Source organism: Lonchura striata, chromosome 9 (genome assembly GCF_046129695.1).
Source record: "Lonchura striata isolate bLonStr1 chromosome 9, bLonStr1.mat, whole genome shotgun sequence".
Classification (NCBI taxonomy): domain Eukaryota; kingdom Metazoa; phylum Chordata; class Aves; order Passeriformes; family Estrildidae; genus Lonchura; species Lonchura striata.
The window spans coordinates 8,290,662-8,361,490 of NC_134611.1; the positions used below are offsets into that span (position 1 = coordinate 8,290,662).

Here is a 70,829-nt window from a genome sequence, read left to right on the forward strand (position 1 = left end):
AAAATTTGAAAACAGCCTCTTCACTTTCTTCCTCCCTCCCAGGCTGGCCTCAGTGTGCCCGTGTATGTGTCTGAACAGATTCCAGTGTCTGAACAGATTCCTGAAAACCTGCCCTTGCCCTGGCTGTAGTCTGCAGCTCCAGGAGGAGCAGCAGGGAAGGGTGGCCTTGCTGGGCACTCTCCCTGCCTGGGAAACACCAGGGATGCAGCAGGATATGTGCCAGCACACAGGGGAGAGGCTGAGGGCAAACTCACGCCCCAAAACGAAGAGGAGAAGTGGTTAAGCACCGTCCTGGGCAGCTCCCTGGGGTAGCAGCTCTCTCCCCACCTCCTGCACCCCTGCTCAGAGCACAGCATTGCCCTCCTGCCAGCTCGGGCTCCTGGGAAACCTTTCCTTTACTTCCTTGATGATTTTTAATTAGACCAAACGAGCCATTAACCAACACAACAATCCCTCACCCAACTCTCTCGTTGCGCTCATTTTATGTAGGTGGTGCTGCTGCTGCGGGAGGGCAAAGCTGCCCCGGTTCGGGATGGCACCTGGCAGGGTGGCACAGCCAAAATTCAGCCCAGGTCTGGTCTGTGGGTACCCCACACATCATGTCCCCTCCCCTGCGTCAGCACACGGAACAGAGCTGGAGGGCAGGGAGAAAAAAACATGAGAAAAATGTTTATGAAGTTCTTTGTTGTTAGTTTTCTGCCCCTTGCACCGTTCCCAGCTTTCGGGAGTCCTGCAGCCTTGGATCGGCTGGTTGTTTTCCTTTCCCCCCTGCACTCCTGTACGAACGAACGCTAGAGGCTCCCTCATTCGAGAGAAAACTTAGCTCCTAACTTTTTTTTTTTTTTTTTAACTTCCCTGAGGAAAAAATGTGGAGTTCATTATGTATGTAAAATGTCAGATGCAGGAAAGGGGCTGTGCTTACTTGGATATCCCATCCGAGGCGAAGTGACTGATTTTTTTTTTTTTTTTTCCTCTTCTTCTCTCTCTCTTTTTTTTTTTTTTTTTTTTTTTCCTGAGGGGTGGAAAGCGCCTCGCGAAATAAAAGTGCAGAAGCGAGCCGGTGGCTCCCAGAGCGGCCGGGGCGGGCGCGGCGGGAGCCCCCAGCGCAGCGCAGCGCAGCGCAGCCCAGCGCGGAGCCCACCTGCCCCCGGGGCAGCATCGCCCCGCACCTTCTCCCGGACTGAGACCTCCACACATACACATACACACATATCGATTTATAAAAATACATATACACGTTGCTTTTTTGGGTTTTGTTTTTGTTTTTTTTTTTTTTTTTTAATCCTTCCCCTCGGCTTTTCCTCCAGGACTTTTCCACCGTCTTTGGGACAACCCGCAAACTTCTCACTCGCTGCCCCTCTTCGCTGCTTTCCTGGTGATCGGGGGATTTTTTTGGGGGGCTTGTTTTGGTTTTTGTTTTGCTACTTTGATTTTTTTTTTTTTTCCCCTCCTCTCTCCTCGGGAAGACCCGCCTGCCTCTCTCGCCTCGCCGTGCCCCACCGGAGAGGCCGGGAGCGGCTCCGGCGGCGCGGGCAGCACCTCCCCGGCGCACGGCGTGCGAGCCCGGCGGCGGCGCGGCTCGGCTCGGCTCGGCTCCGAGCGGCTCCTGCGGCCCGGCACGGCCCGGCTCGGCTCGGCACGGCTCGTCCCGGGCGCTCGCCCCCGATAATGCAGAGCTACAAGTACGACAAGGCGATCCCGCCGGAGAGCAAGAATGGGGGCAGCCCGGCGCTCAACAACAACCCGGCCAAGAGCAGCAGCAAGAAAGCCCTGCTCATCTGCCTCGACTGCCTCTGCCTCGTCATGGGTGAGCACCGCGGGCTCCGCGCCCCTCTCCCTCGCTCCCCGGGACTCAACTTGTGGGAAAGTTCCGCGGCGGGCGGGCAGAGCGCGGCCGCGCCGCTTCCCGAACAAAAGCGGAGCGGCGGCGCCGGGAGAGCCGGGCCGGGCGGCGAGCGGGGCGGCCGGGCCGGGCCGGGCCGGGCCGGGCCGGGCAGCGCGGGGGGCGGCCGGGGGTCGCCGGGCTCGGCAGCCGCGCACCCCGGTGCGCTCGTGCCGGTGGCTCGCTGCTCGCCGTGCCGGCCGAGGGGAGCGGCCCGGCGGTGCGCAGGGGGCACTGTGGGCTCGGGGATGCGCCCCGGGGCTGCCCCCGGCACGGGCCCCGCGCCCGGCGGCTCCTCGGCGGCGCCGGGGCCGGCTCCAGGTGGAGGCAGCGCTCTACGCTCGGCCCGGCTCGTGTTTGGGTTCCTAATGGAAAACAGCAGCTCCTGCCGCTCCGCTCGCCGCTCTGCTGGCGGCTTTACCAGCGCTCCTTTCTCGCGTCTCTCTAAACTCATTCCTTTAAAACTTCGGAGCGCTCTGGCAGAGGTTTGGCTTTGCCTGCCCGCTCGGTTTTCTGGAGATGAGATGGCTTTTGGGGACGCTGTGGCATTTAAGGGAACTGTCAACAGCGAGTCTCAAAAAAACTTTTTGCGTTCCAAAACATCAACCCTTCCATTGTGGCTGCGATGCTGAACGTTTAATTGACAGATACAGGCAGGGGAAATCAACTGGCTTCCAACAAAGAGATTAATAACACAACAGCACGTGAGTTTAATACTCCAGACACCACAGTCTTTAAAACAATTGTTTCTGCTTAGAGCCCATTTTTTAAAGACTGTCAGTTTGATTTAATTTTTATGCAGTTTATTGATCATCTGGTGTATATTAGGGGGCACTAATACGTTAGGAGGGGAGGCATGGTTTTCTCTTTATATTCCCACAGGCATAGGGGCCAGTGCAGAAAGCTTCATCTTCTCGGATCTGGAAAAAATAAAAATACTCGTATTTTTATTATGATATCCCATATATGCAACTAATACAAGTAGAAACATAACTGGCTGGGCTTACCTCACTTATTTAAGCAGAAAGTCGAATTCCTAGTAAAACAGCTCCTAGGAGTCAGAACTTTTAAACTTTTATTTACCCAAGTTTTCTTAACTTGAGGCGTTCCTGGCATGAGTAGGTGCTGTTTGAATGGGGAAAGCGTTTTGCTTCCCCTTCTCTGGGCTAAGGGTCCTAAATGAAAAAGCAGTTGGTTGACATGTGTTATTCTACTTGTGCTAGTTTGGGTAAACAGGACTTATCAAGCATCACTGGAAAGTATTGTTGGCAGGGAATAATGTGATACAGAAAAACTCTGATTGTTGCTTTGTTTCAGGTTGCTACAGGTGGAAATCGGGAAGTAAACACCAGAGTTAGCTTGTTTAGGGGTTTTTGTTGTTTTTTAGGGTGAGGAGTATTTAAATGCAAGAGCATGAATGCAACAGAAAGTTCAGATCTGACTGATCACTGGCAGATGAGGAGCATGGGTGGGACATGGTGAGGGAGATGATTATGGGATGGAGAGCCCATGATCTATGTTGTTTGGGGATGGATAGCTCATGATGTGTGTTTGGGGATGGATAGTCATGATGTGTGTTTGGGGATGGATAGTCATGATGTGTGTTTGGGGATGGGCTTTGCAAATACACCAGGACCAGGAGAGATGGACCTGCCAGTGGATGACTGGGCATGAATTGCTGTCGAAGCTGCCCCACTCATGGGAGGCTTGGCTTCCTCTTGCCTCTGCCTTTTCCTAGGGAAAACTATGACCTTATAGTTTGCAAATACTTGATTCCCATTTTCTTGTAAAAAAAACATCCCCAAAAACCACTTGGAAAGTGGAAAAAACATGCCTTAGCTCAATCATTCCTGTAAGAGAAATGTGGACAGGTACAAGTTGATGGATATTAACATATAGAGTGGGGGGAAAGAAGTCTTATATAAGATAACGAGGAGAATTGAGTGAAATTACTTCTTCTGAGGTGGAGGGATCTTCTGCTGGTGCATGTGGGCACATGGCCAGTGAGTGGCCTCCAGTGCAGTCAAACTGAGTTACGCCTCTTGAGCAGCTGCCCAAAGACATTCAGAGAAGCAGGGAAACAGAAGGCTTTTTCTCATTTGAGGACCACTTGAGGAAATATTAAAACTGGCCATTTGATTTGCAGAGGCCTGTGACGCTGCACTGGCTCCTGCTGCAGGTAATGCCATAATTTGGCCTTGAATTGGTTTTCTCTGAGGGGAAAATGAAAAGAGTGAACTATGGCTGGAATGTTTTTCAGAAATGACACACACTCTGTGTGAGGCTGTAGATGTGTGCAAACCCTTTGTTTACACACAAATTTAAACAAATTACCCAGAAGACAATTACCATAAACATCTAAGAAAGTCTGAAGTAGTAAAGCTAAGCTATCAGGAGCTTCCTTCAGCTTTAATTTGGTGAGAGTAGTTAGAAAGATCCACTTTTGTCTTTCATCCTTAAGCAGCACAATGGTTATCTTGATAGCAAGTGCATAAGAGGAAGATTTGTATCTTTTCTTTCTTGGGGAGCAGGGTCACGGAGCCAGTGGCTGGTGGAGTTGGTTGGATGAAGATCCGCTGCACCAAACCCTCCATTTTTCCTGCATTTCCAACTTGAGTTGAGTTGGCAGGGAGCTGGATGTTACTGAACGACCAGCCCACTCCTCTAATGAGTGCACTTGGCACTCATAAATCCCTGGGCTCTTGCATGAACAAGAGGTTTGATCGCCGACACCGTGAACTTCCCAGAAATTCCGTGCCCGTGCTTAACTCAGTAAAAAGAGGCAGAAAAGAACTGAGTGTGCATTTATTAAAGCAGGTCATGCAAGGGGGGAAAATAACTTTCTCCATCTGCTTCCTCCTCTTGGGAGGGCTCTGTTTAGAGGGTTAGAAGATGCTTCCTGAAATTGTTAAGGCCACAGGCGAGCTTGGTGGTGTGGAAGAATCCCTGCTGCCCTGTCCCTGTCTCCTGATCGCTGCAAAACATCTGAAAATATGATGGAGGGGGTCTGGGCAGGTCTGAAGTTCCCCCTGCTGAGCTGGTTGGTGTCTTTACTTTGTAGAGCAGTGGGGGAACTCTCTGAGTAGCAAAACAAGAGGCGTGATGGGTGGACCTCACTCCACCTTCATCTGATCATCCTCAGCCCATCCCTCTGCCAGGAGTTTACTGCACCTCCTACCTGGAGCTTGCAGCTGTTATTTGGGGGGACTGGGGTGACCCTGGCTAGACCAGATCCCCAGGGAATCTTTCCCTGTGCCATGGGGTTTTGTCCTTCAACAGCCACCAAACCTCCTCCTGATGCAGGAGATGTGGCCAGGTGGGAAAAACCTCCTGCCCTGACCCTTGAGGGGGGATGCTTTGGAGCCTGGCCCCACAGATGTAGCATCTAGGGTTAAATTTACTCCTCTCAGACCTGCTGTTTTCCCTTGGCAGGGACTGCTGGTGTTCAGCAAGCCCTGAGCAGCCACCTGTGCTCCGCTGACGGGTGCTAAGTCAAGCGTTTAATCTCGGAAGAGGGGAAGGCTGTGTCAGCAAGGGTGATAGGGCAGATGAGGGTCTTCAGTAGCTTGTATTTGTGCAGCTTGTGCAGGTAAAACAGCTTCCAAAAAGTCCTGCTTGTGCCATAAAATAGAAGGATTTCATCTGGCATACCTGCTTCTGAGGCTTGTGGAAATTGGGTTTATGGGAGCATATGTTTCAGGCTGGTGGGATCTAAACTGCACATAATTTACTGCCCTTCTTCTTTTCTGCCTCTAATTTAATTTTCTCTCTTCTGTCAATCCCAGTTAATCTGTGCAGCACAAGTTTTACTGCCTTGGGAAGGTTTTTTGAAGCAACAGATGGATAGACCTCTTACAACCTTAATATCTCTGCAGCTTTCTCACAAATTTGGCATCTCCTGTAGCGAGCTTGATGCTAAAATGAACTTTGAAAGTAAATATTTATGTTAGTTGGACCTTGACATGTTTATGTAAGTGGGTATATAATCTTATAATTTGGGCTAACAGTTTAGATTACTCTTGACTTCCCTCTTCTGTGTAGAAAATTGTGTAGTCCTCCAGGTCTCAGAAGCAAAAAGGATTTGAGCTCTGCCAGGGGCCCTGTCACTTCATCACAAAAATTGGTGCACACAGGCCTGGGATTGTCATTTAAGTATAAGGAGTGGGAGGAATTGGAGATGAGGGGTGAGGTTAGAGTTATTTGGATGGTGTAAAGCTGGATGGATGTGTTGAGTTAAGCAACTTTACTTTGTTTGGGTTGGGGCTGTTATTTTTATTTTTAGGACTGCCCCCTTGCGCAGCACTCACTTGTTGCATGGCTGACATCTTTCTGTGCACCTGAAGAAGACATTGAGCCAAACCTGGCTGCACCAAACCAGCTGGGCAGTCTCAACCCCTCGGTGTTGCCTTCATGCTGTGTCTCCTCCGTGTCGGGGAGCACGGAGCCCACACCACACGGGAGAAGCTGTGTGGGTGGAGAGTCGTCATCGTGTTTTGAGCATCCCTAGGTGGGGTTTGGTCATTAATGTTTATGTATCTCCCCATAACCTGTAGGATCTCCTGGTGGCAGCGAGCTCCTGGCCAGGGATGGCTGCTCTGGAGGTGCTCTGGCAAAGGCATGTTGGCAGAAGTGGCACCTCGGCATGAGGTTGTTGTGCAGTTGGACTCTGCCATAACTTGAGAGTAAAGGAGGTTTTTTTTTTAAGCCTGGAAAAGCTTCTTATTGAGCCAACAGTCAGCACCTAAAGTGTGATACCCATCTGTTGTGCCTCCCTTGAAAGACCAAAGGAGCCAAAGATGACTGGAAGTAAAGGCGAGAGAAATATTTTGGAGGTGTTTGAAATCCACTTTTTCTTCATTTGCTTCTTGAAAACAAACAAACAAACAAACAAAAAAATACAACCAAAAAGAGATTATTAGTGACAATTATACTTGAGGTGTTAATTGCAGAACAAGGAAATGCTGTACCTATGGCAGACCGAGTCCTCAGGGGTATAAATCTGTTGGCTTTCCTGAGTTGGTGGAACTTGGCCAACCTGAAGATGTGTCTCCAGGAAAAGCAGAATTACATGCAACTGCTTCATGGCCAGGAGTGCTTTGAATCCTGTGTACCTGCTGCTGAGACAGGCAGGAGATGGGAATCACAATTACAGCAGATGACATTTTTTTAATTGTCTGTTTGTAGTGAGCACAGCAAATAATATAAACATCACTCCCAGATCAAACGGATTATTTTTATACCCTTTAAATCTCAATTTAATATGCATGCCTTTCCTAGGCTGCTTTGGTCTGACTCTGTTTGTCTGGATACAGGCTGGTGGTGTCTCTCCAGATGCGTGTGCTCCCTGTACCACCCAAAAATGGTTTGCATACCACAGCTGGGGAACCTCTGGCAAAAACCAGGGCCCCTCTTCAGCATCTGAGATAGGCAGGGTGTTTGTGTGGCCCCATCTCTGCCTGAAATGCCTTCAAAGAGGGGGAGGCAAAGGCCCAGCTCTGCTCTGGCAGAGCAGGCTCCATCCTCCCCGTTCCCTTCATACAATGCTCCCACTTCATCCATAGTAATCCAGAAGGGACCGTTGTGGTCTCTGGGCCTGCCTGTGCCTGGAACAAGGGCCTGCCTGTTGAAGGCAGCGTGGGGAAAGGCAGCAGCCTTCAAACCCTCCTATCCCAGCATTCACACAGCCAGAGCTGGGAACAGCAGCTTCCCTGGCATCCCAAGGGGCTGTGTCCCAGCAGGGAAACCCCCTCTAGGATGTGGGTTTCCCCCCTGCCAGTTGGGGTTTTGTATGAGTGCTGTCATACACAAATATATATATTTATTTTTTTACACATTTCTTCCTTTTTGATCTGTCTTGGGGCCTTGTTCAGCTCTTCTGATAGATCAGGTTTCATATTTCAAACAAACAAAAAGGCTCAGAAATGAGAATGATAAAACCTCAATGAAAGAGGTGAATTAAAGTAATCCAGCGCTTATCCTGTAATTATAAAAGCCTGAAGTCAGTTTTCTGAACGCTCTTCTGTGCTTCCACCCTTGCCAGCATGTCTGGAGGCCCAGCCTGTGGCCAACCTTCCATCTGCCTTTCCAGATACCTCAGCTGGCTGGGTTTTGCCAAAAGCTGAGAGGAGGGTGCCCTGTGTGTCACATCCCTTCATGGATCAGTGGCCCCCTTTCCCAGAAGGGCACTTGCATCCCTTTCAAAGCCACCCCACCTCCGTTTCACTCTCTCCCATGACATCCACTTTGGAGGGACACTACCTGCTCCACAGTTTTAGAGCAGGTGGAAAGTTCCTTCGTGTGGATCAGGTGTCTGTGGCCAGGGAGTGTTGGAGCAGCTGTTGGGAAATTGGAGAATCCCTTCTTGCCTCTTAGCTGCCTGCAAGGGCTCAGTTGCAACAGTGGGATCGTGATCAGCAGAAGCTGCTCCTCCAGTTTGACCTGAGGAAGCAGAATGCCACGAGAAACAGGGAATTTGAAATATCTTTGTTTGTACTTTGATGCAAACAGTTTGAAAGCAAGCCTTAAGCATAAGTTTGTTACCAAGAGAAGGCATGAATGAGTTTGAAAATTAGCTTTGTCGTGGCAGGTCTGGAAGTACCACAATTTCCAATGGAACTCCATCCCTGGGAGTCAGTCACGTAAGTGGGCTTGTTTTTCACATGTGTTGGATGTTTTGGAGACAGAGGGTTGAAAACAGACTCTGCATCAAATCAAGTTACAAGCAGAACATGTAATTTAACTCCAGAGCTTGTGATGCTCTGAAAATGCCTGTGCTCTTCGTGCTGTGTGTTCCTGTTCCTGCTCTGGAACAGGATTGCATCCATGCACGACCTTGTGTTCTCTGAGCACATGGTGCCCTCTTTCAGGGCCAGGCTGGGGCTGCCAGCCAGAGCCCAGATGGTGCTGAAGCTGCTCTGACAGTGGTGCTGACACTGAGTCAATGGAGGCTGCTCATAATCCTCTACTACTTCCCCATAGTTTCGCATCCCTTGCCCGGAAAGATGTGAAGATGTGTTGGCCATGGCACTGAGGAGTTTGGGAGGGTTTTCTGATAAAACATACCAGTGATGCTTGGAAAACACAGCAGATTGAGGCTGGAGCAGTTGGCATTGCTGGGTTCACCCACACCTAGCCCTGAGCATCAAAGGTGGCTGTGGGACCGAGCTGTCCTTCACTGCTTTGGGAGCTTGAAGGTGTCAGACTGCACCTCTTGGAGCCTCACCATCTTTTCTGGCTGCTGGAGCTGAGAACAGCATGGTTCTTCCTTCCATGGGTTTAAAGAGAAGAAGTGAAAGTTACTGGTGAGATGTTTTGAGCAGCCATCCCTCCTGAAAGAAATTATACACCTTCAGAGGGCTTCTGCCTCCCAGCAGTGTCAGTATGGTGCTGCACAAAAGAAGAAATTAGGTACTTTCCTGTAAAATCATAAAAAATCACTGCCATTTTTGGCCAGCCAGCAGTGCCCCTGTGTCTGACTATGCAGGCACTGCACGCAGATAATAATTACATTTCTGTTAATTGAGCATTAATATGAAGCTGAGAGCTCATCACATCCTCCAAGTGCCCAGCCACAGAATTTGAAAGCCAGTGTGCCAAATGGGCTCTGAGCTTCCTGTCCCCTTGACACTCAGCAGGTCATTTATGACTTTTTTTGGGGGGTGGTGTGATGGGCTTCCCTTTAAGCCTGGAGGGAGCAGCCAGCCCAGCCCTGGATATCATTCCCAGCCAGCTGACAGCGAGGTCTTTGCTCTGGTCAGTGTTGCAGCACAGCGGCCGTGGCAACCAGTCCCACATCCCAAACATTTTGAGGGCTTCCAAGGCTTTTCTGCAAGGCCCACCACCCTTTAAAGTGCTGGCTTCCAAAGGGAAAGTCTCAAACAGCGTGGTGAAATGCTGATAAGCAGGTCTGGTCAGTAACCACCGGGTGCATTTGTGTTCTGAGTGATGCTCAGGGAGTAATTTCGGATGGCTGGCGAGCTGATGGCAGGCAGCAAAACTCCTTTGAAGTCGATAGCAGTGAATCAGTTTGGTGTTAGCAGGTTTCTGGAGCTGCTCTTTTGATCACTGATCAGATGGCCCTTGCTTTTTTGGGGAGCTGCTTCTCCCTGAATTCAGGTGCTGGGCCGAGGATCCCTGTGCCAGGCTGTGCTGCCCTTGGTCCTGCCCGGGCACATCACGGGAGGTTTGTGCCTCTGGGGGTTTCTAATCTGGGCAGGCAGCAGAAGGAGCAGCATCGCCTGGGCGCGTGGGCAGGCTGGAGCCCGGCGAGGGCACACTTTGAAGGCAGTGTTGGCAGCACAGAGCACCCAGGTGCCCAGTGAGGTTTTCAGAGCTGCTCAGGCACCTCTGGTTCCTTCCTGAAGTCCCCGTTGGAGCTACAAACTTCAGTGATCCCACCAGTCCTGCCCGGCCTCCCAAAGTGTCTTGAAATCAGGTCCTCGGTGGCTATGGAGGAGTCCATGGCTGCCAGGGCTGGGGCTGAAGTGTGTCCCCAGGACATGTCCTGCAGCTTCCCACCTGAATTCCTGGGAAAACTTACCCAGGTGCCTCTGTTGTGGTGCTTCCATGCTCTGGAGAAAAGAGAAAAAGCCTTGGATTCACCCACTGTAGCAGGAGCTGGTTTGTCCCTTCCCAGAATAAGAGCTGGAGTTTTTCAGGTTAAGGATGTGGAAGAAAAGCTGCACTAAGGCATCTGCCAGTTGATGATACATTACAAAAATGGATGATTCTCAAAGGAAAGGGCTTGGAGGAGCTTTTATCCTACTCATACTTGCCAGGCTGAGGGAAAGTTCCCTTTGCTGCCTGACCACAAGTGGCTGTGCTTTTTGTAGAGGACTCAGGGATTTTTTTTTTTTCCTTTTTTTTTTCTTACTAACTTTCATAAAAATTTCCACCATCAGTTATTATCCCCTCAAATAATCCCATTTTTTTTCCCACATAATCTGGGCCAGATATTTTTTCATTCAGCCCTTCTGGTTTCTTGACCATCCCTGCAGCTTTAGCATGCAGCTGTCATTCTGCTGCAGCTCCCACAAAGCGGCTGAAAACCAAGGTAACAGCAACATTTTGAGTGAAGGGGATGAAATGTGGGATAGGTTCAGCGTATTTCTTTGTCATTGTTGGAGTCCTATTCAGTCTGGAACTGAATAGGAGGCTGATTAGCATGTGGAAGCATTTCTAAAGCATTGGGCTGTGAGGGTTGGGTGGTTTGGGATTTTTTTTTTTTTCCTTAAAGGAGAAGTTTTGTGGCATTTCTTTTTCTGACTGAGCTGGTATGAATTTTTGTCAAATGTAAAACCCGTGGAAAAGCCAGATTGCATTTTGGAGATAGCCTGTTTTGATAAATCACCCTGGGCATAAAGAAGTTTTCCTGTGTTTAAAACTCAGAGCCACTGCAGAATCTAGGCATGCAGCATGTTTGAGATTGCCAGACAAGTGGGATAGTGTTTGGGATACATCAGGATTGTGGATATAACAACAGGTACTTTGCTTTTGCTCTTGCTGAAGTTTTCTGCCACAAGTGGCTATTGGGTCCAGAGCCTGAAAACCCACCTGCTTAAATCTCAGGGTTTCTCTTTTGCAGGGAAAGATGTAACACTGAAGTAAATTAAAGCTGCCTGCAAGTGAAAAACATCTTTTTCCCCCGTGAAATTGCTTTAAGTCCTGGGCCTGAGGCTGGTTTTGGAGAAGAGGATTTTCCCTTTAGTGTCAGGTAGCAGGCTGATATTAACACTCCCTTGCTGCAAGATGTGCTGTGTTTTCTCTGAGGGGTGAAATTACCACCTTGGTGCTGTTTGTGGGTCTCAGAGATCCTGCCCTGGGAGCACCACAGCCCTGCCTTTTGTGGGAATGCAGGATTTTGGGGTGTTTGCAAGTCCCAAGGGACATAGGAGACCCCGGTTGCCTGTCAGGGGCTGTGTGGATGTAGCAGAGTTGTGCCCTGAGCTTGCAGACAGAGTGGGCAGTACAAGAAAATGTGTTTTATTTCTGTGTACAGTGAGACTTGAGGTCTGTTTTGATGGCCTTAGAGACTGATGGCCTTGGGGTTGGATGGAAAGCTCACAGCAGTACTTGGGTCAGACCCTTTTGGTGATGTGTGCATGGACTGGATCTCGTGCCTGGGTTTCTTTGATGCCTTGTCTGGTTTCCTTTCAGTTACACCAGTTTAAGAAAGACAAAATGGTCAGCTCACTGGTCTGCCTTAATGTCACACAATAGAATGGTCTGGGTGGGAAGGGACCTTCAAACTCATCACCTTCCACTATCCCAGCTCGCTCCAAGCCTTTTCCAACCTGGCCTTGAACACTTCCAGGGATGGAGCAGCCACAGATTCCCTGGGCAACCTGTGCCAGGGCCTCACCACCCTCTGAGTAATGCCAGCTATTGAAGGCTGATTAAAGCTATTGTTTAATTAAGGAGAACTCAGCTCCTCTGCTCACAATCCATGATTAAAGGACCTTTTGAAGTAATTCTGCAATACTTTCTTGTTCCCTGCCTTTCTCTGCTTCATGGTGGAGAAGGTTCCTGGTGTGAGGGTTCCTGAACGCTGTGCGGGGCCGCAGACCTGCTGGCAGAGCCGGCTGCTGCCAAAGGCATCCCAACATGAAAAAACCCTGCAGAGGGGTGGAAGGGAGTTCAATCTCAGGATACGCTGATTTGGAAAGGGAATCCAAACAAAGAGGCTTTTCAGCAGGGGCTGAGGCTTGGCTTCTCTCAAGGGCAGTTTGGGCTTGGGGAAGCATCCGGGAGGCGGCGAGCGGAGCAGGAGTGCATGAGCTGGATGCCGCCTGGTGTAAGGTTTCCCAGCACAGCCTGGTTTTGTGTTACAGGCTGGGGAGCTGCCTCTAAGCTCTCCTCCCCTTTCTTTTCTTTTTTTTTTTTTTTTTTTTTTTTTGTTTCACCCCCCTTTCTTTTATTTCTGTTGGAAACAAAGGAGAGGTTTGAGTTTTTTTGTTGTTGTTGTTGTTTCATTTTTTTAATAAAGGTTCCCATCCCCTGCAGGTTTTGCGGTGCCTCTCGCTGTTGATGCTGGAGGGGGACCCTTTGGTGACTGTGACCTGAAGAAACCCTTTGCAGGGTCCCACGCAGGCCTCACAGGGATGTTTTATTTTGCTCAGAAAGCTCAGCCCTCTCAGGGGCTCACTGAGGGCACTCTGGCAGGAGCTGGCGTTCCTGAGGGGACAGGCACCTCGTAAAGAAGTTCTGGCTCAGATAAGAAGTGAAATGAGGTGCATGCTGTGGCAGCAGGAGGGATGCAGAGTAGAGGGGGTGCCATTCCCATGGCTGCCCTGTCCCTTGCTGTGACACTCTGGTGCCACCACGTTCCCATGAGGTGCCAGGAAGAGTTGAGCAGGGAGGAGGTGCTACCAACCATCCCAACCAACCAGTTGGGGTTTTTTATAGGCACCAGATGGTTTTAATAGAGGAAAGCTGAACTTCTTATGACCCTTCCCCACAGACGTTGTTTGTTGTTTTGTAATTGTGGCCAGGACAAAATCCTGCTCCAGAACCTGCAGTGAATCGAGAGCTTGGTGCCTTCTTCTCCATCCCACCATAAACCCCCCACTGTCCCCATGCTCCTCTGCCTGCCCTGACTCCAAATGATCTGGAGGAAGCTGCTGGGCATGGAAAACTTGAGGTTTTCCCCTGATCCCTGGCTAAAGAGATTAGCAAGAGTACAAGCTGGAAGAAACCGAAACATCTAAAAGCAAAGCACAGGGAAGCAATAAAATGTCAGGCCATGTTTTTCCTGCTGGTTGATTAAAAATTCTCCTGATAAGCAGGAAAGCTTTCATGGCTGGACAAGACCTGTATCGTGTCAAACGCAGTGAAAGGTTTATTAGAGAAGGATAAAGCGGTGCAAGCATTGGGTTGTATTGCAGCCCTCCTGGAATTGTTATCCCCCAGGGCTGAGGAGCAGTGTGATTTTTGGAAAAGAGAAAGTCAAGCAGAAGGAGATGAGGCCTGGGTCTCCATGCTCACCATCAGCAGTGGCAAACCAGTGAGCTTGGAGACCTGTGCCCAGCCAGTGCCAAGATGCTGCACTGGGCCCATGGTTTCCCTCTAGCCTGAGAAATCTTGGGATCAAACACAAGACAGGAATGACAAAACAGGAAAACAAAAGGCTCACTTCCATGCTGTTGTGTTTGACTTCCCAAGGTTTTAATTGCCAAGGGCTGCATGGGGAGCCAGCTGGCTGCAAAGGGATGCAGATCTCCAGTAAGAGAGGCAAAGGGATGCAGATTTCAAGTAAGAGAAGAAAGGCTCTTTTTTGTTGTGGGTTTTTTTTTTTTTAATCTTTTGTCAGAGAAACTAACAACTGTTATGTTGTCCTACAGGAGATGCAGTTTTGTGTACATTTCCCCTTCAAAAAGTAAATTATCACTCTTAGTTACCTGCTTCCTCAGCTCTCCCAGCAGCCCTTGAAGCTTCTGCTGTTATTGTTTTGCTACCTGTAGGAGTAAGAGGGTGCAAGCGGCAGGAAAGCCAAGTACAGAGTGCAAAGGGTGCCTCAATTTTACAATTTTCCCCCTTGGAGCAGAAAACCTCTGCTTTTTACAAAGGGAAAACACAGTAGGTGGTTTAACTTGCAAGCCCTTGGCCCATGCTCCAAGAGATGTGCATTTCCCTGCAGATGTGGTACACAGTGTCAGAAGGATCAGGCCCACCAGCGTGTGGCCCTGGGAACAGGCTGGACAATCCCAATTTTACTGCCAAAACCTTGTTTTTGTATTATAACTTGGAAAGAGGGAAAAAAGGCCAGCTTAAAGCAATAATAATAATATTATTAATAATAAAAACGCATGGGCTATTTGGCACGCCGGGTGTATAAATCTCGACGTTAGCTACCTGTGAATCATGCAGCAGCACGTTAATTGGTGCCCCTCACTAGATGAGGATTTGGCACTGGGTCTGCATGTAATTACAAGCCACACACAGAAGGACACAGGCAGCTAATGAACTCCTGCCAAACTCCAGCTCCGCTCCTGCGGCTTTTGAAGTCCTCTGGTCTTTCAGCGTTTTGTATGGTAAGCACTGAAAGGCATCAAATCACTCCTTTGACAGTGTTTAGAAAGGGTTGGTTTGTTGAATAACCCAGTGCCTCCAAAGTCCCAAATCTGAGAACTGGAGCATCTATAGGCTCCTTTCTCAGCAGAGCAGTAAATAGGCTGGAAATAGAGGACACCCCTGAGGAGCTCCTGCCTCGCTGACAGGAGCCAGAGGGCTCTGGTTGCCACGATGGGCTGCAAGAAAAGAAACTATTTCCACTTAAAAATACTTCAAAACAATCCCACCAATGGGATGCTTTTTTTTTTCCCAAGCCTCGTTGTTTCAAACTGAGGCTGTGCACAGCATCTCTCATGGGTTTGCAGTTGCACTGGTGTTCTGAGTGAGGTGGTGAAAAGGGTTTTGGAAGGGTTTCTGCCCTGTTGGGAGGGCAGGTTTTCATGGGGCTGGGTTTGGAAGGTCGTGGTGCTTTTTCATGGATGTTTTGTTGCTGGGATGGGATTTCAGCCTGAGCCCTTCTCCTCTTTTCATGTCTGAGGTGACAAAGGAAGTAGTTGTTGAGATAAAAACAATTTCCATGAAAACCTGTGATTTTCAGGCAAACATACCAGGCGGGTTTCATGGCAGTACCATGGTGAAGAGGAATAATGCAGCTTGGCACGAAGCCCTTCCAAATAAAAAAGGGGGGAGGAGAGGAAACAGAAGAGCCTTTGTCAAAATTAACTGCAATAAAGAAAAAGGGACTCCTATTCCCTTGGGCTTCCTTAACCTTCTTTCCTCAATTTATTCACACGTTCCTTGACAGCAGGGCACAGCATTGTTGCAGGAGGCTGGAAATGGAAATTGGGAGTTGTCCATTTTTGGTTTTAAAAGGCATGGTACATGTTGTGTCCCTCGAGTCAGTGTGAATAGAGCCTTGCTCCTTGCCTGTGCCATTAGGATGTGGCCCAGTTCATCCTGTCCCTTAAAGAAATAGGGTTATGGGATGTCACCTGGCTGCAAAATGCAGCTTTTATGGGCAGGTGCATGGGAAAGGGGCTGGGGTGGCAAGGTGGCTGTGCCCACCCTGCCTGGCCCTGTGCTTGCAGAACATGGTGGTGAAGTTTCCAGTGCTACTGTTACACTGGATTTGCAGAATTTTCAGTTTCTTAGAGGGATAAAAGCACCTAAAAAAATCTGTTTGGCTTTTAGGGGCACAAATAATTCACAGGGTCTCATCCAGGGGCAGATGGGCCAAGATAGGTAAATCCTTGTGTGCAGCATGGGGTGGACACCTCTGTCACTGCAGGTGATGTCTTGCCTCCAAAATACCCCATTCCCAGCTGCTTTCCATCAAAACTTCTGTGGGCAGGGAGGTGTCCCTGTAATACAAAGCTATTTTAATTAGGAACATGGTTTTTATTTATTTTTTTTAACATTTCCAGCACGATCTCAGATATATCATGTATTGCTACACATTAGGATGTCACTCTGTGCAGTCAAAATACAGAGGAACAAGAAGAATGGTAATATTACACTTTTTTAACCCATTGATAAATAGGCAAAGGCTTTCAGAGCTCTGCTCTGGGGACCACCAAGATCAACCCCCATCACTTTTAAGGGCCTTTGGATCACTTCCACCCACGTCTCTCTGCCTTTCAGCACTCTGGGCCGTGCTTTATGTCCTGGAAATTCTACCAAATCGCGACTACCGAGGGGGAAAAGCTTCATTTCCAGTTAATCAAGGGAGTTGTGTAATACCATTTTCTCCTGGGGAACTTCCAGAAAAAAGAAAGGAGGAGAGGAAGGGGTGGGGGAGAAAGGGGAGCATTACATAAAGCAAGTATATTAAGAGGAAATAAATTATGAATTAAAAGTGATTAGTGAACTTTTAAGGAAGAGGTCAGAAGTGCTTTAAGGAATACAAACTTTTTAAGCTTCCAGTGCTTGTATTGGGTTACAGAGTTATAACCCAGCCTTATTTGTGCAGGTGGCTGCTGCTTCAAATCTGAAGAAGGATTTTGCATTTACAATAGGTACATTGACAGAACTGGGTCAAAAAGCTACTGGTGGCAGGCTCAGGGCTATGGGCAGGGGCTCTGCTGCCTCCTGCATAGGGGCACTTGCTCCCAAAAATGTGTTTAATTACAGTGGCACTGCCTGGCCATGGTGCTAAGGAAGTGTTTTAGGAAGTTCAGTGATGAAGTTTGATGAATTTTTATTTAAGAGACCTAATGTTGACTAGGTTTAGTGGCTTTATTTTTGCTTCATATGGTTTGTGTCTTTACTAAGTTAAAAATAATACACTTTTGTTGGCTGCATTACACTGACTACAGTTTTGTATTTCTACCTGTTCTTGTTATGGGTTGGAGTGTCTGTGCAAAGAGGAGGAGCCAGGGCTTCTGTTCTGGGGTGTTTGGGGGCAAGAAGCTGAGATAAGGACTTTTTGCTTGCTATTTTATGGATTAAAACAGCACCTACAGCTCACAAAATTTTCCATTTGAGTAGAGGGTGATTGAATTGGTTGGATGGGGCCCTGAGCAACCTGATCTAGTCAGTGACATTCCTGTGCATGAGTTGCAACTAGGTGATTTCTAAAACCCAATTTTTTCTATCATTCTGTGATTCTATAGGAGCAGAAGTTGTGATTATATGGGGAAATATGAGTGCTCACCCAGCCAGTGGGATGACAGGGACGAAGGGGAGCAACTTCTTTGCTCAGGCACTGGTTTGGCAGAAATCCCTTAGGTTTCCCCCAAAAGAAAGGGGGTGTTGAGTGTTGCTGGGGCTGGGCAGTGGCCTGAGCCCTTCCTCGAAGGCAGAGCCCAGAGGGGTGGTGGTGAGAGGCTCGTTCCAAACCCTGCTGACCAGCAGAACAAACCCTGCTCACTCCATTTGTAATTGAAAACATCATAGTCACCACAGTGTGTTTTTCACACAAGCTGTTGGCCTTCACCATTGCAGAATTCACAGCCACATCTTTATTTTTTTTTAATTTTTTCCCCCTCTCTTCAAGCTGGGTCATCTTAGGTCAGGCTTGTCATATCTGTGAGACTTCCAAAGCACATGCATGTGCAGAGGTGCCTCAAAAGGTGTTGACACTTTGGGGTTTTCATTGGTGTTGCATTTTATCCCTTGCTGTAGACAATGGGAAATGATGGCTTTGTTTCCATCAAGTTTGGCTGGAGCTGGCTCTGGATTCCTCTTGGTAATGTCTTTTATATTCCCCCTCTCCAAATTTCTTGGTTGGCCAGTCTGGTTTAAATCTGCTTTACCCACAAATGCAGAATTTTTAAAGGACCTACATATTGTGGCTTGGATAAGACCTTTTGTTCTTATTAATGCATTCTGAGGTATTGAAAATAAGTGTGCACTTTAATATAAAGGTTTTTTGATGCATCAACTCATGCCAAACTCCCATGAAGATCAACTTAATATTCTTTGTAGAATTCCCTTTTCTTTCTTCCTCTGTATGTGGTCCATATCTTCGAAAATAGGTGACAGCTACTAACTAAAAGCACTTTTTCTCCCACAAAAAAAAAAACAATGGCAGCATTTCTGTTCATCTGGAACTCTTGGAGCGTGAGGCTGGCACGTTGTGCTCCAGCCACATGAGGAAGTATTCTTACTCTTGGTTTCAAATCCAGAGGAATTTGCAGTGCAAGAGGATAATTTGGCATTTGCCTTAAATAATCTGTAACCAAGAACCTTTTTATAATGATATTCTCCCAGGATGTCTGGGTTAATAAATATGCTCCAAGTTGCAGAGTGAGGTATTAACCACAAAGGATGAATATCATGGAATCATGGAATGATTTGGGTTGGAAGGAACCTTAAAGCTTGTCTTTTTCATGGACAGGAACAATTTCCACAAGACCAGGTTGCTCAAAGTCCCATCCAACCTGGCCTTGAACATTTCCAAGGATGGGTTTGGGCAGCAGGTAGAGACACCTGTCACTTCTGACACCACCTCTGGTTCTTTTTAAAGGCACTTCTCAAATACCTCTGCAGCCTGGGGTCATCAGTGTTGTGTGGTTGTCTATATAGAAAATTAATATTTTTTGCTTTCTTCTTGTTTGCTATTGCACTAACAGGCATGAGAAGATGTTTTGCCCAAAATTCCTGATTATCCAGTTCTTACTAAAAACAATGAAACTAACCCCAAAAAAGTAAGAACCCAGAAAATATCATCTGAGTCAAAATGTTTGCCACTAGGAAGTCTTTTGGAATCTGTAGCATCTGGTGGACCTAAAATGGTGAGGTTTGCTTTGAAGTTCCTATGATTTAGATGAAAAGTAGAAATAGTAAAATGGAAAACAAAAATGTCACTCTTTTCATAGGAAGGATCCTAGACAAATTAATATAGAAAGGGCAAATGTTCATGGGAACTACATGAACAAAACTACAGCAACTAAAAATTAACTAATTTTTAATTTTTTTTTGGCAGAAACCAGACCTTTGTGCCCAAGAACTTTTCTAAACAGGTCAAATCACAGAAGTGCAATATATACTGATCCTTGTTTATAGGTTCTTTAGTACTCTAAAGCAGGTACCTGTTTTACCATAAAGTCTAGGGTTTGTTTGTGTGGAGAATTTTCTCTCCTCATGTGTCAGCTGAGAGTAGTGGAACTGTAATCGAGCTGAATGGGAATCTGTTTTGCAAACAAAGATACTAGATGTGTTTCCAAAATACAGGTAGATGCACAGATCAGTCTGCTGGACTGCTGGAATCAAGGTGAAGAACATTAAGACTGTGCAGGTAGTAAAATAGCAGAGCTGATGGTTACCCAGTTGTCTCCTTGTCCTAGTGAATATGTAGTCCTCAAATATCCAGGTTCAGTCAAAAAACACTGGGATGGAGGCACATCACTGATGCTTTCAAGATCTTTGAAAATCTGATTTTAATAGCTTGATCCAGTCTGCAGTAGGATCCGATCCTTATTTTGGCTGATACTGGGCTGCAGATTATTTTTTTAGCTGACCACACTCCCATTCCTTCAGATACACCCAGTGCTGGTGCAGAGCTGGCTTCTGTTTTGATTGACAGCACATGCCTGATACGACACAAATTGAAAATACTTCTATTTGTTGGGTTATTAACTTTTATTTATGTATTTATATCTATATTTATACATGTACAGTGTAAGTTGGCTTCGAGAGTTGCTCGCTCTTGCAGCAGTTGCCAAGGCTGGCCTTGCAGTGCTGCAGTTCTTCTCTGAAAGTTTTGGGAAGCCAACTTTTAAAGCCCCAATAAAAGCCTACCGTAGGCTAATCTAGTTTATATGCATTTTTAAATATGTACAAATATTGTAAACTAAATAAAGTTTATATGTACCCAAGATCAGCCACTAAGTACTTCAAATAGAGAGCCTGTCTCTTGTAGGTACCCAAATATTTACAGTGTGACTTGAGTAAGGAATTAGATACCCCACTCAAGCCCTGCCAAATTAATTAATGGTCTTTTTCACTTACTTAGGTAGATGTCTAATCTAGTGAAACCCTAAGAACACCCAGAGCCTGGATAGTGGCAGGAAAAAGCATCATGAAATACTTGTTAGAAATTACTGTTGCTTTGTTGAGATAGCCAGCAACATCCCACTGACCTGCAGGGTTAAAGAACAGAGATTTAATGGGGAAAAAAAGCCTAAAGTCCATCAAAACCAGACCTTTAAAAAGGAAAAGGTGGTGATGGTGATTAATTTGGTGCAAAGGTGAAGGCTGGGCTGGGAAGATGAGAGTGGCCTGGGTGGGTCACTGCACAAATGCCTCTTGTCTTACGCTCCTTCCACTTTTTGATGAGTGGCCAATGAAAGCTTATCCCCTTTAAAAATTTTTTTTTCCCCTATTAAATCTGCACAAGTGTTAACTTCTCAAAGATTCTGAGACTCAAAGTGCTGTACCCAACACAGAGCCCTTTTTTCTCCTGCCTTTGATTTTTATGCACATTTCAAGCTGGTCAGAGAGTACATGGGGGGGTTTGTTTAGGCTTGGTGCTAGGGTTTTAGCTTTAAAGGAGCCTTCCCAGGATTATTGCCTATTAACTGCCTCTTCATAAAGGTGCTGACCAAAGAAAGGAATATTTTTTCCTTGGTGCTAGACTTCCAAACTCGATTGGCTTTATTAAATAGAAAGACAAATAAATTTAAGCCCTGCTCTGAAATACCTTAGCACAGGACACCAGCAGTTAGAGGTCACCAAGTCACTTGGACTTCCTCCCAACAAAAGCAACATCATTTTTCAATGTCCAGCCCCACAGCATCCCGCAGTGTCTCGCACAATTCCTTAGTGTCCACACCTGCTCCATGCCACTCGGAGCGGGGCTGAGCCTGTTTGGATGGGGCAAGATCAGTCCCTGAGAGAATTCTGTTATGGTTTGGAGCCATGTTTGATCTCTTACAGCAGAGCTGGATAAAAGCTTGTGGTTGGGATTTCCTTGTTCTGTTATTAAAGCAAAAAAATCCCCGTTGTACAAGGAAAAGAAACTTTCCTTCACCTTGGGAAGGATGTTACAGGTCAGAAGGTAATTTCAGCATTGTTTACCTTCATTTCATTGGAAGGATCAAATCCCTTTGTTTTATGATTTAGTTTCCCATGAGATGGGGATAGCAGCCCTGCTCCTGTTGCACAGCTCCTTTTGGGTGTGCCAGTGTTGTGTCCATGCTTAAGGACATGGTCCACAGCCTTCTCTGTTATTTCTCAGCATGGAAATACCAGTATTAAGGAGGATGTGAGGCCCTTCTGCAGCATTCCTAAAGATTTTGCAGTCAGTCTGCACATGTAGGTGAGTTGTACCCACAGACAGAATGACCAGATAGTACCATTTTTGGAGAAAATGGAATATCCCCAAAATCATTGTAATTTTTTTGCCTGCCCTGTACATCTGTCATTCACTTCAGTGCAAGTCACTGTTTCCTGCAGTGAACCTCTTGTATCCTCAATAGTTTGGTACCGTGTGCAGGGATAGGAAGTGGTGGATGTTGAAGATTTAGCACCTTTATGGAGTTCAGCTGTTGAATCTGTAGATCTGCAGCCAGGGATGCACGCTCTGAATTCCCTGTTAAAATGCTGACTCAGAGAGGCAGACTGGAGCAGGAGAGGTGATGAGAACAGAAGTTCCATCCTCACAGTAAAACCCTACTCTGCTTCCATTTCCAAGGTGTGTGGGTTGTAAGCCCCACTTCTGGATCCTTTTGCCTCGGGCAGATCTCCTAGTGTGAATAATGTCTCTGTGGTGTTTTGTTTGAGGGATCCCAAAGGCATCTCTCCCTGTGTTTAATATTCTGCCTTCTTCCAGACTTCCCTCTGTATTGTTTTTTCTGCAAGGCTCATGTTCTGCCAGCCTTTTGGCACCACTACTCTGTGCTGGAGTCTCCTTGACAAAAAAATTGTGGGTGGTGACCTAGTCCCTCAGACAACCCATCCTCCAAATAAATAACCTCATGGAAGAAGAGCCATCTTGAGCATAATTTATTATTTGCTGTGGGCTGGGGTCTTCCATTCCTTGGGTGAAAAAGCAGCCTCTCATCCAGCCCTCAAAATCGAAGGCATGTTATGTCTTCTAAGTAATATTCACTCAGTTATAGGGAGTGTGTTTATGTTTCTCATGTAAAAAAAAGGGGAGGGGAAGGAAAAAAAAAAGGGAATCTGAGGTTAGTGTTTTGCTGGAAAAATATCAAGACTTGATTGGCAATATCCCACTAAACCACAAGTTTGTAGGAGAGAAAACAAACCCATTGGATTTTCCAAACTATGCCTATGTGCTTTATGAAAATGTGTCCCATATAGGTCACTTATGCTCTTATTATAGCAGTGGCAAGTGTACATATAATTGAAACACGGAAATACTACCCCATGCTGCTCAATGAATGAAGGAGAAACAAATCTTTATTATTCCTGTGTTCACAGAATATATAGGAACACTATTGTCTCTTTATTTTTTTTTTAATGTATTTTTTTAATTTCTTTTTTTTTTAGGGCCGGTTTTAGCTTTCAGATGTATTTTATTGTCTGTGGGAACATGTGTTTTACAGACCTGTCATGTGAAAGCCATTAGCAAGAGGAACTGGAGGAGTAACAATGAGCCACGTAACCGTGGTGTGTCTGCTCCCCGAGTTCAACCCCGTGCCGCCGCTCCGCGCGCGCGGAACCGGATCACACCCAGCGACCTGAGCACTTCCCTGCCATTCCTCACTGGGAAACCTGTGGGAATGCAGGGCTTCCCTCTGGCTGCCCTGGCTGCCCTGGGACCCTGGCAGGGGTCAGGAACCCCCCTGGACAGAGACCCCAGAGACACTGTCTGTGATCTCTGTCCGTGGAAAAGAGTTTTCAATCTTACAGGATGAATTACCAGCTCTGAGTGTTTGATATAAGTAATAATTAAGTGTGGCACAGGTGCAAAAGGAAAATTTTAGGATTCTAGATTAGGGGTTCAGAGGGCACAAGATGGAGGAAATTGGGTGTGCCTTGTCCTTTTTCTCCTTCTTCATGCCCTCCATGTCTCACTGTGGTGTTGGCATTTTCCTGTTGGTTCAGGCTGGGGAAACACTGTCCAACGTAGGTGACAGATATTGGCACGTTATTGTAAATCCAGCCCAGGGAGTTTGTGGTATTTAATGTTTGTAACATCCCACTGAGGGCAGAGCCCCACACGCTGCCCTGCAGGACAGAGCTGGGCAGGGCAGCAGAACATGTCAGAGATAAACAGAATAAACAACCTTGAAACCAGCACAGACGAATTATGACTTCTGCTTTGGCAGCGGGGCAGAAAGACAGAGACTTTCTACAATCTCAGAATCATCAATACCTCAGATTCCGACACAAACCTAAGGATTTTTTAAGTGGCCCATTAAAACGGGGTTGTTGGCATCACAGGCAGGCTTCTGGGGCCAAGCTGGCTGGGCATCAAAACGGTTAAATCATGGAATGAAGATCAGCTGGATTCACATGAGATGTCCAGTTTTATTTACCAAATCTGAGCCGGGCGGGCAGTTCTGGAACTGTTCCTCACTGGTTCACACATGTGGTGGAAACTGTCCTGCCTTGCCAAGCAACTCAGGGCCCAGAACTTGCAATTAACCCATTTCCAGAGCTTTTCAGAGGATCTGAAAGGGGCCCTGAGGAGTGGCCTAGACCACTACTGAGTACCTGAAAATTTCACTTCAGTATGTGTTGTCCCTGTTCACAGGCGATGGAGTTTTTTTCTTAAGACTAACAAAACCCTGCAGTAATCCTGGCTTAGGCAAACCCATTAACATATAGGAAAAGCAGCCAAAGTGGATTGCGCAAAGTGAAATCCAGAGAGTGGTTCATGTGGAGAACATGGGGAACATTACTTTGGTGACACTTCTGAACAACATGCATGGTGCCCTTGCTAATCGCATCTAGAAAGTGGTGTTCACTACAAATGTACTGCGGACAACTTTGGGTCAGACCCAACAGCGCTTCATTTTTTATTTATTATTTTTATTCATTTTAGAAGGAAAAACCCTCTGATGTCTTTTGACTGCTAGCTGTGTAAACAAACCCACAGATACTTAAGCAAGTTAGTGGTCGACAAGTATTCCCTAATGCCTTCTGTAGGACCTGGGTGTGAGACCTGTTGTCTTGGCCCAAGGACAGCTGGAACCACTGTGCATTTGTTTTTTCCCTTACCTGGGTTTCGCTCTGCAAGTGGGAGGAGGGTTTCCTGTACCTTGTGGCTTGTGATTTACTCTGAACATGGGTTTCAGGGAATCTGGGGCTTGGTTTTGTGGGGATGTAGTGCTCCTCTCGATGATGGGCTTAATAGCAAGAATGGATGGGGAAACTGAGGCAAAGGGAAGGAGGGTGCCCTGCCCAAGGTGACATTGTGGTTGGGAAACACCCTTCAGGGTTTGAGGCAGTGCTGTATTTGTCTGAAAAAAAAAATTCTAAAATGGAGTTACGGACATGCCACAATTCCCAGGTGTGCCCCCCATACTGTGTGTCCTGACCCATGGTCTTGAGCAGATCTGCTCCCTGAGTGGTACAAAGATCAGCCAAGCTGTAAGACACAGGAATCCTGCTCAGAGGGTTCCCAGATAGTATTTAAAACTCAGATTTCACGTGGCTTTATTGTGGTCGAATGGCTCTGATGGGAGTTCATCGCTTTTGTGGATGCTCTGGTCCTTGCATGGCTGGGTGTCCCACAGCTGCCCAAAGCACATGGCTGGTGCTTTAGTAGGTACAAACACTGACAGAAAACTGTCAATACACCCTGTAAATACAAAGAGGAGTGAGCCAAGGAAGGCTTCAAAGACAGGGAAGTGATGGGGATGGAGAGTAGCTGGCCAGGTAGGAGAGAAGCCCTGCGGATACTCGATCCTGCCGTGTTTGTTTGCACAGCTCTGGCTGCTCTGCCCGGCAAGCATCGGGCCCTCCCTGGAGAGAAGTGCCAGATTGGTTTTCATGGCCTTTTGCAGAGGCATTGCTCCAGGGGTCTGTTCCTGTAAGTTAATATTTGCAGCGCACAGGGCTTAACTGGAACCAGGCTGCGCAGACATCTGATAACCATAACAGAGGAGATGCTTTTTCCCTGCAAGACCAGCTTGGAAAAACAAATCCCAAGGCTATTCCCTTTGGAAAGATAGAGATGTGGAAAGAAAAGCACCAGGAATGGTGATGCGTGGTTTGCAAGGGGTCTTGTGGTTGAATCTTGGGGTTTTTTGTGAGCTGCTTGTTTCTGCCTGTATTGCTGATGGGTTTGGTTGTTGTCTCCCCTTCTTTGTAGCTGGGTTGCCCTTCCTCATCATCGAGACAAGCACAATCCAGCCCTACCAGAGGGGCTTCTACTGCGACGACGACAGCATCAGGTACCCGCAGAAGAACGTGGAAACCATCAACGACGCGGTGCTGTGTGCTGCAGGCATCCTCATCGCCATCCTGGCGGTAAGTGCCACCTCCAGAACCTCCTCCTCTGTCCCATGAGGGGTTTTTTGGCACCTCTTTGCCCTGCTAATGCCACAGGATCTACCCCGTGCACATCTCCTCTGCCATAGTGACTGTTTGACTTTCGGAGTTGCAAACATTTACAAATGAAAGCTTGTAATGAGAGGAATGAGATTACTCTTGAAGCCTGTAAACAGGCCCAAAGCTGTTTGGGCAAGTCATTGAGCTTCACAAGGACTTTTCCACCCTCCAGTAGGAGTTCAGAGTAAGAGGCAAAAACACTTGAGTGTCAGTAAAGACTTGGCATGGTTTGTCCCTATTCAAATAACTTGAGGTATTTGACTGTTTTATAAGGTTTAAAAAACAAAGAAAGGATACATCTTTCCAGCTAACTAGTGCCTGGAAAATTTAACAGCTTAGTATTAGGTTTTTAAGAGATTGCATATTACAGCTGTTTTTAAAAGACAATTAAAACCTTCCTTAGGGAGCATATTCCCACAGTCCTCCCTGTAAAATGTAGTTAATGTCTTACCTTCCCAATGCCTCTTCATTTTCCTTCTGCCAGTTTTTCTAGAGCTGTGTGAGGAAGTGATTGCATGGCAAGAGCTTTATTTGTCATGCAAAAAGCTGAACTCAGCCCAAAAAAAAGTTGAGCCTCCTGATGTGTGCCTGGTCTGGGGCAGAAGACAAGAGCTGTCTCCAGGTTGTTGCTTAAACACTTTCAGCTAGGATGAAATTCCCATATGAAAAGTACCTACATTTTCCTTCTCACCTGCTGCCAGAACTGTTCAGGTGGTTTCCCAGAAGTGCCACCTTCCTCCTTCTCCTTCAATTGGGAGGGATGGAGGTGGAGAGGTCAGGAGCACTTCTTCTCCTTTTACTTTTGCTTTCATGGAATGTCATGGGCAATAGATATTTTAGTGTGGCACAGTGCCTGCTTTTGTAATACCTCAGCCTTGTGTGATGTGAAGATCTCCATCATTTCCTCATCCCTCCATTATTCCCTGCACACACAGGCTCAGCAAAGCAGGTCTCCAAAATTGCCCTGTCCCTCTGCCCCCTCCTTCCCCAAAACAAGCCCAAAAGGTGCCAGGCCCCCAATTCTATAAACACAGCAGAACTTCACCCTGCAGGTGAATGACCCCTGAGTGTGGAAAAGCCATAAAAATGAAATGAAAAAGCCTCTCATTTTCGCATTACTGCCGGAGCTATCGGCACGCCAGCTCCATGCAGAGTGTGCTTCTGATTCCTAATGAGGCAGTGGCAAATACAGGAGTTGGAACAGAAACTGGAAACATAATCAGCTGCCTGTGTGATCCATCAACTCTCTACCACGAAATAGCAGGTCAATTAAAAGAGAATGAAAATCCCCAAAGAATTGGATGTTTCTGCCCTGGTTTCACTGTGCCCACAACAAATGTAACTTAATAAGGTAAATTCAAAAGCTCAGTATTTGCTGTTGAGTGACACAAATGGCTAACGAGGAACTGAAGCAACAGATTTCTTTGCTATGGCAGCCTGCATGGAAAATTCAAGTCAGCCTGACCTCCTTTTTCAGATGTAACCCAGATACCAGAATTACTGTAGCATAATAGGAATTCCTTCCAAATCCACAGAGCACTGAGCGCGCTCCTTTCGCTCACATTGTTTGCCTTGGGAAGGCAGGGCAGTGGTTGTGAGCACTTCCAGGGAGCTGGCTTTTGGGATGGAGCAGCCAAAATTTCACGCCCTCGCTTCACGTGGCATCACAGGCAGTCTAGCCTGGGGTAAAAAGGTCCAGGTCATGTTTTAAGTGGCTTGAGGACACCCAGAGAGTTGGTTAAGTAAACGGCAGAGGCGAGCCCTTTGCTTCCTTCAGGATGGGAGAGGACATGCATTTGGTTTTAATATCTGTGTATTTACTGACTTCAGGCAAATTTCCATGCAGATGACACCAGAGAGGCTCGTGCCCCTGGGCTGTGCACTCTCACCTCTCTCCGGACTGCTCTTCGAGCTAGAAGGTGGTTGATGTTTTGTTGGTGGTCCCTTGGATTGGATGGTGGGAAGGAGAAGGTGACACTCCTGAGCTTTGTAGGGGTACCACTACTGTGGTACCATGTCCCCACACCTGATAGATCTTGAAGAGCTATGAAAAATTCCTAATTAAATTAATTTGCTAGGTGATTTAAATGACACACCTGGATTAGCTGGCTGATTCACAGTTGAAGGTGTTATGCTGCAATGTGATTAGCTCAGAGGATGTTACATCAAAAGCAAGTGGCTAGAAAAGCTCTAAAAGTAATTACAGGCTAATTGGATTGCTGGTGATACCTTATAATAACAATAAAATGGTCTTGACAACTGAAAGTCTGCAAAAAGCATTCACAGATGGAAAAGTTTGATGTTGGCTTCTCTCTAGTAACCAGCTTTTTAAAATATGTCTGCCAGGGAATTGTGCCCATCACCTGGGAATGGCACATGTCCCATGTAGTTGGCTCGCCAGGAGTGCAAGGCAGGAGAAGAGCTTGATATCTTTAAAACTTGTTTTCTTTTCACGATGTCCTTCCAGTCTGTGCACATCTGTGCTGCATTAGTTTTTCACCATCCTGCTTTATCTGGGACAGCACTGCCAAGAAACCAAGTTTACCCAATTTTTAGCTTCTCATTAAGTTGATCCATGGCTTTCACTAAGTGGGGAGGGTTCCTGGGTACCCAGCAGCATTTCAGTGGGGGAATGAAAGCTCCAGTTTACAATCTGGTACATGTGTGCAATTACCCAGACCACCAACAGTGAGAGAAAAATACTGATCCCCAGACTTTTGTTGTTCCCTGTTTAAAATTGTCACATGCCTTTTCCCCAGGCCAAGAGCCTCAGGTTCGAGTGGATCTCTTTGTGAGTTTGCAGTAATGGCACATCTCCCAGTGTCAGATATCATCCTTAATTTGTCTGGTCTTCCCTCTGTGAAAGCCGTGGGTTTTGAGCCCCAGAGCTCCCCTTCCTGTGAATTTAGGCTTTTGGGAGTGGACTGCCCTCGTGCAGGAGCCTTGGTGTCCATCCAGGACAACCTCCCTCTGCAGGCCTCAGCCAGTCGATTTCCTGGCTGGCAGCTTGTGCTGGAAAGTGGTTCAAAATGGAGATAAACCATGGTCTTTGGAGACTGTGAGGATTAAAATGATGCAGCTCCCTAAACAAGCCTTGGTCGCTACCAGATTTCCAAGAGGAAATCTCAGCTGTGACGGGTAAACCCCAAATGGTGGTGCAGCCACTCAAAAGAATTTCTGTGCATGGTAGCAGAGCCTGCTCTAGCTTGGCATTTATTTTCTGTTATTACAGTTGTATCTCTCTTTGATAAAGCCTGCTTAGCTGCAATTTCAGCTGTCTTAGGTCAACCTTTGTTTTTTTTCAAGCCCTGGTACGAGTGAGTTCAAACAATGATACAGCTTTAACTCTTCTTAGTCTAATTGCCATACTTTTCCAGTTTATTAGTTTCCAAAGGTTGTGCCAAACTTTTAAAAAGGTAGGCAGGGGAGCCTCCTGCTTATGGCTGGCAGGCTGCCACGCTGGGAGGAATATTGCTGGCTGCTCCAAAAAGGGATTAACATGAAGGCATTTTTCTTGACAGTTAATTTTATATATCACAGTCCCCGTGACTACAGAGAGGCAGGGACAAGGGGCATCCAAAAAAAAAAAAAAACCAAAACCCCTCTGCCTCAATTTATTACTCAGGTATAAAAACATTTAGAGTAATTAATGAAATCCTAAAGCTGTAAATCTGGAGCTTAAAATTTAGGTGTGTAGCATGACAGAGAACAATTTAAATCTTTGGCTCTTTGGGAGAGGTGAGACATTTGGACTTCATTTCACAGCCTGATTTTCATTAACCTGCCTCTTAAGAGTCGTGAGTGTCAGAAGTTGGATCCTCTGCTCCCTGACAGTGATTTATGGCAATATTGTCAAACCTCAGCACCCCTGACACAAGAAAAACATAATGTGCTGCCATGTGATGGTGAGACCCCTTGAAATGCCCCAGAATAGCTGGACTTCTTGAAAGCCTTGAGGGATCTGAATTAGGTCTGCTGGCAACAAGTTTTGGGCCAGAATCTGAAAATTTTGGGGCTTTCTGTTTCTTTCCTTGTTGTGTTAATGATTTCAAGAGAGGAAGATAAGCAGGATGTGGGTTTATTTTCCTCCAAAATCAGTTTGATAAGAGGGTAGTGGGTCTGGTCTCTCCTTCCCAACACACACTAATTCTTTATCTGGTTTATGTCAATTTTCTTTTCTCACTATGGTGGGGTGTTACTTCACTTCTGCGAAGATATGCCAATGTGCTTACCCAAAATTTACTCTTTTGTTTTGTTTATTGGATTTTTCCATAAACAACATGCCAAGCACTGGGAGGGACAAGGGGGAGGATGGAGAGACACTGGGCCATGGCTTCTCTTTCCTCACTCCAGAAGCAGATTCCTGGTTTGAGATCCCAGAGCTGTCTCAGGCCTGCATTCACACCCATCCCTGCTTCTGCCTTTTGGACCCCTGGATGCTGAGAATTTTAAATGTTCTGTGCTGAAAGGCACAGACCCACAAAAGAATAATGTGTTTGACCTGAGGCCGTGGAGAAGACTTCTAAAATTGAATCCTAGAACTGGGATTATGAGTGTGTGGTTTGAATAGGAACATGTAATATCAGAGGGTGGAAAACAGTTTAGAATATATCAATATATATATGGGGCAAGATGGATGTTTAATTTGGTGGCTGCTCCTTCTTATTCACCTTCTTCAAGGGTTTGGGTGTTGTTTTGTAATTGGACAGAAAAGTCAACATTGTGAGACATGAGTGATTGGTTATTGGGTTAAAAGTAAAAATAATATAGGTGTCATTTCTTAATTGGATAGTTTAGCCCTAAAAGACCTTGTAGAGAAAGATATTTACCCATTTTGTAGCTTGTTAGTAGAATGCTGTAGAACTCACAGACTGTAATATAGGTAAGAAATAATACACATTTGAGCCTGAATACAAAATACCATCTCCAGAGCTTCCATCCCAGCCTCGACAGAGGCAGAAAGGAAGTTGAAGAGCTGACATTTGCCCAGTGTTTTTCCTGCTCTCTGACCTCTCTGCTGTGCTTGCCTCACAGATTATAACGGGAGAGCTCTACCGCATCCACTACCTGAAGGAGAAATCCCGCTCCTTCATCCAGAACCCCTACGTGGCAGCTCTCTACAAGCAAGTGGGCTGCTTTGTTTTTGGCTGTGCCATCAGCCAGTCCTTCACAGACATTGCCAAAGTGTCCGTCGGGCGCTTGCGGCCGCATTTCCTGGCGGTTTGCGACTTGGATTTCTCCACCATCAACTGCGCCAAGGGAGTTTACATCCAGAACTACACCTGCAGGGGAAGTGACAGCAGGGTGCAGGAAGCCAGGTGAGAGCCCCTGGCACCAGAGCCAAGGGGTGCTGCCACTGAATGTGTCTCGGGTTGCTCTGTCTGCAGTAGAGGATTCACATCTGAAACTGAGTGTGGGATTCGTTTGGATATTGGGATGAAATTCTTCCCTGTGAGGGTGGTGAGGCTCTGGATGGATTGCCCAGAGAAGCCGTGGATGGATGCCCCATCCCTAGAAGGCTGTCTTAGATGGGGACCTAAACAAGCTGGTCTAGTGAAAGCCATCCCTACCCATAGCAGGGGGGAAAACAAGCTGGTCTTTGATGTGCCTTGCAGCACAAACCATTCTAGGATTCCATGAAACTCTGCTTTTTCTGCAAAGGCCATAAATCCATTTTCCAGTGGGCATCAGTTTCCCTTGGGAAGTGTGGCACTCAGCTGCCTAATATTTCTTTTCCTTTCTCTTTACTCCTGCACTGTTGTTTCCCTGAGCTGCTGCTCTCTGTGGGAATTCAACCGCAGAGCTGAGCTCATGGTGAGCAGCCCGAGCTGTCCCGTGTGTCACAGCAGAGCTTCTCCTCAGGAAAGGCTCCACCACACAGGCAGGGCTGCCAGTGCCTCCCCTTGGAGCTCTATCACATCCATCAGATGCCCAATTTTGACTTTTCCAGGGGCACATTCCTCATTCTGCAGTCAAGCTTCTGGAGAAGTTGCTCTCCTGTAATTTCTTTTGTGTTTCCCGGTTATTTGAGGCGAGATGATGAGTTATTGGGTTATCCTGGAAATAACTGCTGCCCCATGAGTAGGCCAGGAAGGGGACAAACAATGCAAGCATCCTGTCCATCCGTTTGCTTTCTGCCTCACCAGCAAGCAGGGCGGATAACAGGGGTTTTATAACCAAAGAACTGGGGGTTGTGAGTCCCTCTGGTCTGGCACCAGGCAAGTCACCATATTTTAGGGAGAATTATGATATTGAGGGTTATGCTGGCTGGTTCTGAGCACCTGCTTTGTTTTGCAGGAAATCCTTCTTCTCCGGGCACGCGTCCTTCTCCCTGTACACCATGCTGTACTTGGTGGTAAGTGACCTCACTGAGCTGATGGATCCCCTGTCCCCCATCCCACATTCCATGCCAGTAATAGCAGGATGAGCCTTGGACATGGAAAGTTGGTTGAAAAAGAAGAGCCTGAGCTGTTGGTGGGAGGATCCACCCTCAGCTGCTGTGGTGTTATTTAGGATAGAGACCCCTGGTGTGATAGCTGAGCTGTGTGTGCAGCTTTGGGATGTGGCCAAGGTGGCAGTTAAATCCAAATCCTGCCAAATTTGTGGATGGCCTGTGCAATTCTGTTTGCACGCTTAGGAGAGACTTTGGGGCAAGCCAGAATGTTTCATGGATGGAGGGGCAGGATGTGCTGCCGTGGCCATGTCAGGAGGTGATGCCTGGTTCCGAAATGTGCCAGCAGAGCAGGTGGAGCAGCCTGGTTCCGGAGGGGAGGGCTGGGACTTGTTTTCCTTTGTCAGTGAGAAATGGCTCTGCCCTTCCTGCGCCTGGGCTGGGGCCGGGGTGGCTGCCAAGGTGCTTCCTGCTGGGACTGCAGGAGGCAGCGCTGCCCACAGGGGCTGGACACACACTCACACGCCCTTCTGGGGGGGCTCAGAGGGATCTGTGTCTGGTTTTCCTTTTTTGTAAGTTATTTCATTTAAAAAAATCAAGTTTTGTGTTGCTTTTAAGATTTGTGCTCCTCCCCCATCCCTGGTAATCTCGGACTTGCAAGGAGAGGAACAGCACTGTGCTGATAAAAACATGAAACATGAGCTTTTATCTATCAGCAGTGCTCTCCCCATCCCTTACCCTCTGGAAAGATAAGTGACCACTGCTCCCTCCTGCCTTCTCAGCCTTGGATCCCCTTCCCTGTGAGCAGCTCCTGTAACTGAATCACTGAGCCTTCCAGGCAGTTGTGGGCGGCGTATTAAATTCTTTCTTTGTTTTCCCTCTTATTTTGTTCTTGGAAAACGTCTGAATTTCTCCAGCAAATGTTTTGGCCGTTTCCTCCCAGCCGTATTACAATGAAGAGCTGCCTTGGTGATGCTTCACAGGAGGCTCAGCCCACCATAAACCTTTCTGAGCTGAGTTTTGAAGCCATCGCTCACACGGGCAGTCATTTATTTCTGGGGAGGTCTGTGGGCACTCAGATAAGTCAGCCCTGAGATATTTTCAAGCCCAGTATCAGGGAACAGCAAGGACTGCCAGTCCCTACTAGGGTGGTGATGGCTTCTCTACCAGGGGTTGACCCATTCGCTGCAGTTTGCTGGACAAACTCTCTTTTTTCATATGTTTTCTGAAAATCCAGCACTTTTGGAGAAACAAATGAGAATACAGAGCTTGGGGGGCTGGTGGCAGAGACCCCAAAGCTGCTGAGTGCATTCCAAGTTCCAACAGGATGCATGGAAAGCCTGCATAGCTCATTTTCCATTGCTGCTTTGCACCAATGCCTGCTGCCTGATGTTCTTTTTAACTTTGCAACAGGCTTTAGAAGTGGTGTTTAGCTCCTGTGTGATGCTCCAGAGCACAGAGATGCCTCTGGTCTCTCTTTGCTGCCCTTCCCTGTCCCCATATGGGAGCCCTTGAGCTGTCAGCACTCACCAGACTTTGCCCCACACCCCTGACCCAGGACAGCAGGCTGCTCCACTTACCCCTTTCTATGCAGGGGGCATTCCTTTAAAAACTATTCTATTTTTAATTTTCACCTTGTTCCAAAACTCTGATATGGTTGGTAGCAGACTCTGTCTGGCCAGCTCTCAGTTGCCTTGTGCCTTAAGAAGTCAGGAAAAATTAAATCAAGTATTTGGTGATAAATTGAAGAGAGAAAAAGGCAACTTGAGAAAAGACAGGCGAGGCAACAATCTTAAGACTCTCTTCCACCTAAAAGTTTCTGTGATTCCAGCTTGTCTAGCAGCAGCACTGCTCTCCATCAGTCCAGCTCCCTGGTCACTGCCAGAGAAATCTCATAGAAAAAGGGAGGCAGAAAAATCTGACACATTGGAGAGGCTGATAATACAAAAAAAAAAAAAATTATAAGAAAAAAGAGATTACAGCAAGCCAGAGGGATTTTATTAGATGCAAGATAAACCCTGCTGTCTTGCCCACCTCAATGAATGAGTTGGGGTTTTGAAAGCCTGCTTAGAAACGTGCCATCCCCCGTGCCAGTGCCTCCAGGAGGTGTTTGCTGGGTTTAATCAGGGACCCATCTCAGTCAGGACAGAGCAGGTGCTCCCCTGTTCCTGGGAAGGCAGGGCTGTGCTGCAGCAGGTTGCTGCCTACACTTTGGATACCAGGAGTGTTCCAGGAGCTGCTGCAGAGCTGGGTACTTGTGGGGCTGAGCGTGTCCTGCAGGGGCCTGGCAGATCAGCCAAGCATGTTCTTGGTTGAACAATACTCCATATTTCAAGGATAAGTCACTTCCCGTCTTTCCTGGCGTTCCCTGGCTTCACTCTTGGAGCCCATTCTGAACTAAGATGTTTTCAAGTTTGCTTCACCTGGTGGAGACGGGTGCCAGAAGTTTCCAGTCAGGCTATTAAAAGCTCCGTGGATTCCCACGCGTCGCGCAGGGCTTTGCCTGCAGGATTTCCCCAGGTATTTGGGGAGCTGAGTGACCACAGCTTCCCCATTTCCTGGCACAGCAGCAGAGCCCTGTGCTGTCCATGGGCTCCCGGTAGGAAAACACTCAGAGGTGCCAAGCCCTGCAGGGCTTTGAGGGAAAAGTCCCAGGGAAAGGCACTTGCAACACAGTAAAATCCCCTGGGATCTCGTTCTAAATGCTGACACTTCAGGGCTAAGTTTCTCGCAGCCTTCTTGTCACCATGAATACTCAATTAACATCAGGCCTTTGTATAAAAAATTTAAAAGGGGAAATAACTCTTGGGTAATCCTCTTTGTCCTAATTTTCCTTGCTTTGTTACTCCTTGGCTGAGCGAGCAGCAATACGTATTTATAGCAGGCTGAGGAAAGAGGAGGTATGGAACAGCTTATTCCATGCAGCCCTCTGGAGCTGACCCACTCCTCTTTGTTGTGTTTCTGTGGATGTGGGGGAGTCTTTGCAGGGAGCAGTGGATGCTTTCCACTCCCTTGGAGCACATGAGATCATAATGCTGATTTATTTGCAGCATGAAGCTGCCTGAAATCACACGAAGGGTGCAGAAAAGCTAAAATTTAATATCAGCAAAGCTAAATTAATATCCCTCAGCAACATTGGTTGATTCTGGATAAAATGCAAGCAAACCTTGTGTATTTATTATGTGTCAGTGGGTGATGCAGAAGACTTCAGAATGGGTTGTGGCGAGTTCTACTGGTGTAAATGGAAAATGAGAGATGGTGCTGGGTTTATGTGTTAGGGGAGTGTGAGGCTTCTCCTTAGAGCTCTTTGCTGAAAGGTGGAGAAGGTGCCCTGGTACAGCTGAGCAATGATGCAGTGATGTGCCCTTGTAAAGGAACCTCTCTGTGGTTGTGGACTTGGAGTTGAGTTTAGTGGTGACCTAAGGAAGAGAATAAAATGGAATTACATCAGAGGCCAAGGCTGAGCTGTGAACTGAGCTGCTGGGGATATTTCTGATGGGATGTGGGGTGCTATGCACTCAGCAAAGGCAGGGAGGAGGCAAACACCACATACAGAGAGGTCTGTGCCCATCTCCTGTCCTTCCCTTCTGGCCAGCTTAGTGCTAAAAACCAAATTCTGCATTGCCCAGCCTCCAGCTGGCTTTGCCAGCCAGGGATGGACAAAGCCTGTATGGTGGGATGGGTTTGGGCTGGAGAGGTTTTGGTCCTGTAGCATTTTGGGTACCAGTCTGCTTGCAGATGGGGCTGGAGAAGGAATGGAGAAGGAGGTCCCTGGGGTCAGACAGCCAGGAAAAAGCCCAGCTGTTTCCCAGAAGGAAACCTCAGGTGTGGCTGAGGGGTTGATGGAGCCCAGCCCTGCGGCGGGGGCAGCGTGAAGGGGACGGGATTTCTGGAGATCTCTGCAGATTTCTGGAGAGCAGAAATCCCCGCGAGGCTGGAGGTGATGCTCTGAGCCCGTGTCCCCTGCCAGCTCCTCCTGGCTTTGCTCAGAGGCCGTGTGTGGCTCTGGGCTGTCCCCACCAGCACTGTGGAAGTCCCCTGGCACAGGAAGAATGATGTGACGTCCCTCGAGCCATCTGCTTGTGGTCACTCAGCCTCTGCCAGGAGACAGCGGATGGGAACTCCAAGTAACTCCCACTCTCTGTGATCCCATTTCACCCACCCTTGCTCCCGTTGGTGCTCCTGGTTTTTGCTGCCCTGTGATGATCTGTGGTGGAAATAACCCTGGTTGTGGTCTTGCTCTTCCACCCCCTCCTGGGAAGGGCTCCATTCCAGCTCCACATTCCCATCCAAATCTGTCAGTCTGTAGCAGGCAGCATTTCGGATTTGCTCAACCAAATGAAAAAAAAAAAACAAAAAACCACCAAAACAGCAAAAACACCTTCATAAGCAGATTTTCAGATAAATTTCCAGGAACTTCCCATTTCTTGGTAATAGCACTAATTCCTGCATTAGGGATGTTCTGATCTTTTCAGCCCCTACATTCTACTTTCACTTCTTGACCTTGTCTTATTAACTGGATTTCTCTTTCATACTGGAGCCAAGTTTGGAGCACCCCAGGTCTTACCTTGAAAGCATTTAGGGGATCCTGGTGTTTGAGAGCAGCTTTTGTAATGCTGCATGTTCACAAAAATGCCTGTGGAATATAAGGAGTGCTGTTAAGCTCTTTTTTTGTCCTTATGAATGGAGAATAAAGAGCAATTTTTCCTTTTTTTTTTTATTGTGGCATCAAAAGGAACTCAGTTGAGTTCCTCACTGGTGTTGAAGTGTCTGAGGGGCACAGGACTGAACCTGTGGGTTTTAATCCTCCAAGATAGGCAGGTGTGGGTGTGATTTGGGTGCTGCACGCCCAGCACACCCCCTGTGGTGCCACACTGCTTTTTACTCCTTTTCCAGGGCTGAAGATTGCACATGAGGGACACAGTTCAGCCCCAGAAGTGCCTACTTTATTGTGCCTTCAAACGTGTTGCTTGCTTTTTATTGCTAATTTTAAATTGATGCTTTGCACTCTCACCTCTAGATGACTTTTTTAGTCCAGGCTTGTGGGATAGAAACATTTGAGAAGATGTCCAGATTCTGCAAAAGTGGCAAATGTCAGATTATACAGCAGCAAATTTCCTTAAGGGATTTGATGGGACAAAGACAGAAGATTAAAAGAAGACATCATTTTTCATGCCTTCCTGGTAGAACTGAGAGTGATGGTTTATAATATATAATACTTGGAGCTATTCTTGCTCTGCAGCAGCACACTGGAACCTGAGTGTTGCACTGTCACCTGGGCTGAATTGAGGCTCTTGAACAGGAAAACAGAATCATGGAGTGGTTTTGGATGGAATGGACTGTGATGTGGGGTGTGGGATGTGCTCCATGGGGCTGTGGCTCCATTCCCAGGCTCGGGCTGGTTTGCAGATATATTCCCCAGAATCACCATGTGCATTAGCCAGCACTGAGCTGTTCTGGTGCTGCTCCCTTCCATGTTAATTAGCTAACAATCTGGGTAATTTGGAGCATCTGCTCCATTCAGACAATGTGATGTTTCATTTCTTCTGAAGAGCCCAGTGTGTGTTCTTTCCAAAAAGGGGTAGATACAGTGTTTATGCAACAGCCAAACATACTAAATTGGCCAAAGTTAAGCTTCCCCCTTATCAGCTTCCCAGTTAATTCTGCTTTTATAGGTCATTTTATGCTTTTATGTTGTCATTAAGTTATTTGTGGTTTCAGGGAGCCCAGTGAGAGCTTCGTCCCCTTTCATACCAAGGTGGTGCAAACTGCTCCGGGTGTGTAAAAGGGATCATAAACGGGGAGTAACCCCCTTTGCAGCCCTGTGATGCAGCAGAGCCCCTTGAAGGACACTGGGTGTGACTCCAGTGCTGCACTTAGGAGCAGCAGGGCAGAGCTGCAGCATCTGCCAGGCGCTTTCACACCCCGTGAGCCTCGCTGCTCCCCGAGCCTGGAGACTGCTGCGGCGTCCCTCCCTTCCCACAGCCTTCCTCCCTGCGCTCATCCAGGGCAGGAGCTGCTGTTTTCCTGCCCTCTCTTCCCTCCCAGCTTCCCCGTTCCCACAGGAACCGGCCGGAGCGGAAACGGGCCTGAGATAGTCACGGCAGGGCCACAATGTCTGCTTGACATCACCCCAACCTCCTCCTCTCGCGCTGAGCAGGGGCTTTGCTTGTCATTCCCACCCAGGGAGGGAATTCCCCCATTCCCCCATTCCCAGGCAGCTGCTCTCTGTTTCCCTGAAAACCCCGGGGTGGGGCTGGGAGACATGGTGGGAGTGTTGGAGGCTGGCATTGTGCACACTGTCGGTGGTTGTGGCCACGTCTGGCAGTTCTCAGGATGGCTCTGAAGTTTTAGCATGCTGCATTGACTCTTCCCTCTGAAAGATGGTACGAGACCTCAATACCCCAGTTTGGGACCTCAGTTTTGTTGCGTTTAATAATGCTGGGGAGGAATTTCTTTACTGGGGTGCTGTGTTGTGTGGAGGCTGAAGCTGGGGTGGGGTGCAGGGGGTCCCAATCCCCCGTTTCTGGCTCACTGAGGAAGGGCTGTGCCCATCCACCTCTGTCCTCATCCCCTCCAGAGGGTTAAAAATCTCTCCACAGGTGCAAAGAGCATCCTTCCTTTTTGTCAACTCCCCCTCCCTGAGCCACAGGGCCACAGCCACCCCCACAGAGCACTCGCTGCTGCATTTTGGGCAAATCTGGGCAAATTAACGCAACTTTTTTTTTTTTTTTTTTTTTTTTCGTTTTTTTGTTTCCCTCTCTTCGCACAGTTCTATCTGCAGGCCAGATTCACGTGGAAGGGAGCCCGCCTGCTCCGTCCCCTGCTGCAGTTCACCCTGATCATGATGGCGTTTTACACCGGGCTGTCCCGCGTGTCCGACCACAAGCACCACCCCACCGACGTGCTGGCAGGCTTTGCACAGGGAGCCCTGGTGGCTTACTGCGTGGTGAGTGGGGAAAGCTGGGCAGCAGCACTCCTGGCAAGGTCCTGTGGGAATAGCAGAGCCTTTGCAACCCACCAGTTCAGCTCGGGGGATTCCCTGGTGCAGCTGGGCATGTGGTGGGAGGCTCCAAAGGCTTGGTCCAGGCAGCTTGGGGCACTGAATGTGTTTCCCTCTCCTCCAGAAGCTTTGGCTTCTCCAGCTGTTTGCAAGGTTTTCCACCATGAGCTGAGCAGAGGGTCTGGGGTGCTTGGGATTATGGCTGTTCCACACACAGTCCTTCCAAAAGCTGGTGTCAGCTGGACCAGGGCAGGCTGATGGATGGCTGATGGATTTTTCAGGGAACAAAAAGACTTGTGAGAAAGGGGCCAACAAAAGCTGTGCCCACTTCTCTTCATCTGCTGGGCTGGTTCTGTGCCACTTTCTCTCCAAAGGGTGACGTGATGCCACAGCTCTGTAACTCAAAGTGACACATGAAGATGCTTGAAGTTGGCAGGATTGGGGGAAACCAGGTCAGGGAGCTGCCTCAGACAGACACAAAGGAGCTGGGGGCTGTGGTGGTTTCTCTGTCTGAGTTAACTCCCCAAAAGCAAGATTTTAACAGCTCACTACTTTTTATAGGGTTTTTTGTTGGGTGGTTCCTATGTCTGTATGAACTCCCCAAAAACAAGGTTTTAACAGTTCACCACTTTTTGAAGGAGTTTTTGTTGGGTTTTTTTGGGGTTTTTTTTCTTCCCTGTTCTAAAAGTAAATCAGTCTTGGGAACAAGGAGTTACGTTCACCAATATTACATTTTGCAGAGAGAGAAAACAGGTTATTTATGTACTTCCCACTCATTGATAATATTCCAAAGCCAAAACAAAAATGGCATTGTTGTGACATTTTCAAGGAGAATTATTAACTCTGTGAGCAGTAGCTGCTGGGTTTTGCCTTTGCCTGGTGCCCATGTCCCCTGCAGGACTGGCAGATCCCGAGGGGGAGGTGGGAGAAGTGTGTGTCTTTATGCTGGGAAGTGGGATAACAGCCTCAGTGTGGAAGGGGAGTGGGGACCAGGCAGTCCATCCCTGGGTCCCAGCAGTGCTTGCAGAGGACAATAGCTCTCCGGATGCTTGGGATGGCTGTCCGGATGCTTTCCTGGCTGGGACGAGCAGCAGGCCTGGCTGTCCCCTCCCAGCCCTGCAGCAGCTGGGAGCTGTGCTGGGAAGGGGAGGCTGTGGCAGGGCTGGGATAGCTTTCCTGTGTCATAGGAAGCAGCTGCCTGGAGTTTCCCAGGTAGGCTCAGGTTTGCCTGTGAGCCTGGAGCAGCCTGAGCTGCTCTCCCAGCCCACTGGTGGAAGGGGCAGTTGTGTCCAAACACTTTGCAGGAATGGCTCAGTAACCTTGGAATATCTCAGGCTTCAGCTTAGGGCAGGGTTTGAACCCAGCCCTTGTCCCATTCCATCAGCCTGCAGAGAACCAGCTGTTCTCCACAACCTGGCTTTGCTGGTGGGATTCTGTGCCTGGTTGGGCCTGGCAGACTTCCCTCCATTTTGGGAGGTGGCAGTAAAGGACAAGAGGAAGAGTCGTCCTAAAACACCCTAGAGTTTGCAATGAAGGAGCAGTTCAGCAGCTTTTTGCTGAAATTCTGGTATGTCCTGGGGGTTCTTGCTCTGGCTGCTCTGAAACAGGGTGAGGGACCTGGAGACTCATCACCTCCCACCTTGGGAGCTCCCAGCCACCCCTTCCCCCAGCAAAACCTTCAGGGTCCACCCTGGTGATAGCCAAGGGCTGTAAAAACACCCCAGTTATCAGGCCATAATTTTCAGTAGAAACCAATTGTGGATTTCATCTCCAAAGGCTGCCCGAGCTTAAACCCAGGTCGTGCTGCAGCAGACACGTTTGTCTTTCGGTGCCTGAAATAACAAGCAGAAGACATTAATGTCAAGCACTTCCAGCTGATGAAACATTCAGACTTGGAGCCAGGATGAAATACAACGAGGATTTCTCAAATAGAAATAGTTTTTATGCGCCTTGCAGGCAGCTTGCTGTGTGTTGTGTGGTTTATGTCTCATCTGAGGGAGAGGGAGAAGGGGAGATGTCAGAAGGACATGCTCCCAATGTTGCTCTGGTTAGCTCAGAGGAGTTGTTTTAACCTCTCTGTATATGATTAAAAATTGCTTCAATAGGATGAAAAGTCATAGGAATTGGTAAGTGGGAGTGTGAGATATTGGCTTAAAGTGCTCTCAGTCTTCTCCCATCAAGTTTTCTTTATGGGTGGAGAGCACCTTCTACAGGAAATGGAGCTAATCCAAGTGAAAAACTTAGCACGTTTATTAGTCCTTTTTTGTGTTAAACAGTTCAAGCATTAGGAGGATTTAACACACTTTTAACCCCCAAAGATCACGTTTCATGATTCCTATAAATGTTTATATAACCTCCAGCCATGTTAAAGTGAAATACAGTTTAAAGAGAAATGAAACCCCTTAACCAGTCTTTCAATGAAGCCTGAAAAGCAGCACAGTAAAAGCAAAAATACCCAGGATGACACTCCACCATAAGTCATTCCTGTCAAAAATAAGGACCAGACTCAAAGCAATCCCCAGATGCTTCTTGCACTCAGCAATCCCCTCCCATAAATTGATTTGTCATGGCTATCCTGGTGCAGAAGCTGGACACCTTTTTGATTGAATCCAGCTCTCAGAGGTGGACAAACAAGTGGGATGGCAACAGAAATGCACCAAACCAGACAGATGGGGTGTTTGCAGTTATTAACAGCCCAAAACAAAACCAGTGCCAGAGCAGTTCAACATAGTTTTACACTGGGATGCTGCAGCAAGGGGCCAGATTCCAGCTTATGATCCTCAGGAGTATCAGCTGGATCCTGTTATTTACCCAAACATACAAAGGCTGCCACTTGGATGCCATGTAAACAACTTTATCAGCTCTGTTACACAGCCAAACAGCCAGACACTGGCATGTACATCAAGAAAAGAACTGTTTGTACATCAGCTCCTTCTCTGCTTTTCCACAAAGCAACACCAGCTCAGCTTCCTTCATCCCTGGTTACAGTTGTAGGATTAAATTGCTGCGTATAGCAGCTTCTCTGTCTGTGCAGCTTGAGCCTTATCTGCTGTGCTGATAGGGGCTTGCAAAAGTTATTTGCAAGGACAACTTGATCTGCTGCACAAGGCTGTGGGTGGGTAGAAAATGTGGAGATGCAGGTAGGCCAAACCTTTTGCTTTCTCCCTGTGTTACCCAGCCTAGAAGTCGTAACCTAATATTATTTCTATAAACACCTTGGAATTATTTTTTCCCCCTGATTTATCTGGGTGATTAAATGTTGCATTTGAGTAGTGTGAGAGAAAAAAACCCCAAATGTACTGCTGATTCCTACAGCCATGTGCTGCTCATCCTGGGATTTCACCTCAGCAAACCCATGGCTTCAGTCCAGATTATTGGGGCTTAAGGCTTTCTGAGATGAGCTGTCAAATTTGGGCTGGCAGGGACAGTCGGTGGCAGGACGGAAGTTGGGGGCTGTGGCGCCAGGTGACAAAATGATGGATCCTTGCCACTTCTTGCTCCATCCAGAGGATCTGTGCTGTCTGATTCTTTTCCCTTCTGGCACGGGGCTGAGGTTTGGCAAGGGTGAAAGTGCCCCGGTCCTGGAGGACTGATAAGCTTCGTGCTGCTGCCAAAGGAGGATGTGGAAGTTTCCTCCCAGCACTTTGTTTCTTATTGTGTCGCTGCCTTCCGAAATTGCCAGGCACTGGCTTTTTCACATCCGGGAGAGGCGTTACATCACGGGATATTTAGGAAGAAGGAGTCAGGAATAGATTCTCCTCTCCTTAGCCTTTGGCTTCCACCAGACCCCAGCTCTGTACTGGTGCCTTGGTGGGGCATGAGGAGCATGGCTCACCATTGACTCACTGCTGATAGCTTTTAACACAGCTTTGACTTGAAAGGTTTTAATTGCCTACCTGATGTCTGTCTGAATAAATTGTTTAACACCAACTCCATCCCTGAAACCACTCAGGATGAGTCAGGCCAACCCTTTGGAGACCTTTGTTATTTTATTGGAGTGCAGGCTGTGGATCTGTTTCCTGGCTTTTCAACCCATTCAGCAGAGGTCTGGGTATTGCACTCGGTGATGACGCAGTGAGAAATCAAGTTGTCCTCTCATGGTTTTAGAGTTTTGTGAGGTCTGAGCCTTTTTCTCTGCTGTACAGAAAGGTGGTAGCAGGTGCTTGGGATTTCACACTCTTATGGGCCTGCATTCAAAAAGTGCTATTTTTGCAGCTTAAAAATGTGTATATATTCTGTCAACCAACTTTTTGAACAAAGCAGTATCAACTGTGACTAAGTTTGCCTTTTCCACTTATTCCTGCAGGTGTTTTATGTCTCAGATCTCTTCAAACCCAAGACAAAGACTTGCCTGCCTCCACCTCCCATCCGGAAGGAGATCCTTTCACCTGTGGACATCATTGAGAGGAATAATCATCACAACATGGTGTAGAACTTCGAGGAATCAGATGGGTGTTGTATTTTAATTTTTTTTTTTTTTTGCAAAAAAAAAAAAAAAAGTGACTGCTGACAGCAACTACCTGCTGCTCTCAAATCTCATCAGACAGTAGAATGTAGGGAGAGACTTTCTTGCCCGACCAGTAAAGTCTTACTCTGTGGTCTTTTCAACTTGCGACATTTTGGATGAAAGGGGTGGTGGTGGTCAACTAAGGCAAAGGCAACAGTGAGAAAGGAAAAAGAAAAACCCACACTACACAAAAAGCCGAACAAACAAAGAGAGGTGCCGGAGTTCTGGATGTGCAATTGGTTTGAGTGTTCATGTTGTAGTGAACGCCAAATTGTTCCTAGCCCAATGAACACTAAGGGATTTTTGGAAAACTGGCCATCCTAGATTTTTTTCGGACTATGAAGATTTCCGATGCCTACAAGAAAATAAACCAACATGCGACTAAATTGTATAGCACTACGTATGAGCAACAGCACTGAGTCAAGATCTGGGATTGGTTTGTGAGAGTTGCTATTTTCTCTTCTTGATCCTAGTTTATTTTGCCTCCTCTCTTCCATACTGTGACTTAATTTAGAAGAAGCTTGCCCAGTCCAAGGTCTCCGCAGGGTCTCCGTTCTCCCTGCTCACACCACACGCCTTTAACGAGCGGCCCGAGCCGCACAGCGAGGCCGGAGAGCTCCTTCCTCCTCACAGAGAAGCCACATTTCTTCCTCCCCGCTCGCTCCCTGGCGAGGGCTCGCCCCACCCGAGCCCCCTAAATGAAAAGAGCATCCTCCACTTCCCAGCCATCCCCTTTCCCCAGAGGAAAATCCCGGCAGGTTTCGTGCGCGGGAGCCGGCGGTTTGCGCCGGGGGAGCGGCGGCTCTGCCGAAGACTCGTTCGCACTACGACCCCGGGGCTGAGTCCCGGGGAAACTTTTATTCTGCAGTTTTGGGACGGGCTGCTGGGCGGCACGTCCCGGCCTGGGTGTCAGTCGGTTTGTGCATCCCCTCCTCTTCTCCTCCTCCTCCTCCTCCTGCTGCTCCTGGGGCAGCCCGGGGTGCGCCATGGCAGTACCAGGTCCTGTGCTCCGCTGGGTCACTCCGGTGGGAAATCAGCTGTGCCTCTCTCGGGGGTGATGATGGAAGTTATTTTTTTGCCCAGAAGCCACAGGTGCTTGGTTTGCAGCCCTTCCACGAAGCGCATTTGCAAAGGGATCCCGCAGAACATGCAGAAACGGCCATTTGCACATCCTTCTCACAGAATCCGTCCTATCATTTCAACTTATAGCAAGCTATGATTTTTTTTTATATTATAAATATTATATAAATAATGTATAAAACCTTAAAAATTAACTATGTAAAATATTATTTCTGAAACAATTTTAGATATATCCACTATGACTATAAACTGTGTCCTGACCTGTGTTATTTACATTTTGCTGCTTAAAAAAGCATTGAATTAATTTTTTTATAGTCGACTAAAATATTGTAGTTCTGTGGTAGTAATATTTTAATGAAAATAACTACAATTAGAGACATTTGTATAAAAAAACATATTAAATTGTCTGTATTTTTGTAATGTTCCATTTTGTAAAGAGAAGAATATTCAAAGACTTTTGTAGAATACAAAATTGAAGTTTGTATCTGCGAAATTATTGCTGTATAAATGTGCTTTTTAAATAAAAGCTCATAACACAACTAAACATCCCGGTGCAAGCTGCATTCTGTCTTTGGGTTGCCCTTTCCTTGCCAGAAAAAGAGAGTCCTTGCCCAGTGGGACAGTTGGAAGTGTGATGGGGATGTTGGGTGGCATTTGGGAATATGATGGTACAGGAGGGCAGCTGGATAAAAAGGACAAGATGCCATTTTTGATGGGAGTGATGAGAAGGTCCCACCAGCTCCTGGCTGGGGGCACATGTGGGTTTGGATTGATCTTCTCTTTTCTATGTCCAGTCTTAAAGCAAATCTCATTTTACTGAAGGTATCCCTTTTACTTTAACAATTTTATGAGCTTTAAATAAATATTATGGGAGTAAAACAAGGTCTGAAGGGCCACGGCCTAGCTGCTGGTAGTCCTGGACAGCCCCTGCCTGGGAGGGCTCCCAGCTATGCTCTGCACAAACACCTTTCCCATGAAAAGCAGGCACTTGGTAGCTGAACCAAAACTTTGCAGTTTGCTGGGTTGCCCACGTAGGTGGGATGGGAAAGAAGAAAAAAGAACAAAATCTCACAACAACATGTGCTCAGAGAGGCACATGTGCTCAGCACACAGTTATGAGGCAGACTGGATTTTTAAATTATTATTATTATTATTGTTTTTATTTTTTTTATTATTGTTATTTTCCTCCTCCTACAGAGGCAAATGAACTTGTTGCTGGTGACACACGGTCAGAGCCGCGTTTCGACCACTCCTTGAGTGAACCACATCAGCGAGATAACACGGCACAGAAATAATATGCAAGAATGCATGACAGGAAGCAAATACCACATCAAACTGCAAAGAAAGAGCAGGTGGAAATTAAGCCAGCAGAACTGAGCTAGCAGTTGCTATTATTATCCTAATTAGGAGTAACATTTTATTACGCGTGGAAAAACTTCGTAAACCCGCGCCTGTCCCAAATGCAAAGGGAGTTTTCATGGTGCCACGTGTGATCTGAGCCTGAGTGTTTGGATGTTGAGTGTGTTGCAGAGGTGAGACTTCAGCTTGGGGCAGTGAGGACAGGCTCTTAATCCCCATCTGATCTCCCAAATGCATTGCCTGGGTGTAATAACCCCCAGAGGAGAAGGAAATGCTGCCTGTGGAGCCCTCCATGTGCAGAGCCAGCCCCAGTGCAACAAGCACCGGGCTGAGAAAAGTGTGTGCTTGCACCTTAACCCCAGCTACCTGGAAAAAGCCAGGAATACAGATGTCTGGGTGAAAGAGGGCTTGGAGAAGGGTCAGAGGGGAAGAGAGCAGGAGGGGATAAGAGCCCAGGAGTGCAGTGGGGCTGGCGACTCACAGGATGTCACTCGGGATGTGCGGGTCAGCCTGGAGAGAGGGAGAAAAGGCCATGGATGAACCTATGGAAGGCAACAGGGTTGAACTCTATAATGTGGGGCTGAGCATCAGCAGTGCCAAGTCCTATTTGTGGATGGTTGAGCGATGGTTGTTTCCTCCCCTGCTTCCTGCCTGCCTCTCCCATGCTGTCCCACTCCATCCCATCCTGGGGAGGGTAAGGGCAGCTTTGCACAGCTGGGTGGAAAAAGGCAAGGTCCCCAATGACCTTTGGGCTAGCCAAGCACAGAGGAAGGTTCCAGTGCTACAGGAGGAATAAGGACTGATTTTAAATGAGCATTTCAGTGAAACCCCACAGAGAAGTGAAAGCCAAAGGAGCACCGTTGTCAGTACCACGAACCATGAGTATGGTGACAGGATGTATCTACTGCCACAGCTTCCTGAGGGGCAGGAAGGAAGAGAAAATAAATATGTGAAATGGAAAAAAACCCAAACCCAAATCCATATGAGCGCTGGGATCCTGAGGCCACTGCTTTCTGCAGTGTCTGCAGGTGCAGCTGGAGCTGGAGCACTGCTGTGCTGCTTGGCCCTTCCTGCTGGAATGCTGGGCAGCCAGGACACTTTGGGGTTTGCATGCTGCTGCTCTCTGCAGCTCTCCCGAGGAGGCAGAGGGATGTACAAGCCCAGATGCTCTCATGCAAACAAGACAGTGTTGCTGGAGCCCGGGGCTGGGTGCTGGTTGTGGCCTTTAGTGCTGCAAACACCGGGCTCTGCTCATGCTGATGCTAATCAGGCTCTGCGGAGCACCCAGCTGTCTGCCTTTGATGCTGGGGCCTGGCTGGCAGAGCCTCTCTGCACAAGGGGACGTTCTGGTCAAACCTGTCTTTTTTTGCACCCAGACCGGTTGAACACGTTTTCAAAGGCAGGGATTCTGCTTGCACCTGACTGCCATGGGAGCAGGTCTTTTGTTCCAGGGGAAGGGAGGTTTACGCAAGCCCCAGGTCCGGCCGTGTCTCTGCACCTAAACAGCTTCACTCAGCAAGAACGCCTTGGCAGCCTGCAGAGGCTGGAGCTGTTGTACTTCTGCTCAATGATTTTCGGATATGAAGCTCTCAATCAAGGGAGGGGGAGGGAGGAGGTTCACCCCACAAGCAGAGACCTGTTTTTCTCATGCTCCAAGCCTGCCTTGTTTTGGGTGTCCGAAGGTTTCACCCAGCTCTTCGTAAAGCCGAAACCAGCGCTCATCCGTGGAGCCAGAGGATGGGTTGAGGTCCTGCTGAGGTCCTGCAGGGCTGGTGTCAAGCCCACATCTATGGCTGGGGTGCAGCACAGCACCCCACTTTAGCTGCATTTTCCCCCCCATCTTTTCCTTGACACAGTCCATGCCTGCATCCACCATTCTCCTCTCAAAAGGCAAGCGATTCCTCCCTTGTGTTTGCCTTTTCCTCTGGACACCAGATCAGAGGTTCAGATTTTTAGGAATGAAGTGAATCACTTGCCTCCTGGCTTCTGTAAACATGGTCCATCCACCTGCCCTCAGACAGGAGCTGCTGCCCATCTCCTCCAGACTCTCCTTCCCTTGTTCCTGGGTGCCAGGTGATGCTCTGGGCACAGCCCTGACTGCTTGGATTACCCAGCAAAACCAAACACATGTTGTCACCTTCACTGGAGGAAGCAGAAGGTAGAAAACAACCTCCTGTTGACTCAGCGGTGGGGAGGGGGGGACAAAAAAGACACACAAACAAACCCCAAAACCCAACAACTTTCAATTATCACCTTTGCACGCCACCCCCACTGGCACCAGCCGGCGCAGGAGTGCCTGCGTTAGCTTGTCTCGAGTTACAATTTCCTCGGGGCACAGACTACACCTAGGTGTGTGTTTGGGTAATAATGATCCGACTGGTTGTGATGAATCCACGCCTCATCCTATCTGTAGCTAGAAGGGAGCGAAGTCACCGGGATCATCTCCCAGTTTCCTTAGAAAGTCTCGTTCTGCGAGTTCCTGCCCTGCCACCGTGGCGGCACCTCGCAGGCAGCTCTGCTTTTAATATATAGTGCTGTGGCCTGGTGGAGAGTTTAATTCCTGTCCTGAACCCAGAAAATAACCGTCTTGGCTTCTTTCTTTATTTTTTTTCCCCCCCAATTTCGCGTCAGGCGACTCTCAGAGCTGCGTTTTGGGGCACGTGAAGTGCAAGGCTGCCCGGTAATTCCTGAGCACCCGTGGTGTCTGAAGGCATGAACTCTGCAGGGTTTGATCTGACTTTGTGCAGAGGGTTCATAACCAGCAGGAACAATGGGCTGTTATTTAAGAAAAACACCTTTTAGTGTTTCCACGTGTCAGCAGAAAGTTGAGGATCAGAACCACCAAAACACCAAACTGAGTGCGCACACAGCCACGGATGGGATGAATGGGGATTGTGGTGGGTTCAGCTGGCTCCTGAAGTCTTTGAAATGGTTCAAAATATACCAAAAGTTGAAATAAATTACATCTCCTTCCCACCTGAAAAACAAATAAATTGAAACAAAGCTGTCTGTTCATTTGTACAGGAACTGGTGTGAAAAGCTGGGCTTTCCCACCACACTTTGACATCTCCATTTCCAGGTGTGTGGTGTGAGTGCATGTGAGCTGAGGTCAGCCTGAGATATAAATTAAATAAAGGAGCATTTAATTCTTGCTAGGCTGATCTTTCCCCTGGAGAAACACCATGAATGGATCTGAAAGAATGGTGCTGTTTCAATAAGGGACTCAGAAAGAAAATAAAATGTTAAAAAGAGAATAAAACCTCTTTTTATCCAAAGAAGAAAGGGAGCCAGATCTCCTGTGAGCACCATCCTTTCAAAGGGATCTGCCTTCTGCACAAGTGTGTAATTTGCTTATTTTCAAAGAAATTTTAGTGATGTTGAAGGCAAATTAATAACACCACTCCAGCCTCCCGGGGCTTGTCTGAACATGAAAAGTTGTTAATGTTTAATATGAGGTAAAATTTTAATCTGTTTCATTAAACTGAGTAGATATTCTTAGTCCATTTTAAAGCAGGATTAGCTATGTTTACCTCAAGTCAAGTAAGCACAAGTATAATGTCAACTGATACAAACCTTGCTTAAATTAAAGGAAGAATACTACCAAGGCTTAGGGGAGGGAAAAGCCTGTTGGAAGTTTTTATTTAAAACAAAGAAATGGGGAATTTTTTTTTTTTCTTTACAGGGTATTTTTTTCATTGGGAAAACAATAAAACCCAGAAAAAGTCCATGAAAGTTTTGCTTGTAAACGATGAGACGATTGCAGCTGAAATAACACTGCTTAATTCAGGAGAGGTAATTCTTTTCAGCAGGGCCATGCTAAGCGTCCCCTTGAGTGGATCTGGGGGAGTCTGGGCCTGTTGGACTTAGCAGTTCCAACTCACCCATCTAGGAGTCACCAGCACTGCCCATCAGCAAATTAATGATGCTGCAGTCCTCTCTCAGGAATCATCCAGCAGCTCTTAGATTTAGCTCTGCAGCCTATGGACAAGATACTGCAAGTCCTTTAGGAAGAAATCCATGCTCAATGTGAAGGTGCCAGATTAAAAAGGATTTACCACATCCTTTAGCCAGCTGTCCCGCCAGCTTGTTGGCCTCACTGTTAAAAATGCATCAATACATCCCTTGGTTTTCATTAATAACTGCTTTTGTGTTCCCATGCCCCATATTCCTTTCATTTATCAAAAAAAAAAAAAAAAAAAAAAAAAAAAAAAAAAAAGCTTTTTATTTCTAAACTTATGCTATTTTCCCACAGCTGAATCCCCTGGTTAACTTTTCAGGGGGTTTCCTCACGAGTAATGCTTCTCACTTTAAAACTTGTTCAGGTTTTTTGCTTCCCCTACAAGAACATAGGAAATGCTGCAAGTTAACCCAAAGTCAGTGGGGGAGGGACCAGCTGGGGACCAACTGGGGACCAATTTTTTTTTGTAAAACTATTAAGTAAGAGCACCTTCTGCTTGTAGGTCAGATTTAATCTGATGCTCTTCTGGAGGAGAGATTCCTTATCAGGTCTTATCCCCTGCACCTTCCAGGCCCTGGGAAAATAAAGGCTTGACAGAATTCACCTTCCTTCAGTCTTCTTCACTCAGGCTCCTTATCTGCCAGACCTAGGGGTACTTCTGAACTCAGGGTACCCCTGAACAGCAAATAACCCTCCCCATTTTGTGTTTCCTGTAGCTGCAGAAAAAGCCCCTTTTAAAAATGAACATTAAAAATGTCCAATGTGTAAGGGGATGAGTTTCACCAAGCAGGGTTGAGGGTGGGCAGCATTTCCAAGCTAGTGTGGGGTGGAATAAACCACTTTGTATTTGGCATAAATTAGGTATGACACTGTTAGGCAGGTAAAGTGGAGTTAGGGTAGGCTGCGTTTAGCAAAAATCTTTTGAGGTTTGGAGGCGACTCCTTGGGGTGATGTGAAGCTGCAGGGTCAAGTGATGGAGAGGAGGTTCTGTGTGGATTGACAGGCACCCTAAAACTCACACAGCACAGCTGTGTCTGACCACCTCAGCTTTCCAAAGGAGCTACAAAGGAACTGCAAGTTACCCCTGTGCTAAATTCTTGAGCTGCAGCTGATGCTCCAGCAGAGACAAATGCAGATGTGACCTTGTAGTGAGCACAGAGCAGCACCCTGGGCTGAGGGTGAATAAACTGCACAGGAACCAGTGAATGTGAGCTGAACAAAAAAGGCTGCAGGACATTTTCCACCCACCCCGTGCTGCCAGGCTGGAGGAGTGAGGGGAGGGATGCTAAACACAGGGTAACATCTTCACTTTTATTTGTTATGGACAAAATATTCAAATAACTGTGTGCCTGCTCCCTGCCTGAACTGGCATGAAAATAGGAAGACAATTGCCTGGCTGAGCTCTCGGAGGAAGATTTGAATAAAGAAGGCAAGTTCACTGCAGGCACTAAGCCATGCATGTCTTATCTTGCTGTGAAGCTCTGCAGAAGTAGCCGGGTGAAGCACCCAGCAGGTGAATTAACTGTTCAGGGGAGAAAAGACATGGAAAGCAGCTTTCTTGCAGGGCAGGTCTCCATCCAAATAAGTCCGAGGCAGCGTGGATTAGTGCTTTAACTAATGAAGGAGCAGCCAGACCTCACTGGGAGAAGATATTAGCACATAGCGGGACAGCCTTCGACAGGCTGGCACCTCTGCAAGCAGCCAGAGGCTCTGGGAGGGAGTAGCCTGCCCCTGGCCAACCTCCCAAAAATACACATTGTGCTTTAATGGGAGCCTAACACAAACACCGCCAGCGCAGGACCTGTAATGAGCTTCCAGTTTGCCTCAGGACGTTTTCTCCCAATTTGGTTGTATTTATGAGCAGCTATTTTTGCTTAAGTGGAGAAAGAGGGAGGGAAAATGGCATGGGCAGAGCTGTGCTTACCCCTGCACCCACAGTGGTAGAGGGGTGACCTTTTTGGGTGGTTCATGTCCTCTCATCAGCTGTTGCGCTTTATCTTTTTTTAGGAGGGGATATATATATACATTTTCACAGATGAAAGCCAGGCGGTCAGGGGGTTTATTGAAGAGAAAATGAGCTGAGGAATAAAGAGATGCAACGTGAAGGTGGCAAGGCCAGCAGCAGTGGCTTGGGGCTGGGGCATGGAGGTGGGTTTGGCTGTAATCAGCCATCCTGCCCCACCCATGGAAAAGCTTTGGTGGGTGGGTGGGTTTGGGCTCTCCAGGAAACAGGGGCGGATGGCAGGAGTCAGGAGGGAAGTGCAGCCCCAAAGGACCCCCCGTGGCATTTCCCCCCATCTGCACTATCAGCCAAGGTAGGTAACCTTGTGAGGGGAAAGCCAGTCTGCTGCTATTTCTACTTACCAAAATTAATTGGGGCTTCTTCTCACCATTCCTCACATTATTAGGGTGGTTTTGAGTTTGGGGTTTTCCCTTGAGAAATTCCAATATTTCACTCTGTGCTTTCCTTCTGAATTGAGTCAGAAAATCAAAAATATTAACTTTTTTTTTTTTTTTTTCCATGGAGTGGGAAATTCCAAACAATCCCCATTAGGAAATGTTAAACATTTTTTGTTCAAATATATTTGCCCATCTAGTACAGCCCCACATAGCTCCAGACACTTATCACAGAAGAAGTGCCCTTGACTCCAACACCACTTACAACCTCAAAGCAGTCAAGGAACACATTTTTCCTTTCCTTCAGTGCTTCAAGACGTGGTAGGAAAATAAGATTAATTATTTTAAAGTGTGGTGAGCTCGTGTTCGCCGACAGCAGCTGTGCAAGTGCATTTGCTTACCAGCATCCTGTGAGACATTGCCTGGAGTGTCACTCCTGAGCTCGGGAAAAGCTTGGTCCTCCTGGCATAGCCTGGGGTGCCTGGGCAAGGATTCCCTGTCTCCTCCTCCCCTCAGTGCTCATCGATCCTCGGGGGCTCAGCAATGGTGAGGCCATCCCCTGCTGAAGCCTCCGGAGAAGGTGCTTTTGTTGTAATGACCCATCTCCTCTCCCTAGAGCAACGGGGGGAGTGAAAGTGGGAGCAAATATTCCAACCATAATGAAGTGGTGGGGTTAAAATGACTCTTCCAGTGACTTAAGTCACCCAGCTCTGGTTTCACGTTCAGTTTGCTATGCAGCATCTGCCAAGCACCTCAAGATCTCAGCGGATCCTGGTGGTGTTTTGTGAGGTTATTCAGGCACTCTGCTCCTTCACATTTTAACAGGAGCTGGAGCTAACTGGGCAAGAGAGGTTTAAAGAACCTTTTCTGTAGAGACCCCAAGTCCTGAGCATCAGCCCTGCACCACGCACCCACACTCTGCTGCCATGAATACCATGAATCATAGGATGCTTCGTCTGCACAACCCCTCATAATCTGATAAAAGGCAAGTGAAACATCCTTCACCTCCTGCAGATAACTCAGGCTGGAGTCAAAATAAGTGCCAGCAGAAAGAGCTTGTTCCTGCAGCAATGGGATTGCCAGGAATGATGCTTTCCTTTCCCAAACCCCTCTGCTGTCCAAGGGCTCTGGGGGTTGGAGCAAGCCGGGGCTGAGCCGAAGTGAGACTGCCCAGCCCAGCAGAACATTTCACATTAAGGAGCTTTGGAGGCCTTAGTGGATAAATCATCAGGTTTGTCCCCTTGCAGCTCACATGTCCAGAAGAACCCGTGTTCCTAAAGGAGGAGAAAACCCTCACCCTAAGCTCAGCAGGTTTCCATTTTTGAGATCTCAGTCCCTTGCTGACACCAAAATGTGAATCAAAAACTGAAATAACTCTTGCTGGGCTTATTTTTTGTCAGAACTTTGCTCAACTACAGGCAAAAGCCCAAAGATGGCTGTATGCAAAATATAAATGTTTTTATGCATTATAAACCACTCTAGATCAAGTACTGAAGAATTGCTCAGGAAGAATACAGAGGAGGTTTTTTGGTAGTTGGGTGGGCTATTTTTTTTCCCCAACAACACAACTTTTTCTTATTTAAAAAAATTGCTATTTTTCCCAGACCTCAAATTTGAAATGAGCCTGGAGTTCTGATTAAAAGTGATGTGAAAGGATAATTGGAAGTGAAGATAATTGAATTGTGAAGTTCAATTGGATAATACGCTATTAATGTTTTTCTTAAGGGTATAATGCAGGGGATAAGGGTATATATAAGGGTATAAAATAAGGGTATAATTTCCTGTCATGGAGGTTCTGCTCTGGTGTGAAACAGCCCGTGGTGCAGAGGCCAAGTCTGCAAGGTGGATCTGTGGGAAACTCCAGCCCCACCTCCTGTGGGACCTTGGGAGAAGTTTTAGGAGGTGACAGTGCCAGTCCTGCCATCCACACCTTCTCTGGGGGTCCTCTCCTCCATCCACAACCTTGGGAGCAAACAGAAACATGGGAAAAGTGATGGAAACTCATTGGTGCACAAGCTCAGGGATCCAGCACATCAATAGCAATGGAAGAAAAGATAAATACTATGATAGTCTTTAAATATCTGCGAGGGAAACCAGCCAGGAGCCAGTTTGGGAAGGCTGGAAGCTAAGGATGGATGATCCCGATCTTACCCAGTGGCTAAGTAGATTTCTAACCACCGTTTTCACAAAAAAAAAAAAAAAAAAAAAAAAAAAAAAAAAAAAAAAGTAGCTGAATGATCCATTTTCCTGGGTGGGGGAAAGAACTGCTAAAAGCCTTTAATAGCTGATGTTCAGGCAATCGTGATTATGAGCAGCTGGGAGGAAGTCGGGCCTGAAGTATGAGATGCCAGGCTTGAACGTGGTAAACAGGGGCAGGGGAATATTTGTTTTGACAGCACGCTCAGTGCACAGGAAACATCAAGCAATGAGAGGGACGGCTCTGCACAGGAGTTCCCAGTCCTATATTTAAGAGCAAATCAAACTAAGGGAGGACCCTGCAAATTACAGACATCTACAAATAACCCCAGACCTTTTGTCTGGGCTGTGGGAAGATCCTGGGGACGCTGATAACAGACACTGCATTGCACAACCTTGGGAAAGAGGGGCCCTGGTGGTGTGTCCACTCTGCCCAGGATCTTGGCTCTTGACTCTGGTTACAGGCTGCAGGGGAAGGTGGAGAAAGCCCAGGAGAGGATAATTATGGAACAACCTGTTGATGGAGGAAGTGGGTTCCCAACCTCCCTTTACTTAGGGCCTGAGTTCTGCTCCAAAGCAGGAAGATTTATAGCCCTCCCCATGGCTGTGTTGTGCTCACCTTCTGGCCAGATTAGTTTAATAAATGAGAGGTAGGGACAAAAAAACTGCTGAAAAGCAAATCCCCTACAGCCATGCTGTGTCACGTCATTAAATAAGGACACTTTTTACTTAAGAGGAGTTTTTTGACCCATAATTACAGCTAAACTCCCATTTGGCTTTTGGTCTATGAGGGCTTCTCCTGTAATTTTAACTGGATGCTGCCTATGAATCCTCACCTTCCATTTTCCAGGGCAGCAAAAAGTGATTATATAATATTAAACAGCAGTTGTTTTTCAGGCTGGAAGGGGCTCTTCGCTGCTGTTATCCACAACCTCTCTCTGAAATCAAACACTCTGTAAATGTCAAATGGCATTGGGTTCTCATTCCTGAGGTCTGCACGCAATTCGTTGTGGCAAAACACAGGCTGAAAGCTGACCTGACTTGTGTGACACAATGAGTATCGACTGGGAATTTCCAAATCCCAGCATCACTGGGGCACCTGGACTCAGAAGATTGTGAAGGTTGTCACAGTGTCTGAAGCATGGATTAACAGCAGTATTTACTGTCCCCCAAGACTGGATTTGGCATAGCAAGAATGCAGTGGCATGTTTAGCCTTGTTGCCTCATCACCATTTTGATCTAAACCAATTACGAATCTATAAATCAGCTCTGAGGTCAGCAGGCAGCTTCTTTGCTGATAATAATAATTACATTGCTTGCATTTACACTGTATTTTTCACCAGCAGATCACAGGAGACTTCATCAAAGCAGGCAGCAGTCATTGCTTCCCTTTATTAGCAGCAGGGAAAATGAGGGGCAGGGAAGGTAAGCACCACGTTTGTCCCAAACTCGGGGTCAGGTGAGGTGGGTGGCAGCAATTAGGAGCTCAGTGGGACCATATTCAAAGGAGAAGCCATAGCTGCTGACCCACACTTTCAAGAGGATTAGCATGGACTGCTCAAAATCTAATGGTGAGAAAACAAATGGGAAGTCCTGGATTAACTGCTTCAGCTTTGTCCTTTATTTGTTCTTTGTTCTTTGTCATTTCATGACGACCAGCTCTTTCTAATTGACCTCCCCTGAAGATAGGTTTCTTGGCACCACAAGCTGCTTTGTGCTCCAAAAATGTGTATATTTGGCCAAAAAAGGCCAAAAATAGGCCAAAAAGGATGGACATGAGGGAACTCTAGACCTATGTCAGAATTCATGGCCAAATCTCCCTATTCTTGAAGAAACTTGTGGTCATGGTCTCACCAGATTGGTGCAGCTGGTCCGGGCTGCTCTGGTTCATCTATCCAGCCAAAATAACTTCATTCCTACTTCAGCTATTGCTAAAAAAAAAAAAAAAAAAAAAAAAAAAAAAAAGTATTTAAAATTATTTGATCCCCCAGTGTTTGGATTGTGACCACCTGTGGGACAAGACACGAGTTTTCTTCCTTTCTGGAAGCTTTGAAAGGTGTTGGTCTCACATCCACTTCCCAGAGAGCAGGCCTACGTTCCGATGCCTCAGCAAATTTTTCTGCCTGTCCCCATGTGGGAAATTTCCTGTCCATATTTAAGCCTTGCCCAGCCTCTTTCTGCTGTCACTCCCTCTAACAATAGAGTTGCAAAAAAGGGAGTAAAACCCAAAAAGACAAGCCTGTTAAAATGTCCCCTGCATTATACCCTTAAGAAAAACATTAATAGCATATTATCCAATTGAACATTTTCCTTTCACATCACTTTTAATCAGAACTCCAGGCTCATTTCAAATTTGAGGTCTGGGAAAAATAGCAATTTTTTAAAATAAGAAAAAGTTGTGTTGTTGGGGAAAAAAAAGCCCACCCAACCAACCACCAAAAAACCTCCTCTGAATTCTTCCTGAGCAATTCTTCAGTACTTGATCTAGAGTGATTTATAATGCATAAAAACATTTATATTTTGCATACAGCCATCTTTGGGCTTTTGCCTGTAGTTGAGCAAAGTTTGACAAAATATGCCCAGCAAGTTATTTCAGTTTTTGATTCAGCAAGGGACTGAGATCTCAAAAAATTTCTCATAATTTTGCAAGTGTACAAGTAATTTATTTGTCTGAATCAACTCTATGAAAGCTTTATTGCTATTATTGTCCTGGCCTCCTTCACCTCCTTCAAGAACAGGAGTTCTTTCTCCCTAAGAAATGAAGAGACGAAGAGGGAAATTAGGAACAAGAGAAAGCCTGGCATCCCAACCTCTTATATACACAAAGGTGGACTTTCCAACTTTAATTCTTCTCGACTGGTTTCTATATGTTCAGTTTTGCATTTGAGGAGAGGCAGGTTCACCAAAAAAAATAATTCTCCTTAGAGCTCTGTCCTTTGCATTGATTTGATTTTTCTCCCCCCAAAAAAAACCAGCTCACCCATTGTAAAGCAAAGAGTTGCAGACTCACAAACTCCAAACAAGGAGTAGCAGCAGAGCATTTTGCGGTGAGGTGGAGCAGTGATTTTTGGCGTGCCGGGGCTGTGCTCGCTGGCATCTCCCAGGACAGATTTGTGTCTGCACCAAGTTTTGCACAACCCTCGCCAAATTTCGTGTCCCCAGCAGACCTGAAGTGTGCCTTGTTTTCTGCACAGGGGGAGGAATCAAAGCCCATCCTGAGCGGGCTTGCTCCCAGTGGAGGAGGATCTGGCGTGGAGGTGCTAATGTGCCGAATAAAACCACCACGGTGCAAAGCCCCTTTGTCGCTGAAGCCCATCTAAATACCAGTTCTCCATGACAGCCCATGCTTAGGCTGAATAAACGAGCAAAGAGAAGAATCTTTGCATTGATTTCACTTCCCTAAAGAATATTCCTCTTGTTCCATCTGAGGAGTTGCCCAGGGAAGCAGTGCCAGAACCGGAGGAGAGCACAGCATCATGCGAAGCAGGCACCAAATCCTCTAAAATCTGATATGGAGGCAGAAGAGGGAAGAAGAGCCAGATTTTTGTGGGAGATAGGACTGGCAGACCCAGGGAGGGGGACAAATCTTCCTGACCTGGCAGGTGATTGCCATCCCCAGAGGAGGCTGCAAAGAGAAGCCCCTGACAGCCAAGTGCCGCCAGCACTCCTCCTCTTCCAAGGAGATAAAACCAGCCCGTGGACAGCGTAGGTTTAAGCTGATATAGACACAGCTGGTGTGCTGGGAGCTGAAGGTAATTTATTTCTCTTGGCTGATGACCCGCTCCCTTCGAGGGCTGCGTTTTCCAAGCGCTCTCCGCTTGGCCGCAACGTTTGTACCTCTGGCAGTTATTGTTATTTTAATATTAGGCTAAGAGCTAATGTATTAGGCTAATATATTAAGCTGGTAAACTCTTTAGCCAGCCTGTCCTGGTGACACATGAAGGAGATTTTATAGATAGGCTTTTCAAACCCAGCTCAGCCTGGGTCTGGCATTTAACCACGGCCTGCAGAATATAATGGCTGAATGCATTTCGCCCATGCCCACAATAACTCTCTTTGAGAAGAAGTTCCAATAAATATGTCATTCAAATGCGGATGTATTTCGGTAAAAATTACTGAAACTGATGCTATGAATAACCTGCAGTGCAGTTTCTATTGCTCTCCCATCAGCCAGGACAGAGATGATTAACACCAGACCAGCCACGATATTTATATTGCTCGGATCATGGCGTGTCATGAGCAAATGTGAAATTGGGTACTCCATCAGAACAGCAGGGACGGGAAGAGCCACGTAATGAGCTGGTTTTACAGGGAGAAACAAATGGGATTGTAACACAACCCTGGAAACAAGGGAGGGCTTCCAGAAGGGGTGGGGGAGCAGGACAGCAGTGTGTAAGAGCAACACTGAGGATGACTTTGGGGTTCAACAAAATAATTTATACAAACAGAGGTGCTGGGTGTTTTCCTTTCTTGCCATGACATAGCACACATTTGAATAAATGCTGTGAACAACATATCCCCAGACCTGACAACCTTGGGAGAGCATTTTATTAAGTCAATTATTTTTGTTTATTGCTGCTAAAATAATCTCCCCTGCCTTTTTTTTTTTTCTATTATCCTCTCTCCATCCCTTTTATTTTACCCATAATGGGGTTCCTGTGAATCTGCTCCTGCAAGGAGTGAGTCCCTCCCCCACCTGCGGCCCCTTTCCACCGAGTGCTCTTTTGTAAGATCTCTTGTCACCAGGACTCTGCGAGGACTTAGGCATGTAATGGGAAACATGTGTCTTTCCCTGGCTCTTGCAATCTTACCCCGAGGAGCTCCAGCGAGGGCTGAAATGGGAGTGCTCTCTGTGGAGTCAGGGAGCTGACAGGGGGGAAAAAGTTTGGAGCCAGAGATTGCAACTTGGGTGTTTTTTGTTGTTTGCTCCCAGAAGTGGAGGATTTCACACCAAAATGATAGTGGCAAACGGTGGTTTCTGCTGAGGAGGTGGGGGGATTTTTGGGCAACCGTGCTTGTGACTGGCAGCCCAGACAAAAGGGAGCAAGGGAGACATAAATGGCTTTTTGGAAGATGGCAAAAGCAAAATGATGGGAAAACAACCCCCAGATTGGAGCCTCAGCCCGCCACAGTTTTGCACATTTTCCTGAGCAAGAGAAAAACACAGGAAGGAGCTGAAGAAGATACAGAGACATTGGGAGACCATTGGGGTTGTAAAATGATGTTTTCGTGAATCATCACCATTAAAAAGAAAAAGTGGTCGTCATGATACTGCATGAATGTTATATGACATATATCATATACATAATATATAGGATAACTGGCCTCATTCCTCATTGTTATTCCTTCTGGGTGACTTAATCTGTACTCTTCTGGACAAAGTTGATCCTGCAGAGAAAGTGATGCATGCACAAGGATGTCAGGCTCAAAGTAGATGAGCTTTACTCCAGTGATTAAACCTACTCATCACCTTGGCCTCCTCCTTCTATTTTTCTGGGGTGCCAGCCAGAAATACAGTCCAGAGCAATCAGGACCCAGACCCAATTGTCATATCTAAAATCTGAGTGTGACTTGGCCTCATCTGGGATCAAACACCGGAATAACAAAGCACGCAGGATCTGGCTGGTGTCTGACAGCCAGTGCTTCTGGGTTTCCAACAGCCAAATTCATTCTGAGGGAAAAAAAAATACAAAAAAAAAAAAAAAAAAAAAAAGAAAAAAAAAAGAAAGAAAAAAATCAGGCTAAGGCTGAGGCACGTTGTTGTTTCCTCATGAGTTCACTTGCAAAGGTCACTGCTCCTCTCCCCCTCCCCAGTCTCTCTCTCTTTCTCTGCAACTCTTTTGTTTGTGCAAGACTTCAGGAATTAAAACCTCATTTCAAGGGTTATGAGTAGACCACAGCAGCGATACATTGCCCTGATTATCAGCAGCAGGCGAGCTTTTCCCCAGCAGCCCTTTTGCTGTGCAAGTTCTCTGTGGCTTACACTGATTTTTCCTGCCTGTAAATTTTTCTTCAGAGTTAACAGGGGCTCCACTGCACAGACTTACCGTGATAAATTACATGGGATTATATTGTTACAGGGAATTGCCATCACCTCAGCAGTAATAGAAAGGAAAGGTTAAAAAAAAAGATAAGTAGATAAAGAATAGCAAGATGGCTGGGAGTACAGTGAGAAGAGAAATGGGCCTGGTGGGGAAGCTGATAGATGTCTTCCTCAGGTGAAAAGTTTCATTTATGGACAGAGCACTCTGGGAAATCTTTGGATGGAAGAGCCAAACTATAGGAAAGTCATTGTCTTTATTAAAAAAAAAAAAAAAAAAGTGGAGATTTAAGGGTTCCTAGGGGCTTAAGTTTTCTAGATCTGGAGTTCATATTTTGGTGCAATGATGGGAACACCATTTTCAGAAATAAACAGCAACTTTCTGTGGCCTTACCTCTGGGCAGATAGAGGGAGAAACCTTGAAAGATGCTGGATTTCCCAAAAGAAGCTGTTCCCTCCACTGGGATATTCAGGCTTCCTGCAGCAGGACCCCTGAAAACTGAGGGAGCCCCAAATCATTCGGTGCTTTTGCAATGGGCACATCATTGATTAAAGGTCTGGCAGAAATGTTATCTTCCCTGGCCTCTTGCATAAGGCAGGCTAGATAATTAAACTCTATAATCTTTGCATCAAGCCTGTAATTCCCTGATTGCATTAGAGCATGTTTTGGAAAATAAGCCCCAGCCTAAATGCCCCCAGAAGCATTTTGCTTCCCTGAGCAATCTTTACATTAGAAGGGGTCAGATTTTGCCATTTCCACCTCCTATTTGCACTGATTTTATCTGGGCTCAGCTTCCAGCCCTGGCAACATTTCTGATGGCTCAGGGAAAGGCTGATTTGCCTTTTCACCAGCAGCCCTTTCCCTTCTGTGAGCATCACCCAGCTGTGATGGAGACGCCTCTCACCCTCCTCGGGGCACTCAGTGGGTCTGAGATGCTCACTTTTTTGTTTTCAAACATTTCACTTTTTTTTTGTTTTCAAACATCTTTTTCCAGGCATGCTTTCCTAAAATCCTCAATAATTCACTAATGTCCTCTCCAAAGCCCAGCTGAGCCAGGCACGTTCCCAACAGGAGCAGCGACGCTCACACGCTCGTGAGGCCAACCTCTGCCTCTCTTTTATTTCTCTATATCATTATGGTGATGTAATAAATGTGCAGAGGAGCTCCAGGCACTGGCTGTCTGCTTTGTTGGAAATGCTGCCCCACGTTCTCCCAACTGAGTATTATCCTCTGATTATCCACATGCCAGAGGAATGGCTCCCTGTGTCCGTGCAGCTTTTGCACCGTGTCCCTGCCTCCCTGTCCTTCCCTTTGCACTTCCCATCCCACATTCACACGCTCCCATTACATGCCAAACCTATATTTTACTCCCTCTGTTCTTGCTGAAGCCCTTCTTGGTAAGGGAAGTCTTGATTATACGTTTGGCCAAGTGACTTAAATCATAGAAAAAAAAAAAAAAATCCCATGCAAGAGCGTTGCCTTGAGGTCAGAAACCCTCAGGATTTAACCTCCATCCCAGGAAACTCCAACCCCCACCCCAAGCCAGCCCAGGGTGAACTGGGTGGAGAGCAAAATCTTCCACATGGGCTGCAAACTTGAGGCACTGGGAAGATTCCTGCCTATTTCCAGCAGTGGGAAAATGTATGAGTGGGGAAGTCGTATTGACATAAGTCAAGGAAAACACTGTTTCCTTCTTCAGCAGGAAACAGAAGTTATTCTCAGAGCTTCGGCAAAAGAACAAGAAATTAAATAAAGTGCTGGCAGCCTAAACTTGTTTTATTCCTGTGGTTTTACAATCTCTGAGTAAAAATAAACACATTTTCAATCTCAGGAGAATTATTAGGGTAATAATGGTGGTGGGGGGAGGGGGGGAGTTATTTACAGAGTCTGATGGAATCGCTCAATGAATCATGAGAACTGTGGCAACAGATCCAGGGCAAGAAAATTCATATTTATGCAACTGTCTGGTCTGAGTCTTCTATACTGGGTGCTCTGATGCAGCTGTACAAGATTGGGCAAACCTTTGGGTGCTCCCAGCAGCAGTTTTGCCTGGGAGAAGGGTAATGATCAGTGCTTCAGCACTCAGTTTCTATCCTTTGGGAGTTTTGATGGATTTTAATGGTATTGTACCTCCTTAAGCTCAGGATGAACTCCCATTGGTGGGTACCAGAGCAAAGTTCCTGGGTGAGAGCTCCCATCCCAGGCATAATATGGTGTTAATTTACATTGCCTTGTGATATCCAAAGATTAGGTGTAAATGAAGAATTTGAACATTCACACCTTGTATGTAACATCTCAGCTATTACAAATAACCCAATTTGGCACTGTTAATCCTCAGGACAAGAGGCAAAAGGCCCACATAGTCCTTCATCTTCTCTTCTGCCTAAAACAGTTGTGTTTGCCCAGGAAATGACAAAGACATCCCTATGGGCAGCACCTTCTCATCTCCTCCAATCCGTGCTTTGCCTGTGAAATTCTATGGTATTGGAAAGTTCTTTTTGGGGTAGAATTTCTGTCTGCCACTGTGTATTTTCTGCACGCTCAAAACACTCATTGTGAACAAATGGAACACTTAGATGTTTATCTAATATATTTACACTGCATGGCTAAATGCATTTAGACATAAATACATTTATCATAGGCATCATATAAGCTGTCTACAGCCAGCAAAAGCTGCAGGTACAAGGACAACCCAAAGCAATTACAAAAAATAGCTACAAGAGGGATTTACAAGGGAAGCTACAAGAGGTACAAGTGCAAGGGTAAGCACCAGAAGTAGGTTCAAGGCTCTGGGCCCTGGGAGCATGAAGGGCACAGGAAAAGGAGCCTGGTTTTGGATGCTAGGATGGGAATGATGCAATCAGAGTCCTGCAGCTCTTTGCAAAGCTCTCACCTTTCTCTGGAATCCCAGGAGACAAAAGCAGATGGCAACTAAGTGAGAAAATCTTCAATTGCTCACCCCTTTCAAGCCTGCAGGAGCATCTTGCCCTGCACAAAGCAATTCCTGAGCTTAGGCTGCTGTTCAAAGGGTAGGGGTTAAACTCGGATGCAAGCCTGTAATTTTTATAAACAAGGCTCATGTTTCCCTTCTGGCAAAACATGTATGGAAACCCACGTAGGCATGGAGCCCAAGACATGCACGAGAGGACCACTGAAGCCTCGCTATCTTTGCTTTTGTTCTACTTTCCTGGGGCTTTTTTTAATCTCTCCACCGGCATTGCCTTGGGATCGACTCCCTTTTCCAGGATGAGCTTTTCCAGGGCTGAAGGGCTCTTTGTTCTCCTTGGCTGCCCCTCAGCGCTGTTTGTTGTGCCGTCCCTGGGGTGTGCTTTGCTCTTCCAGAGGGCCAGGAGTGGAGAGGAAGAGGCAGAGGATGTGAACTCCTGTGTTGGAACACAAAGAGACAGAAAGGAGGACCTCTTTATTCTTCTGTTAAACAGCAGACAGCGAGATTTCCTTGTGTTCAATGAATTCACAGAATTCACAGAATGACCAGGTTGGAAGAGACCTTAAAGATCATCGAGTCCAACACATGCTCCAACATATCTAAACCATGGCACCGAGTGCCACATCCAGCCTTTTTTTAAACACATCCAGAGATGATGACTCCACCACCTCCCTGGGCAGGCCATTCCAGTACTTCATCACACTTTCTGTAATAAACTTTCCTAATATCCAACCTATATTTCCCCTAGTGCAGCTTGAGACCGTGCCCTCTCATTCTGTCAGTTGCTGTTCAAGAGTAAAGCACTAAAAAAAAAAAGAAGCAAGGGAGAGGGGGATGTGAGTTGTTGGGGTGCTGTGGTGCTGGATTCCTCCCCTTGGGTAAGTTTGCAGCCCTTGCTGGCTCTGTCATCATCTCAGTGCTTGAGTGAACCCTTCAGACTTGTGTGGGAGTTGCCTGTGGGACTTCCAGGTAGAAAACCTGCTGGTTCCAGCAGAGCTGCTCCACATACCACAGCAGGGAAGGTAAATACATCCGTGGCGATGGCTTGGGAGGGAGCCACGGCCATTCCCAGGCACGCAGGGCTGAAAGGGACCACCTACGTCACGGGGCTCAGTCACCAGTTCCTCACAAACACCTTCCTCAAGCTGGTCAAGCCCCGGCTCCTCGGTGATTTCCCAGTCCTGCAGCTGCTACCCCTCACTTATTAAAAGCTTGGCATAAATATTGGAGTTCTTCAATTTGCCTCAACACATTTTTTTTAACTGAAGTCCACAGAGCCTTTTTTTTTTTTTTTTTGAGGAGCACCTTGAGTCCACCATCCATGTGCCATCACCTTTTTTTTTTCCTTTTTTTTTTTTTTTTTTTTTTTAAGAAAACTAGAAAAATACAGCTAGGATGCACGCTCACTTGTTGCACTGTTTTACTGGTTGGATGTTTTTCTTCCCTGCACTCCTGAGAACGAATACCTGGCGAGGATTTTGTGTTTGGTTGTCCACCATAGGGAGGAAAGTCGTCAATCATTTCACAGCCCTCCTCTCCGGGTCTTACGGCCCTGGTGGTCCACAGCTGAAGCCTGAGGACTGTGGGGTCGGTGGTTAGACCCAGCCAAGTGCTCTTGTGCTCCCCCCAGCAGGTTGTCGTGACTGATTGAATCATTAAATTGAGTAATTTGTTGTAACACAAGAACAGCTGAAACACCTCCTGCATCTTCACAATGGTGTTGCTCCACCATCCCCCTTGCCCACACTGCACAGCCAAGGTGTGAGTCAGATCTTGGAGGTGATCTGGGCTATAAACAATATTTTAGAGGGAGAAAGAATTAATTTAAGTGGGGGCAATTTCTCCACAGCCCAACATGCAGTTGGGAGAACTGGCAAGCCCTCAGGCCCAGGAAAGGGCAGGAAGGAGTTTGTAACTTTGGTTCTGTTTGCAGGCAGGGCCACCACGATACCATAATCAAAAATAGGTATTTCAGGAGAAATAGATCTATATCTTTTCAGGATTGAGCCAGTGGTGCTGTCCAGTGTGGCAGCCCTGCACAAATGTCATCTTGGGGTAACAGTGATGGCACTTGGGGGTTCTCACGACTCAGTGACGCTGGAGTTCCCTCACAGTTATTGTGGATGAAGGTGAGGACGTGGACAGTTAGTCCATTACAAATTGGTGCTGTCTCTGCCTGGTGGGAGCCTGCTGGAGAGGCTGTACCCATGGAAGGAGAGAGTGGACAGTCTTTATCTCAAGGTCAGGCGTGCAGGAAACAACCAGGACGATGTGAACATTGTCTAGGTGGGAGCTGCTGGTGGGGCTATCAGAGCTTCCCAGGTCAGGCAGGACACACAGGGAGCCACCCTGTCCCAGAACAAAGCAGGAAGGAGTAAAGATGGTGCCAGAAAGCCTGGAGAGAAGGTTCAAAGTCTGGTCAGAGCAACCAGCTCTTGTCAACAGGGAGAGACATGAGCTGAGCAATACCCGTCTGGAGCTCACCCTGGCAGGGTGTCCCTGTCTTACAGATGAGGCTGGAATTACAGAATCTTTTCAGATTCTGTAATCTGAACACCTTCTGACACATCAGAAGGTGTCTCCTTGCTTAATATTTATTTATTCCTTCATCTGAGACTAGCGTGGTCCATGGAGGAGCTCACAAGCAAATAAGAACAGGAATGGTAATAAATCCACCAGCAGCATCTGGATCTCCCTGAGGGTGAAAACAAACCATGATGTGGCTGCACAGCCATAAAACCGACAGCAGCCCCCAAAAAAAGCCTGAGGACAAGGACTTTGCTGGAGCACCAGACGTCAGGGATGTCTTTAAGGGTTAAGGTAGAAAGCTGACAAAACCCTTAATGTTTTTACAGCACACAGACATGTAACATACAATACAGGACAATTCGTTCTATTGATGTCTAAAAATTCCTAATGGAGAAACAGGCTGTTAAAATACAGGATACTTTATAGGTTAGCTCTTCTCCATACTTCATCCTCAGGTATTTGCCAAGTTAGCAGAGGATCAGACTTCAAGTCACATTTAGGCTTCTCTAGAGCAGTTTTTCCACTAAAAGCTTAGCTCAAAGACATACATATTAATGAAAAAAAGAGCCATTCGTTCTTGTCACACATTTTGTCCTTAGAACAGTTGCAAGTCCTGCATATGATTTTTTTTTCTAATCAAAGGGAAATAAAACATCTTTTATGTAGTTAGACAATTGTCCACAGTCCTTCCCAAGAATGGAAAAATGCTCTAAAAATGGAAAGCAGGTGGGGTTTCTCAACAGCAACTTTCTTCTTCTGCACCAGAACAAGAAGGCTGCATCCCTGTTTACTCTTTAAAAAATTCTGCAATCAGTGTGGCTACTAAAAGAGTCTTGTGAGCTGGGGATCTCTTGGAAGTGCTTTTTGGTGCCTGTGTTAGCTGTATTTGTCTACAGTTCCTTTAAGCAGATGGAGAAAACTTTCCTGCTTTCCTACTGTACCACAGCAACCTTGGCATCCCACCTTTCCTTTCCACTGCTGCTAACTTGGGAAGCTCTGCAGATTTCTTTGATGTTGCTATTGGCTTGGCAGTGTCACAGCTGAAGCAAAAACAGGGGACACCTTCAGGGATTGTTGGTGGGGCTGGGGGAGAAGAAGCAGTTTGGGTTTTGATTTAAAGACACCAGAGAAATGCAGAATATAGGAGAAAGGGGGGAAAATGCTCAACAAAATAATCCCCACTGCAGGACTGGGGGTCTGAATCTCACTGGTATTTCACTGAGGATTTGCTTCATTACATCTGAAGATCTTCAGGAGCTCAGAAGTCTCCTCGGTAGGAACAGAGATGGCAAAATTGCACCCCTCTGGCAAATCCTTTTTTCCACACCCAGGTGGATCCCAACGAGGCACAGAGCCACACCATTATTTCAGACATGGGTTATCAGCAACACACACAAAAATGCAGGGTTAGAGGAGCAACTTCCAGAATAAAAGCTGCTGATAAACCTGGAAATACTCTCAGACCTCCCGTAGCACAGGAACAGCCAGGAATAGTTAATTGAGTGCCAAAGCAAAACCCTTGACCTGAACAACTGCATATTTCAGACACATTTTAAACAAAATCTCAGGCTGAACTCAGAGGCATGAGAACAGGATAGAAAATTGAGATTATATTAATGAGGCACAAAACTGGTCAGAGTTTAGTTTGAGGTCAAATTTTGGCTTTTCTGGATTTTTTTTTTGTTTTTTATTTTTTTTTTTTTTGTTTGCGTGCTCTAACTCAAAGTGGGAAGTACTCAGTGAACACCTCCAGCTTGTTTTACATTCAGCAGCACAGCATCCCTCGGAGATAAACCAGTCTGAAGCACCCTTGCTTGCTGTGACAGCTAATGGAGGGATAAAGGCAGATGAGATGGTTCCATTTTGTTGTTTTTCCTCCCACCTTTCTTCTTCACCGCCTGTCACCGATTCCCTCTCCTCCCCCTCTCCTTCCCCCCTGTTAAAACAAAACATCTGCCACAGTTTTAAGCCACTTTGGGCCTTTTCAGGCTGCTACCAGCAAGGACAGGACTTGGCAGGGAGGGGAGCTGAGCGAGAGCCACAGCAGGTGAAGGGTTTTCATTCCATCAGCTGCCACGACCACGGAGCATCTGTGGGAGGCAGCAGTAATGATTCCCAAACCCAAAAGAGAGCCCTGGCAGGCTGGACTGGGGCTTGGCCCCATCCCTCAGAGCTCTGCAGGGCTCAGCTGGTGACTAGTCGCTGCGTCACTCCTTTCTGATTAAATTCCCGTTAAGTTTAAAATAATAACACGTCCTTAGTGGAATAAGAAACTCTGGAAGAAGAAAGAAACCAGCTTTTGTGGGGTTTTTTTGGCCAGCGGTGAGCTAAGGGCCAGCCCTGAAGAATCATATGGGAAAAATGGCTCTCGGACCACGCTTTTCTCCTGTTAAGGCACGGGGCTTATCCTTGCATTTTCTGTGACCACAGAATCCAGATCCACCGGTGAACTAAGACCCCTTCTACGATTACGACAGGGAAAAAATGCTGGACAAGGCACATAAATTATGAAGTGTGAACTATGAGGTACAGAAGCGCCCAAGTCTTTCAGCAGACAATTTCTCAGAGGGGTTGATCAGAACAACCTGCACATTTCTGTCCAAGACATTTGGTCTGACATTTTGTTCTCCTTTTTTTTCATTATCTGTCTGCTTGCTGGCCTGTGAAGGAGCCAAGCAGATGGAGTAGAGGGGTCACCAGCTATTTTGGCATGCCCAGTCACATTCCCTGAAGGAAAATAGGTCCATGCCAGTGGATCCGAGGTCAGGGAGGTCTGACCACCTTTATCACCAGGATTTGTCCATGTAAAAAGTTATTACAGCTGCAATATTGATAATTATACTAATAATTAATCACCTTGTCTAATATTTCTTCCCCTGTAGTTCTTACAGTCCTGCTGGGGAGGGACTATTAGTTTGTGTCTAGCCCAGTGATAATACCTTACTTGTTTTAGGACTGAAATGGAAGAAACAATCCTAGAGACTTTCATTAGTGGGTCAAAATGAAATTTTTGGCTAGACGTGAGATAATACTTCTGACTTCATTTGGGGGCCATATAATCTTTTTGGATAACCTTCTCCTTCAGTTCAAGTTAATTTCTGAAACTGAAGCATGATGAAAAGCAGATCTGAAACAGGTGAGCACTCAGAAAAAAAAAAAAAAACAACAAAATGAAACATTGCAGCATTTCCATGGCCAACCTTTGCACTTAAGAAACACTGATAGAAAAGTAGAGATGCTTTACCATGACTCTCTCTTTTCACAGGAGCTACTCACCAGATTTGAATCCATTCACTGATTTTTTTCTCTTCCCAAAGCCTCATTTGGAGGGATGAACTTACGGTAGAACTTCTCCAGGAGCAGATGTGGCTGAGGAACTTTGGGTCAGCCCTGCATCCCTGTTTTGGACCAACACCCCACACACACACCCCTGAATTTTGCATGGTGAGCAGCCACGTGCATCATATTCCTAGTGGAAAGGGGAGGAGCTGCTGAAATTATGGGGGCCATGAGAATAGTAGCTCAGCTAATTACACCAGTCTACCTGGTGCTTGGGTCCAAGCTGTGTAAAACAGGTGGAGGAAGTGTAAGACACTGGCAAATATTCATTTTTGCTTGTGGTTGCTCACATGACTTCCCTACTCACATCAAAGTCAGGTTACATGGGAAAAGGTTTGGAAAAAAGGAAAACAAGAATCTGTAAGTCATCTGGAGATTAGATTGGATTCCTCAGGACCACGAGGTTGGGGCCAAAGGCAGGAATGCAGCGTTTTTGATGGCCTTGCTCATCCCCTCAGTGCTGTGTCCCAGAGTTCCCCATGGTGTGCAGTGACAGGAACACCAGCTCAGGGGACAGCACAGTAGAAGAGGGTCCCTGCTCCAGGCAGCAAGGTCACACCAAGGCACCACAGCCTCATCCCTGCTGCCCAGAGACACATCCCTGCTCATCTGCTGTTCCCACCCTGCATCTCCTCTGGACACTGATGGCTCCTGGGATGATTTGGCTCAGGTTATTATGGAATTATAAAGCAAAAGAGAGCTCTTCAAAGTCCCAGGGACTGCCTGGCGCGCACAGAGGGGTAACACCACTCTCTGCACATGCAGGCAGGGGGGAGAAGGAGCAGAACTATTAATCTTCTGTAATCTAGCTGGAATTAAGTGACAGTGATGGAGTGCTTTGTAATGGACTTCCTGAATCCTCATACAAATGGAGGAAGTGACCACCCTTGACCAGGTTTCTGCTCATGTTGCCTGTTTCCCTGCCTGCATTGCACATTTTCCCTTTTGCAATCAGCTGCGAACTCACTTGAGCAAGGCCAATGAGTTAATGCTCAGCCAGCCCGTGGGAATGGCTTCTGGAGGGGCCCTGGAGAGTGGTTTGCAGGGTGCCATGGAGCTGAAAGCCTCAGCAAGGTCTGCTGTGAACCAGGAACCAGCTCTGGGATAGCCAGCCTCAAGTCCCAAAACACTGGGCTCTCCTGGGCACACCAAGAGATGCTGTCCTTGGGCTGTCCCTGTGCCATGGAGAATGTCTGGCATTCCTGGTGCCCGTGGTTCCTCCTCAGA

The 70,829-nt window shown here is 46.9% G+C and overlaps 1 protein-coding gene across 1 annotated transcript; it reads left to right on the forward strand.

The window, feature by feature from the left end:
- The first annotated feature begins 1,048 nt into the window (after positions 1 to 1,048).
- PLPP3 (phospholipid phosphatase 3) lies at positions 1,049 to 45,380 on the forward strand. The gene is made up of 6 exons (XM_021542100.2): positions 1,049 to 1,807; positions 25,617 to 25,774; positions 30,890 to 31,173; positions 32,153 to 32,210; positions 39,019 to 39,195; positions 43,556 to 45,380. Exons 1-6 carry the CDS (start codon positions 1,669 to 1,671, stop codon positions 43,679 to 43,681), a joined length of 942 nt encoding a protein of 313 aa, XP_021397775.1. The 5' UTR covers positions 1,049 to 1,668; the 3' UTR covers positions 43,682 to 45,380.
- The last annotated feature ends 25,449 nt before the right edge of the window (positions 45,381 to 70,829 follow it).

Bases quoted from the DNA above. Each gene is read 5' to 3' on its own strand.
- PLPP3 (XM_021542100.2), top strand. From the start codon at position 1,669: ATGCAGAGCTACAAGTACGACAAGGCGATCCCGCCGGAGAGCAAGAAT. The intron at 25,775-30,889 runs GTAAGTGCCACC...CTTGCCTCACAG, and splicing joins TCCTCATCGCCATCCTGGCG to ATTATAACGGGAGAGCTCTA. The intron at 32,211-39,018 runs GTAAGTGACCTC...CTCTTCGCACAG, and splicing joins ACACCATGCTGTACTTGGTG to TTCTATCTGCAGGCCAGATT.